The sequence below is a fragment of the Schistocerca nitens genome, chromosome 1, assembly GCF_023898315.1.
Source record: "Schistocerca nitens isolate TAMUIC-IGC-003100 chromosome 1, iqSchNite1.1, whole genome shotgun sequence".
Classification (NCBI taxonomy): Eukaryota; Metazoa; Arthropoda; class Insecta; order Orthoptera; family Acrididae; genus Schistocerca; species Schistocerca nitens.
The window spans coordinates 1053519417-1053591505 of NC_064614.1; the positions used below are offsets into that span (position 1 = coordinate 1053519417).

Below are 72089 nucleotides of genomic sequence, written 5' to 3' on the forward strand. Positions count from 1 at the left end.
AAGCCGCATTGAACATTGGTAAGTAGCCGTCAAGATTCAAGAATCCAGACTAACCGAGCGTTAACCATGCGCTCCATCACCTTACAGACACAGCTTGTAAGAGAAATGGAGCGGTAACTACAAGGAAGGTGTCTATCCTTCTCAGGTTTGGGTATAGGAACAACGACGGCGTCACGCCAACGCATGGGGACCTGACCTTCGGTCCAGACGCGATTATAGGTACGAAGAAGGAAGCTTTTGCCCGCCGGATAAAGGTATGCCAGCATCTGAACGTGAATGGCATCTGGCCCCGGAGCAGAGGACCGGGACAGTGCAAGCGCACGTTCGAGTTCCCGTATAGTAAAGGGGGCATTATAAGTTTCCAGATTCCGGTTGTGGGTTGTGTACCCATGAGGGCTACGGCGGAGACGGAACCTCTCCGTCGTTTCTAGATCCCCAGTTCCATACAAATACAAAAATACAAATATTTACCATGAACAGCATTACTACGTATAGCTTCCAGTTCAGGTTCCCTATCAGGACAGTAAACTCTGTCTTAACTAATTTTGATTTCGATACAAGTGGAGTTTCAAAGGGGCTATTTAGTGACGTTTTGTTCTTATATTTCTGCCTGGCTTATTCGATTGATCGGACGTCCCATCTCAGATAATCATGAACACTAATCTGACCCTCCTTTCTTATGTATCCTTACGCTTTGAATCCACAAATTAATTGCGCACCATTTACGTCCTACATTCACTATCCGGGAAGGCAAAATCCGCTGTTGTAGAACTTAATACCTTCTAGCCGTTTCTCAGCGAAATTGGAATGCGGGAGAAGGAAAGAAACGGCAGGCGACGTTCAGTTCTGCCGTTCACTTTAGTCCCTAGTCGGATACAGTGGTCTGTAACAAGTTTATAGCACATTGTGTGTGTGAGTGTGTGTGTGTTGTGTGTGTGTGTGTGTGTGTGTGTGTGTGTGTGTGTGTGTGTGTGTTTGTTTGTTTCACTTTTTTATTCCTAACCCTATGGACAAGGTGGGCTGTTAGTGATCTCGCTGCATGAGGAACTTCTTTGTCAGTTACTTTTTCGAAAGATCATATTCACGAAAACGTAATGATGTGGAGTATGTCAAGAGCACACACTACATAGGGTGTCTCTCGTACGAGACGCCAGTGGCGTTTTATCTGGAGTTTCGGCAGATATCCGCAATTTTCGTTTTGCTTCGTGTAGCTGGACTCAGCCCAAACAAACGCTGTACATCACATCGTTCATGCGACGCCCAGTGTCGATGGAAACCATCGGTTTGTTTCCCGTTACAAACAAAATGATTTTTTAAGTGGAATTTTACGAATCCTGTCGACAGAGTGGTCCCGAATTAGTCTAGTGCGATATTCGTTTTACCGATATGTATTAACAGGCACAGTAAAACTTCAGGAACAACCGGTACTCCAGCTAGCGCTGACTGTTACAGCTCACGCAGGATACTTGTTTTGCTTATAAATTTGTACATCAGTTTCATAATGATCTGCCCATCATTTCCTTAATGGTCATAATTATTGAGATATTTACGCGAAAGTAAGACTGCGCGAAATTCCGATAAGTGTGCAACTAAAAATAGGGGGTGCTATGATTCTGCGTTTGGTGCATGTTACAAAATATGTTGTTGCGAATGAAATTTTGCTGACGTACTCGAATTTTTTTAGACTTTGGTAGAGGTGTGTATTTGTCCCCTGTCACGAGAAAATTGATCTGATGTAGCATATTCATTTGCGATCGCGCAGCACCAGCGATAAAGCCGGAGTGAAATGCCCAAAACATTCCTCATATTTCATAAACGGTTTCAGTAATCGAAATGATTTTTCCAAATCAGAGCGCGCAAAGAGGAGAGTATTTTACCATATCCTTATTATACAACACTTCATTACCTGCCTATTATTCAATAACGACAGACTTTTTTGGTGAAAGAATGTTGTTTTTAAGGGGCATCGATAGCTGGTAAAACGAGAAATGCTATTGGTTTTGGAACAATGTATGTGAGGACATAACTGGTTTTTTTGCAGAGAGTCAGTAGCTTATGAAACTTAAGTTTTCCTCTGTTGCTCATTCAATAAAATTAATAAACCACTGTTCCAGAATTATCTCGCTGTTGTGTCTGCACAAAATGTAAGTGAAGTGAGACAGTGTAAACTCGGCTGTGTTTTGGCAAAAGCAGCAAATTTTGACATGGCAAACAGAGAAATGTATAGGTTTTACTCAAAATTGGCCACTTGGAAGCTTCTCTGAAAGGTACAAGTGGAGAACAATCCAGGAGCAAATAAATTGCTGCGTTTTCGGCGGAATTTTTTTTTTTTTTTAGACACTAATGAAAGGAGAGGTGACAGCGCCATGCAAGTGACGGCGTGGAGGGGCCCCCACTTAATTTTTACAAAAAATGTGATTTTAGGTTTCAGTTTTAACGGCACTTACCATCCGGCGCTCGTATTTCCCCTACAGCGGTGTGAGCGACCATCCACCGCTGCCGCTCTCCCCACACTTCCCCAGCCGAATGCATGGCATTTTGCGCACACTGTACTGCCATGCAGAAGCAAGTTGTTAAGGTGCCGCTGGAGTACCTGTTAGTCCTCGTGTTCTAATGTTCCTGTTAATGTATATCGGTAAGACTAATATCGCACTAGAGTAACCTGGTAGCGCCCTATCTGATGGGCAAGTACAGTTCCAATTTAAAAATCCTTTTGTTGGAAACAGGAAACACACTGACGCATTCCGTCGCATTCCGTCGCATGGAAGATGTAATGAGCAGCATGTGTTTGGGCTGACACCGCCTACATGTGTATACTGTGAGGCTCTCAATGTTCCCAAATGTTAAGGAGATGTATGAAAGGTTGATGTACGTGAATTCCACTGATAATTCTTATTACTTTCTTGCATGAAATTTATACTTTTTGCCGAAGTCTGGAATGCTGTCCCATGAGACATCAATGAATGACGATACGAAATACATGTTACTCTGCTGAGTCCTATAATAGTGAGTAGGATACTGCTTGACAATAGGAAACTGGTTGAAGTGTATTTCTTTAAAATTTAAAGCTACCCAATTTGTGGAAAACCAGTCAATAAATCTCACGAATACATGTTTTTCTATTTTCTCTATTGATGCTCCTTTACTTGGATTCACAAAAATGCTTGGATCATCCGCAAATAGAACTAATTCTTTCTCCTGAATCAAATAAAATGCCAGATCATTAGCATAAAGCAAGAACTTTAGTGGGCCGATGACGGAATTATGTGAGACTCCCACAGCAGTTTCTCGGCACACAGTTTAAGTGATAGCAATCTTTGTGTTGCTGGAAATGCTAGAGAATTTTTCTACATTATGTTCAAATGGTTCGGCCGGCCGAAGTGGCCGTGCGGTTAAAGGTGCTGCAGTCTGGAACCGCAAGACCGCTACGGTCGCAGGTTCGAATCCTGCCTCGGGCATGGATGTTTGTGACGTCCTTAGGTTAGTTAGGTTTAACTAGTTCTAAGTTCTAGGGGACTAATGACCTCAGCAGTTGAGTCCCATAGTGCTCAGAGCCATTTGAACCATTTTTGTTCAAATGGTTCAAATGGCTCTGAGCACTATGGGACACAACTGCGAGGTCATAAGTCCCCTAGAACTTAGAACTACTTAAACCTAACTAACCTAAGGACAACACATACATCCATGCCCGAGGCAGGAATCGAACCTGCGACCGTAGCGGTCGCGCGGTTCCAGACTGTAGCGCCAGAACTGCTCGGCCACCAGCGGCAGGCTTCTACATTATGTCTCTTAAACAAGAAGAAAATAAGGTATGAGCTTAACTATACTCTTAAAGCTAAGTTTTATTAATAGAATATCTTAAATAAGCCGCAGAAGAACCCAACTCGCCATATTTTATCATTTAAAGATTTTATTATGTTAAATGTATAAATAACCGAAACAGTAGAGTGGTCTGTCTGAATTACAGATTGTGACTAAGTATCCTGTTGATACACAGGTCGATTACAATTCTAGAGTACACTGCATTCTATAAAATTTTACAAAATTATGTAAGGAGTGACACTGAATGGTAGTTACCGACGTCTGTGGAGACCTAGCAATGTCTTATTTCAATATGTCTGAGAGAACACGCTCAATCAATTACGTATAAGTCAGCAAGAATTAAGGACATCACACAATAAAGGGGCACAACGTTGTAGTGTTTTACTGATTTGTTAATTTGATTTTTTCACACATATATCTCTTGTGAAACACGGAGGTAAAGGACATTCGTGTGTACACTGCGGTGAAGACAGTCATGGGATACCTCGTAATGTCATGCTGAAGCTCCTTTTGACCGGCGTAATGCGGAAACTCGACGTGGGGTGGAAATATTGTACCATGCTGCCCTTATAGCCACCCATAACTGTGGAAGTGTTTCTGGTGTAAGATTTTGGGCACGATCTGATCTTTAGATTATGTCCCATAAATGATTAATGGGATTCATGTCGGCTGATCTAGGTGGCCAAATCTTTCGCTCTAATTGCCCAGAATGTTCTTCAAAGTAATCACGAAAAGCTGTGGCCCAGTAAATTGGCGCACCGTTGTTTGGAAGCATGACGTCCAAGAACGGTTGAAAATAATCTCCGTGTATCAGAAGGTAGCCATTTCCAGTCAATGATAGGTTCAGTTGCAGCCGCGCGGGATTTGCCGAGCGGTCTAAGGGCGCTGCAGTCATGGACTGTGCGGCTGATCCCGGCGGAGATTCGAGTCCTCCCTCGGGCATGGGTGTATGTGTTTGTGTTTGTCCTTAGGATAACTTAGGTTAAGTAGTGTGTAAGCTTAGGGAATGATGACCTTAGCAGTTAAGTCCCATAAGATTTCACACACATTTGGACATTTTCTTCAGTTGCACTGACAACTCTACACAAACACTGCTGCTCTCGCTCGTTAAGTGACGACCGTCGGTCACTGCGTCGTCCGTCTTAAGAGATGATGTCTGAAATTTGGTACTGTCCGCACACTCGCCACACTTTGGATCTCGGGATATTGAATTGCCGAAATGAAATGTCCCATGCTTCTAGCTCCAACTACCTTTCCGCGCTCGAAGTGTGTTAATTCCCGTCATATGGCCATAATGACGTCGGAGATCTTTCCACGTGACAGTTAACAGCTCCGCCTATGCACTGCCTTTTAAAACTTGTGTACGCGATACTACCGCCATCTGCACATGTCGATATCGCTGTCCATTGGTTCAAATGGCTCAGAGCACCATGGGATCTAACTTCTGAGGTCATCAGTCCCTTACAACTTAGAACTACTTAAACCTAACTAACCTACGGACATCACACACATCCATGCCACAGGCAGGATTCGAACATGCGACCGTAGCGGTCGCGCGGTTCCAGACTGAAGCACCTAGAACCGCTCGGCCACTCTGGCCGGCACTGTCCATTGGTTTTGTTACCTCAAAGTCCGAGCTCGTGGTCGTGCGGTAGCGTTCTCGCTTCCCGTGCCCGGGTTCCCGGGTTCGATTCCCGGCGGGGCCAGGGATTTTCTCTGCCTCGTGATGACTGGGTGTTGTGTGATGTCCTTAGGTTAGTTAGGTTTAAGTAGTTCTAAGTTCTATGGGACTGATGACCATAGACGTTAAGTCCCATAGTGCTCAGAGCCATTTGAACCAGCCATTTGTTACCTCAAAGTATGTGCGTGAGCAAATAATAGAGAGCAAAGGAGTATAGCCCGTAGCTTTCTCATCAGGGGTGGCAGTGCACCTCAATGTCGTTTCTGTACAGCTTTACCCGTACTGGCAATGGCGGTTCTGGTCTCTTCATATACTGCAAGACAATCTTTCAATCGTAGAAAATAGGTACAGCTCTTGATTGGAATGAAACGTGGCACGAAATTTCTTACCTTACAACGTGTTTCGTAAAATGGAGTTGTACAATTAAAATAGTTTGGCCGAGCGGTTCTAGGCGCTTCAGTCCTGAGCCGCGCCTGCTGCTACGGTCGCAGGTTCGAATCCTGCCTCGGGCATGGATGTGTGTGATGTCCTTAGGTTAGTTAGGTTTAAGTAGTTCTAAGTTCTAGGGGACTGATGACGTCCGATGTTAAGTCCCATAGTGCTTACAGCCATTTGAACCATTTGAAAATAGCTCCTTTCTGTTCTCTCACTGAAAGAAATGAAATAAATGTGGTTCATCTCGAACGTTCCTGGTACACGATGAAGAGGAGACTATTTTTAGCGTTATAAACAAGATAAAATCTGTCATGTGGGTTTCTAACGATAAATTGCATTAACAATGAATCACTGTAACACAGCACCAAGAGACTTAACAATGCAAAAGGCGGAAGGTAAGGCGTATCAAACGATGAATGTCCTTAACCGAAATTTTGTTACTTTCGTGAGAAATTGATTTTCTATCTTTCCACCACCAAAAAGCTACAACCGTGTTAAATCTATTCAAAAGCACAAAGTAAGAACATCGTTTTCAAACTACAGGGAGCCCCTGAATAATTATTAATTATTAATAGTGCATCAATTACACACAACTTTCTAGCTACGGTTATAATATAATACAATATTTATATAATTTACGACTTTACATACACTTACATAATTTATAACATCTGCTGTCCAAGAAGGGTTTTCAGGTTCAAATTTTGAGGGCACTCTTCCTTTACGTGCCTGACATTCTGTCTTGGTCAACCACAGGTGCGCTCTGTGGTGTCAGTTTTTCCGCATCCGTGTAGTAGGTCACATGTTTGGTCCAGGTCCTCCACATTATCTGCGGCGGATCGAGTTTCCACGGTTTCCAGTTCGCATGGAGAAAGGTCTGGAGGTCTTGTGGAGTATTACGAGTTATATCACTCTTGCCTCCATCTTCGTGGCAACTGAAGTTATGGTCACCTAGGTTGCTAGCTGTTCTGAGTGGGGGATGTCTGGAGTGGAGTTGGTTGAGTGGACGGCAGGTATGTCCCCATCATCTTGTAGCTCTTAGTTGTTGCACGTTTTCCCTGAGAGGATAATTATTTCTTCCCAGGTTAGGTTGTGGAATGCACCTCAGAGCAGATTGCCTGAGTATGGTGCGGAATTGATTGTAACGGTAACAATCCGCATTGCTTCATTTAGTCGTATGTAGACCAGCTTCTTGTTGCAGCTGTTCGTCCAGACAGGGCTTCAATAATCTTCCGCTGAGTAGAGATGACCGAGAGTGGACCGAAGCAGCTGTGCCCCGTGTTTTACCAAATGGTCTTTGCAGATCTCAACCGAGCTGCAGTCTTAATTAGATACTGTTTAAATGACATCTTCTGTCAGTTATAACTCCAAGGTACTGTGGATATTTGTCATCAGGCAGGCGGTTATCCCCGAAAATACGTCATTTTCTTGGTTGCCTTCTATACAACTCAGATGAAAGGAATTGTACTCAGTTTTGTTAGAGTTCGGTTGAAGTCCCAGTTTACGAAAGTATTGCCCCGTTTTACTTAGGTCTTTTTTTTGAAAGATATCTTCAGTATCCACGATTTGTTTGTGCTGTGTTGCTGTAACCCATTTGTCAGCATAATCAAACTTACTGGGCCGAGTGCCTGGCATATGTGCAACACACAACCTAAATAGTTGCGGAGCTAGGACTAAGAGTTGGGTTAGGCCAAAGTAGAGATTCTTCTGGTCACTAGTGGTGTTGCCTAAAATTACTTGAAATGGTCTGTCAGTTGGCATATTGTTACGAAGTTGTGCTGATCCTCTGCAGTGCATTACACGAAGCAACTAATAGGTAACACGCTGAAAGAACACAGTATCATTAGCTGTAGACAGGTCAATAAATATAGTAGAAGTCTTAAGTTGTTTCTGGAATCCAGCTTCTGCGAAAGTACTTGATGCACAAAGCTACAGTTTGATCAGAGTCCACCCTGTTCAACTAGAATGTGAAGACTAATAACCAAATATAATAATCAGATCCATTGTAATTATTTGTCCTAAACACAGAGCGTTTTAAATACACAATGCGAGTGGATTCATCGCATTAAAAATTATAGCTACTTCACAAACAACTCTATCCATGAGTGTGGAACAAGATATACAGGGTCTCTCTCCCAAGAGTCGTTAGCAGACATGGAAGATTTCTAGCGCCTCGTTTATAGGATTTACGTCGTGTTTTTCTGAAATCCTCCATATTACACAGAAAGGAACATTCACGAACATCCTTGGGGAAATAGAGTTTTATCGCCATGCATTCAGGAACCCTAAAAATTGTGTAAGTTAGTTTAAGTTAGATTAAGTAATGTATAAGCCCAGGGGCCGATGACCTCAGCAGTTTGGTCCCATAGGAACTTACCACAAATTTCCAATTTTCCAGAGGCAAAATCCCGTTACATAAGCGACAGCAGGATTTTACAGGGCCTGCAATTGCATACACACCTTTCTGAATAATAAGAAGATTAGCCGTAGCAAAGGACTGACCTTATTTGGTATGTGATAACACAAGGAAACGACATACAGCTGGGAGCGTCTTTGAATCTTTAGCCCCTTTCCGTTTACCTTTAGTAGATATAAAAGGAAATAGTGATTGGCTCAATGCAAAAAGCCCTATGATAGACAGAGTCTCCGATGGTGCTAGCCTTCCAGCTGGGGCCGCCCTCAGAGGTGTGATCAGAGATGTCAACAGACTGCGTAAGTCTGTTCACATCTCTGATCACACCTTCCGAACTCATGACAGAGGAGCAATTGGCCGTTGGGAAGGTAACAGCTCAGGCAGTCACCCCTTAATGAGCCTTGCTTGTACCACAGGGTACGTGCAAACTCTACCTGTCGACCCGGGGCTGGGAAGTATGCGTTACCTTGTCACCTGCTATGGTAAAACGTGTAGGCCAGTCTTCAGGAGCGCACTTGGAAGAAGAAGAAACAAAGAGAAACCTCAAACGCCGAAGCGGTGGAAGGAAAGGAGATGATGAACGAAGAAAGAAAGAAAAAAAAAAACAGATGCGGGACTGTTCTGATGCCAGGTCATCGAAACTTTAGAACACTTTCTTGAAAATAACCAAGACATGTTCCCCAGATGAGGGGAAAAAGAACAGCAAGAAGATAAACATAGAGCCGGAAAGTGAAGAGATGTTGTGAGGCCTGAGGCCCCGTGGAAACCAAGCAGGGACTTACCAAAGAGTGGGTATGTTTTCCGTGGATTACCTCGATGAATTCAGGAAAATACTGGGATTGTTCCTACTAGAAGAGCTGACCACCTGTCCTATTTTCCGTAAATTTCCACTTTCATCAATTTTTCTCTATTGTTTTTAACTGTCTTCATTTTTCTTGTGTGTATTTTGAACTTAAACTACTTTCAGTGGCGTTAGTAAATCTTCCAAGTCACTCTTACTCAAAGCCAGAGCAGTTACCTAATTTCCTTATACTTGCTGTCCGACGTCCTTATTTTCAATTTAAGTTTAAACGTAGTATTCGAAATTATTGAGTACGGTTACCTGCTGTGCATCGTTAGCCTTCAGACTCAGCACTGCCGGCCGCACAGTGGGTCAGAATCCCAAAAAACTGGTCAAAATATAAGTAGTTGTTCAATTTGTACCAAACTTAGTATGTAAGGGTTTACGGAGTTTCTGATTAAGAATATGATATTAAAAAGTGAAAAAAACAAAATGGCGGACCCAAGATGGCAGGCTCTATGTACACTATCATTTTTTACGTATAAAAGTAATTTTTAGGGAATTATCGAGGCTACTGATGATGACAGAGTTCAAAAAATTTAAAAATGGTGAATCCAAGATGGCGGTCAAAATCTATGTCTTTTTATTTATATTTATATATATTTTTATTCATATAAAAGTCAGTATTTAGGGGTTATTGTACTTAATGCTTAAAAAATAAACCAAAAAAGTGGAAAACTCGAAGAAAGGACTAAATATAGGTTACAAGATGGTGTAAAATATTACAAAAAATTATTTCATTTTAATTACAATTATTTTGTAAATTTTTTATAACTTTATTTACAAGTTTTCATTTTCTTATTCTTTTTCATCTTCTGCTTAACTGAATCGTCATCATCCTCAAACACTGTTTCCTCGTTATCCGCATCTGAATCTTCATAGTCTTCCGCCACAGGAACTAAGAGGGCAACGGCTTCTGGCGACAAACTTCAGTTTCTTCGGCGAAGATTTGCGTAAGGAAGAAACGTAGCGGTCTGTCGTTGCCAACAATCTCCTGAACACGTCTTCCATAGTCTTAACTCTTGAAAACTTTCGAGAAAAACTCAGGCGATATTGCTTTATCAACTTATTGGTTGATTCCTGAGCACCCTCCGATAGTTGACCGATGGGTAAAATGGCCGAAGAAATAATGTGTAGACCGTGAATCAACAATCTATGTACTGCTGTTGTCATGTTGTACCAGGGGTATTCTTTCACGTAGTGCTTGGCAGTTGCTAAGGCGTATGCTCGAAACTTTTCAACGATCTGACGTCCGCTCGAAATAGTCTGCAAAATTATATGGAAACGGTGGATTAGTTCTTCGGAAACTCCAGTTATCAGCGCTGATGTTGGAGTGTTTTCAAAAAAAACGTCGAGCGGTGTTTCCGTCATGCATACTGCCAAATCCTTGTTTCGGCATGTCAATTACAATTCCAAGCTGCTCTTTGAAAGCTTTTTGAATGTTGGTTTTCAGTATTGCTTTTTCCTCTATCTTCTGCTTTACGTGCCTGCCACTTTTTTGTTTTCATTTGGTATGCCAAATGAATACAACATTCAAAACATCGAATCCAGGCGTGAAGAGTTGATAGTCCGTACTGCAGATAATCGGCGGTAACTTGTTTCTTCAAAACATCGTCAATGTTATTAAATTGGGCAGACGTAGCCTTGCAGAGATGGCACCGTTGCGCATATTTCGTGTTGGTGATAGCATTGCACACTTTACCATCTACCACGGTCATGCTTAAATTGTATTTAATGGAAATGTCTTTCCCATGAATAACTGTTTCGAATGACTGGAGTTGTTCGATCTGTTTGTCGTAATACGCTCTCTCATTTAAAGACGTTTGCTCTGTTTCCTTTGTAAATTCTAACTTCAGTGGTCTGCAAAAGAGGGTTGAAGACGGCTTCGGATCAATCCATAAGATCTTTTCTTCTTTAGTTTCTTCATTTACACCTGCAAGTTTCAGTGGAACAAGCGAAGTGAAAAATAAAGTTGCATCTGAAATACTCGAATCTGAAAACATTTTATAAATGCTTTGCCCGGAGGTTCCGTCAAAGCCCCACTTACAAATAAGGGCCATATTAGACATTTCCGAATCACTCATATGTAAAATATCGTCTCGTTTCAGCAGTAGAACACGTTGAACAGTGTGGTCTAACAAAGCTTGCAACCGTACCTCAGCTTTTGATTCGGTAAAAGTGAGGGTTACGTCTGGAGGTCAGCAAGCTTTTTTTCTACCAAAACAGCTGAATACGGTGGATATAGTGTGTTTAAGCCTTCTCCTTTAGCCACATTTCTCAAATCCTGGTAAGATTCTTTTGACAATTTCATGTCGAAAAGAAGTGCTAGACCTTCATTTGCATCATATGAGGATGGCGATGATGTTGAAAATCGCAAGCCTGCCTTGTATTTTTTCACCTTGGATGAACTTGAGAGTGTGACGTCTTTCACAATCTTCGCAGCATCTGGGTGCCCCGAAGATCTAGGACTCATTTGCGCTGCGAACGATAATTCGACAGGACTGAACTTCGTACGAATCTCCTCAGTTCTCCTTCTTTTAGACCTATCAGATAATGTTTCAAATTTTGTGGCAGGTCTGCCTGTTGATTTAGTCACACTTGCAGGTTTCGAATCAATCGGAATATATACTATTGTATTTAACCAGGTTTCGTTCTTCTTGAAAAAATATCCTTGTCGCCGAGTTGTTTCCTTATACTTGCTTCTAAACTTCGTTAACAAAATCGAAATAGTAGGCCTCATATCATAGGGAATTTTAATTGTATGTCCACTTTTTTCTGTCAACGACCTTTCCAAATGTTCTATGACCTCTTCCAAATCATTTGACAAATCCTCTTTTGTTATTAGAAAAATATCTTTCCTCGAAAATCCGATTCTGGAATACGCTGGATCAGATGAAACGGAAGTTAAAAAAAAATCTGTGTTACACTTTTCGCCATTTTTCTAATTATTTTATTCTTTACAATGCTTCTACATGTCGATTGTAATTTATATGGTAAAAATAAAACTCATAATTAATTGATTCTACTGTCATTTTTGAAGATGTCTGAACAATGACATTTTGCAAGTGTCGCTTAAAACGTGACTCAAAGCCAGAGTCGCAACTAGTCGCAGGATTTGAAGCTTAATTTACAAAGGTAATAATATATACTTGCGTACACAGCGCAAAAGAAAGCGGAATGTTGTGGAATTCGTAACATCTATTTTTTAAGCGCATTTTACGGTTTTGTCATTCATTTCCCTGTAGTACGTTAATTGAAATGTAAACGTGCATAATTGATGATTTAATAGTGATATAAGTGTTTTTTCACTAGTACATACCTCCTGGAATACATTCCATATTGAAAGTATTGGTTTCACTTGCACAAAACATAAATAACTTCCTTCAACAACACGACTGTTTTTGTAGCCTGGCCAGCTGCGCGCACGCTAACAATGAACTGTCGCATTTGACCTGAGATATTACCGAACAAATGAACATCTATCTGGTCGTCCGCACAGCCGCCATTCAGTTGTCCCAGCATTGCTGCTGCCAACCTGATAGTCCAAAATCCCCATCTTTAAACTTTTTTTTTCCTTTTTGGCCACGTTTTCAAGATTCTGGCCCACTGGGGGCCGGTGTGGCCATGCGGTTCTAGGCGCTTCAGTCTGGAACCGCACGACAGCTGCGGTCGCAGGTTCGAATCCTGCCTCGTGCATGGACGTGTGTGATGTCTTAGGTTAGTTAGGTTTAAGTAGTAGTAAGTTCTAGGGGACTGATGAGCACAGTGCTCAGAGCCATTTGAACCATTTTTAGACTCAGTACTTTTCAAACATGCAGACAAATATTGTAAATTTGATCATTTTCAGCTGTAAGATTGCCGCGGGATACGAAAACGTTAAAGTAGTGGTAATTCATATTTACTGCACATTATGCACATCTATCGCGCATCCAGTGCTGATGTGGCACGGACACGAACTGATTACTTATTGCAAGCAAACTTTTTCATAAACTGCTTAACTGTTTATCCGAATGCGGGATTATGAAAAAAAGGTTCCATTGCGTCACGGACCAGCAGACACCTCACGTCGGTTATAATAGATACTCGTACCGGTCATTCCATTACGTGTTACGCGGTCTGAGTAATTAAATACATCGGTAAGAGAGATGGCTGTGAGTTGCTCGCATTTCAATTACGTAAATTCAATGCTCTGATAACGCTTATATGCTCATCTGTTACGGAGCTACAGCGTAACAGATTAATTGCAAAATGATGATGCCCGCTAAATGACTCCACCATTCTGATGAATATTGCGCTGTTATACGTGATGACACCGACAACAGCCCACGACACCAGCGGAAATTGATGTATTATACCTGTACTGGAAACAGAGCGTGCTGTGCAACAGATAGTTAATTCGTACAAACGTGCCACATCATACGTTGTTAAACATTATGTTTGACATCAGGCTCAGTTTTGGAGACATTTACGGCACCATACATTAAATCTCATGCATATTTTTTTATACGAATGACAAATTTCACAGAACCACATAGGTAACAAGACCAACGTAGATCGTGACTAAAATGTGTTTAATGATTGACCCTTGCCAACACTGTGATGCGTCTTCTGTTTCCGACATAGTTTACACAAATTTAGGTTTTCACTAAGCAGTATAAGAAATTGCAAAATAATTCCTCACCCTTTGAAAGTTATTATCTGTGGAATATTCTTGGCCTGTAGTGTAGCGTAAAAATGTGCTAGGCCGACAGTAAAGGTCACACGAGCTATGCTTACGTTTTTAACAAGCAGACTACATGGAGATAGTAGCGGAAGAACAAAAACATCAATTAGGAACGACTAAGATGGCACAATGAGTTTGTAATTCCGACTGTATTACTTCGATCAATTATTATTCTTCGATATAAATTTGGAGCTGACGGTAGAGATCATGATTTTCGCAATAGAAAATCTGAGCTACACCAACTAGTCTAGCGGGCATTCATACAACACATTACATCTGTTATGTTGCACTTATGACCCCCTCCTCCAACCCATCCCACAATTATCCTGCCTGGCTTCGTAAGGCTTACCAGCTACCCAACATGGCACCAAGCGTAGCTTTGTTATACATCTTTTCTTCATGAATTACTCCGCTCCATATTGTCCAATTCTATTGAGGTATTGTATCTGTGTATAAAATTAGTGACAAACATTTCTATACAATGTAAATTTACGGCGATGGTTCCTGAACGCTGAACGAATCCTCAGATTTAATAGCCGAGTGTTTTCGGAGCCTCATGATTTTTTATGCATTCAAAAACGAGAGCTTGTTACCCGAAAGTTTTTTGTTTTCATATCGATGAGAAATTCCTCACAGTTCCATCGGCGTCAGATGAAGATATGACAAGCTAGGGCCAATATCAAGCTACTTGTATCATCTGTTAATCACAGTTGGGAAGCAAAAAATATGTAATTACTTAATGAATTCTTTACATTTACAATACTGCCGTAGGCAGATCATTACACCATGAACTAAACTCTTCCCGAACAGGCAATGAAGGTCCAACGGTACCGATCGGCAGCCGTGTCATCCTCTGCCCACAGGCATCACTGGATGTGGATATGGAGGGGTATGTGGTCAGCACACCGCTCTCCCGGCCGAATGTCAGATTCCGAGAGCGGAGCCGCTACTTCTCAATCAAGTACCTCCTCAGTTTTCCTCACAAGGGCTGCACCGCAGCATATTTTAAATATCAAGTCCCCCCATACACAGCGACTTTAGCAGGAACCGAGTATAATCTGAAAGAAAGTACTGTTTTACATCTAGCATTACCGTTTCGCGGAAATTGCATATTAGCTCCGTATGGGTGCGAAAAGTGGACAAAAATTGATGTATTAAAACTCATTGAAATATGATGTTACACGGGACTAGCATATGCGGTTGACGGATAGAGCAAAGAAAGAAAACACCCTGCACTGATTCAACGTGAAAAAATCTTAAAACAATAATTGCTTCAACTGATATAATGGTGGGACGTGTATCATTACTGAAAATAGCGTTTTCTGTATGTCATAAAAATGAAGAAATACAGTGAGTTCCTGAGTAATTTAATTGGTACATTCCATGCATAGTACACAATTGGGAACACACACTAATCTGAATGGCTATCAAATCCTCAGTTACACTGAAGCGCGAAAGAAATTGGTATACGCACGCGTATTCAACAGCAGAGATATGTAAAGAGGCAGAATACGTCGCTGCGGACGAGTATGCCGATATAAGACAACAAGTGTCAGTCGCAGTTGGTGATCGGTTACTACTGCTACAATGGCAGGTTATCAAGATTTAAGAGCGTCTGAAATTGGTGTTATAGTCGACGCACGGGCTATGGGACACAGCATCTCCGAGGTAGCGATGAAGTGGGGATTTTCCCGCACGACCATTTCACGAGTGTACCGTGAATATCAGGAATCCGGTAAAACATCAGATCTCAGACATCGGTGCGACCGGAAAAGATGCTGCAAGAACGGGACCAACGCCGACTGAAGAGAATCGTTCAACGTGACAAAAGTGCAACCCTTCAGCAAATTGCTGCAGATTTCAATGTTGGGCCATCAACAAATGTCGGCGTGCAAACCATTCAATGAAACATCATGGATATGGCATTTCGGAGCCGAAGACCCACGATGTACCCTTGATGCAGGACACAAAGCTTTACGCCTCGACCGAGCCCGTCAACACCGACATTGGACTGTTGATCACTGGAAATATGTTGCCTTGTCAGACGAGTCTCGTTTCAAATTGTATGGAGCGGACGGACGGTTACGGGTATGGAGACAACCTCCTGAATCCATGGACCCTGCACGTCAGCTGGTGGAGGCTCTGTAATGGTGAGGGGCATGTGCAGTTGGAGTGATGTAAGGCCTCTGATACGCCTAGATAAGACTCTGACAGGTGACACGTACGAAAGAATTCTGTCTGATCACCTTATCCATTCATGTCCGTTGTGCATTCTGGCAGAATTGCGTTGTTCCAACTGAAAATGCAACACTCCACACGTCCAGAATTGCTACAGAGTGGCTCCAGGAACACTCTCCTGAGTTTAAACAACTCCATTGGCCACCAAACTGCCCAGATTGAGCGTATCTGGTATTAGTTGCATTGTGCTGTTCAAAAGAGATCTCAATCCCGTCGTACTCTTGCCGTATTATGGACAACCCTGCAGGATTCATGCTATAAGTTTCCTCCAACACTACTTCTGACATTAGTCGAGTGCATGCTACGTTGTGTTGCGGCACTTCTGCGTACTCGCCGGGGCCCTACGCGATATATCGCAGGTCACTAGTTTCTTAGGCTCTTCAATGTATATTAAAATCTAAATACGTCAAGTTTTTCAGGTAAAAATTATTTGCACGCTGATATACATTTGATGGTGACATTCACCATAACGTTGTTACAAAATCACATTACAGCCAATGATTCTCTGAAATATACAGAGATTAACATGCAAAATAAACAAAACTGTTTATGCGATAGAATTAAACCGTAACTGCTAAGTTTTATGTTTGTGTTGTTTGTTCTCGCAGACGTGTCCGAAAGAAAAAAAAAATACCATTTTGATCCAGCAGCCACCATGATTTACGACAAAAAGGAATTATAGACATCGGCTGGAAGTTGGCACCGATTTAAATCAATGGGGAATATTTGTGCCGGACCAGGATTCGATACCGTGCCTCCTTTTTACTAGGCAGATGCTTTGGCCACTAAGCCATCCGCAAGGAAATGCACGGGTTGCCATTGCACACCTCCCGACAGACCCAAATTCTCAACCACACACTACTAATGTAGTGCCCCTTGCCCATTATCCTCATTACTCGCGACATTTTGCCTACTCGCATAAAAGTTCGAGCCTGGTGTGTATCTGTACAGACGAGATCATTGGCCGTCTTCGCCTGAATTATGTATCTGTGATGTTTGTTCTTTCGGACATGTCAGAAAGAAAAGGCACCACAGGTACATAATTCAAGCTAAGTTTTAGTTTCATAGTGTACTGCGACGTTCGCATTACCTAGTGTCGATTTATCTCATTGCCGTTTACAATAGATAACGAGAGAGCGAACTCATAGGCAACGTAAAGCAGCTGATGCTCAAATGGTATTTCACATGAAGAAATGAAGGAAACCACTTCTAAACTTACTGTTAAACAAACGAATAACCAATATGAAAGAAGCAATGATTAAATATTAAGACCGACTGAGTAGAAGTTGATAATCCCGCATGTGGAAAAAAATTTTCATTGGCGGCAAGGAGCGTAACATTAAATCTGAAGTAAACTGGAGCCTTATTCTCTTCCTACGGCGTTTTAGAGTATTTTAGAAATTCAGTTTTATCGAAAAAGTTACATTAAGCTGGTTCTTTTTATTTAGAGTAACACAAATCGAGACGAGCGTAAATGGAAATACTTACAAACGGAATTCCCACCACTAACATCTCTCTAAGTCGGGACATGTGTATTAGCCCAACAGGACGATTAACTTTTTTTTTTTGGGTCATCATTCTTCTGACTGGTTTGATGCCCCCCCCCCACCCCACAAATTGCTCTACTGTGCTAGCCTCTTCATCTCAGAGTAGCACTTGAAACCTACTTCCTCAATTATTTGCTGGATGTATTCTAATCTCTCTACAATCTTTGCCCTCTACAGCTACCTCTAGCGCCATGGAAGTCATTCCCTCATTTCTTAAGTTATCCTGTCCCTTCTCCTTATCAATGTTTTCCACATATTCCTTTCCTCTCCGATTCTGAGCAGAACTTCCTCAATCCTCATCTTATCAGCCCGTCTAATTTTCAACATTCGTCTATTGCACCACATCTCAAATGCTTAGATTCTCTTCTGTTCCGGTTTTCCCTCAGTCCACGTTTCACTACCGTACAATGCTGTACTCCAGACGTACATTCTCAGAAATTTCTTCCTCAAATTAAGGCCGATATTTGATATTAGTTGACTTCTCTTGGCCAGGAATGCCCCTTTTGCCATTGGTATTCTGCTTCTGATATCCTCCTTGCTCGGTCCGTCATTGGTTACTTTACTGCTTAGGTAGCAGAATTCCTTAACTTCATCTACTTCGTGACCATCAATCCTGATGTTTTCTCGCTATTCTCATTTCTGCTACTTCTCATTATTTTCGTCTTTATTCCATTTACTCTCATTCCTTATTCTGTACACATTAGACCATTCGTTCCATTCAACAGATCTTCACTTCCACTCAGGGTAGCAATGTTAGTAGAGAATCTCATCATTGATGTCCTTTCACCTTGAATTTTAATTCCACTTCTGAAACTTTATTTCCATCATTGCTTCCTAGATGTAAATATTGAACAGCAGGTGGCGAAAGGCTACATCCTTGTCTTACACCCTTTTTAATACGAGCACTTCGCTCTTGGTCGTCCATTCTTATTATTCCCTCCTGGCCGTTGTACATATTGTATATGACCCGTCTCTGCCTATAGCTTACCCCTACTTTTTTTCAGAATTTCGAACATCTTGCACCATTTTAAATTGTTGAACGCTTTTTCAGGTCGACAAATCCTATGAAGGCGTCTTGATTTTTCTTTAGTCTTGCTTCCATTATTAACCGCAATGTCAGAATTGCCTCTCTCTTGCCTTTTACCTTACCTAAAGCCAAACTGATCGTCATCTAGCGCAACGTCAATTTTCTTTTCAATTCTTCTGTGTGTTATTCTTGTAAGTAACTTGGATGAATGAGCCGTTAAGCTGATTGTGCGATAATTCTCGCACTTGTTAGCTCTTGCCGTCTTCGGAATTGTGTGAATGATGCTTTTCCGAAAGTTAGATGGTATGTCATCAGACTCATACATTCTACACACCAACGTGAATAGTCGTTTTGTTGCCATTTCGCCGAATCATTTTGGAATTCTGATGGAATATTAGCTACCATTTCAGCCTTATTTGATCTTAAGTCCTCCCAACCTCTTTTAAATTCTGAATCTAATGCTGGATCCCCTATCTCATCTAAATCGACTCCTGTTTCGTCTTCTATCACAGCACACAAATCTTCCCCCTCATAGAGCCTTTCAGTGCATTCTTTCCACCTATCCGCGCTCTCCTTATTTAATAGTGGAATTCCCGTTGCACTCTTAATGTTATCACCCTTGCTTTTCATGTTCCTGAAGGCTGTTTTGACTATCATGAATGCTGAGTGTCCTTCCGACAATCATTTCTTTTTCCATTTCTGGGCACATTTCCTGCAGCCATATCGTCTTGGATTCCCTGCACTTCCTATTTATTTTATTCCTCAGCGACTTGTATTGCTGTATTCCTGAGTTTCCCGAAACATTTTGGTACTTCCTCCTTTCATCGTTTCTATTTCCAACATCAATGATGGCCCTTTTTAGAGATGTCGGTTCCTCTTAAACTGTGCTGCCTACTGAGATATTCCTCATTACTGTATCTGTAGCCTTAGAGAACGTCAAACGTATCTAAAAAATGGTTCAAATGGCTCTGAGCACTATGGGACTCAACATCTTAGGTCATAAGTCCCCTAGAACTTAGAACTACTTAAACCTAACTAACCTAAGGAAATCACACACACCCACGCCCGAGGCAGGATTCGAACCTGCGACCGCAGCAGTCCCGCTGTTCCGGACTACAGCGCCAGAACCGCTAGACCACCGTGGCCAAACGTATCTCTTCATTCCTCAGTACTTCCGTATCCCACTTCTGTGCGTACTGATGCTTCCTGACTAATGTGTTAAACTTCAGGTTACTCTTCATCACTACTATATTGTGATCTGAGTCTGTATCCCCTCCTGGGTACACCTTACAATCCAGTATCTGATTTCGGAATCTCTGTCTGACCATGATGTAATCTAATTGAAATCTTCCCGTATCACCGGGCCTTTTCCAAATATACCTCCTCTTGTGATTCTTGAACAAGGTATTCGCTATTGCTAGCCGAAACTTCTTACAGAACCCAATTAGTCTTCCTCCTCTCTCATTTCTTTTCCCAATCTCATGTTCTCCTGTAGCATTTTCTTCTACTCCTTCCCCTACAACTGCATTTCAGTCCCCCATGACCATATGTGTTTGATCCCCCTTCACGTACTGTATTACCCTTTCGGTAACCTCATACACTATCTCTTTACCTTCACCCTGCAACGTCAGCATATATACCTGAACTATCGTTGTCGGCGTTGGTTTGCTGTCGATTCTGATAAGAACAATCCGGTCACTGTTCACAGTAACACATTCTCTTCCCTATCTTCCTATTCATAACGTATCCCACTCCCGTTATACCATTTTCTGCTACTGTTGATATTAACCTGTACTCATCTGACCAGAAATCTTTGTCTTCTTTCCACTTCACTGTCCCCTACTATATCTAGATTCAGCCTTTGCATTTCCCTTTTCAGATTTTCTGGTTTCCCTACCACGTTCAAGCTTTTGACATTCAATGCCCCGACTCTTAGAACGTTATCCTTTCATTGGTTATTCTATCTTTTTCTCATGGTAACCACCTTTGCTGTCCCCTCCCAGAATGGGGGCTATTCCGGAATCTTTTGCTTATGGAGAGATCATCATGACACTTCAATTACAGGCCAAATGTCCTGTTGATACACATTGCTTGTCTTTAATGCGGTGGTTTCCGTTGCCTTCTGCATCCTCATGCCGTTGATCATTGCTGATTGTTCCACCTTTAGGGGCATTTTCCCACCCGTAGGACAAGAGAGTGCCCTGAACCTCTGTCCACTACTCCGCCCTCTTTGACAAGGCCGTTGGCAGAATGAGGGTGACTTATGCCGGAAGTCTTCGGCCGCCAATGCTTATTATTAATCAAAATTTAAGCAGCGACAGGATTCGAACCAGACACCGAAAACGTTTCGATTATGAATTAAAGACGCTATCCCCTTTTTTATCTCATTTTGATCTATATTGTTGGATGAATTTGTTCGGGGTGGACGTCGGATGACACCTGTTTAGGTTCTTCGTTGATCCATTCACTCAGGGTTTTTTTTTTACATAGGGTCGCAAACCCACCGTCCGAACACGCTGAGCTACCCTGCCGGCAGGCCACGGGTGCATCTTTGCTTATGAATAAGATTTCTCCTGCAATCTGTCATCGAGTGCCTAATTTTCTTAGTAATTTAGGTATCGTGCAAAGATTTGATGTAACTGGGTAGTCTTCGACAAACACGAAAATACAAGACGCTGTAAATTAATATGTGCTATTGATATTTTTCATTACTTATTACTCGTAAGGACACACATTTGAAAAACATCTTTAAAAATAACTGTCCGACTTTCACACGCTCGAAACCTGTGATAAGTTAATGGGGAACTCTCTGCAGAGGGTTTCCGTAACACATTCACATAAATGTGTGTGCGTAATGAAACCTAACTGGCATCGAAACCTGTCTGCTAGGGGTTTTGATGTATCAGTACATTGATAAAAAAGATATTGGAGGTGATTTCCTAGAAAATATTTTAATTTACGATGAACACTAAACATACAAAAACAAATATAAAACGTAACTCAAATAGACGATACGATTCAAAGATAAAGTATCGTTCCACTATATGTCGACTTGGTGTATGCGGTAATGTCTTTTACAGTATCTGTACTTTCCCCCGTTTAAGTAACGCTGGGATCAGTTACATCCTTGTAGGTGACATGATTTCCGTGACAAAAGCACGCAGCACGCAGCACCGCGACGTTTATACTTCGTGATATGGAAAGAATGATGTTAGAGAATTTACATTGTTTAAGTTTACATGTGGGCGACTTGTTTTAAATTCGTGCATTTGGACTAAAACATTGGTGTGTTTTGGTATTGCTCACATGGACTGCTAAGTTTAGCTATGGCTATGTCGCTGGACGGTTATTCCCATTATTTACTCATGGGCTCACTACTGAAATTTTAATATACTGTAAGATACTGAAGCTTAATTTGCTTGACGTGTAGCACAGTGCGCGGAATTCCAGATCTTGATGTTGTAAATCTGCGACCTAGATAATATTTTACTGCAAATTATAATTTAAGATTTCAGTACATTTTTTGGGCTGAGTAGTCAGTAGACTGATTGCATTTTATCGTGTTTGTAACCTTGTTCGCATTACTGAAGTTTCAAAGTAGTAAGGTCAGAGATTTCGGGCTATTGCTCAAATTTGTGTCCATCCCAAGCGTAGTACCCTGTTAAAAAGCTTTGCTAAGGGTAACTTAATATTCATACCGTAGTTCAAATTTGGCCTACCATTCTTGCATCTCTAAGAATAAGTTCTTTATACTGAGTCTATTTCCGATTCTGGTTATTAATTTAAGTACTTGCGTGGGGCACCCTTGCTTGCCTTCATCGCCCGCTCTTGGGTCGCGGACCAGACATCACATTTGCGATCTGGTAGGGACAACCAGACATCGGGCGACACACCTTGGTATGTGTAACCACACCAGAGAGACTACGTCTGTTTATCGTGTGTGTAGCATCTAGTCCAAGAAACTAATTGGTAAAGTTATGTAGTAGTTCGTTGTGGTTGATAAATCGTCTTGTGCCTTCAATATATCATGTAATTACTTAAACTTTTCAAGAATTGTGTACTGTACTGTTTGATATTCTTGCATCTTGTTTTTTGCTGTGTTGATTTTGTTTTACGAGCCTAGTCTTCTCTTGGTTACACATTGTATGTCTTCTACAGGCTACCTACCAAATCTGGGTTATCGCGTGTAAATTGCTGCCAGTTTGAGACTAAAATTTTCTTTCATACATGTATTTGCAACCGAGTTACAGGCTTAGAACGGAGCACGAGCTCTTCCAGAGCCTACGTGACCACCAGCCTGTCCCTTTCAGACAGAACCTGTTCTTTCCAACTCTGTAAACGGCATGTAGTAAAAGGAATTGCAAAATGTGATTTCACGTATTTAGAATTTCATGAACATGCACACCCAAAAATTCTGAATAATCTGTTTTTAGCTCCTCCCTAAACTTTAAATTTATTAGTCGTCTTTTATGCTATGGAGTTCAGGATTTAATCGCTGTTTTACTGAAAGTAAAATACTTCTCTAATTGGTAAAAACTAATTATGTTTAATGTGTTAAGTTAAAGATCAGTTAACAGGCAATCCAATATTGAACGTTCTGGAGCTTATTAACGATTATCCCAATTAAAAATTATCTCCTATCTGTAATTTAGGAGCTATGGAGTTTAATTTGATGATTTCCGTCTGTTAAACATGAGGTTATTCATCTGTTTGCTATGTCAGTTTAAAAATGCAGCTTGAAGGTTATAATGTAATTTTTCATCTTTAATGGACTACCTGATAAGAGAAACAATATACATTTTTATTGAGTATAATATTGTTAAAGGTTTTATTTCTTGATGTAAGAATGGTTACAGTGGTCATGTATACCAAATGGCAATCAACGAAAACAAGAAAGGCGTAACGTGAATTGAGACTGCAATATCCCCGTCAACAGTGACGTGGAAACAATATCGTAGGAAAGCTCGGTGCATTTTAGTAACAGCTAATATTAACGAAAGCAATATTGCGGAGAGCTTCCCTGCAGAATGAAGAATATAAAAAGGAGAGAGGATGGCGTGACTTGCGACGTAATAAACTAATTCCGTGTAATCCCCACGGACGGGCGCCCTTCAGCCAGCCCGCAGAGGACGAACGCGCGTGGCTCACGTGAGTGCAGGACTCAATCTCTTTATACGGGGCAGGGCGGGTATAAACCCCGATTGATGGCGGAGCCGCGGTTTGGGGCCTCTTCGGCAGTCGCCTCCGTGGCCGCCGGGCAGCTCTAACATCTACATCTGTTCTCCGCGAATCAATATGAACTACGTAGCAGAGGGTACTTTTATTGTTCCATAGACACAGTGATGACAAACGGGATAGCGATGTGAGCACACACAGATGGAGGTAGTAGCGCATACGGAAGGTGAGAGGTAAATGCCATTTGCGGAGCTGTCATTTGTACTCAGGAGATTCATTTTAAATAGTTCCCGAAGTGGTTGTAATCGCACAACGTGAATTGACAGGCTCTGAACGCGGAATGGTGGTTGAAGTTAGACTCACGAGATTAAATTTCTGAAATCGTCAGGGAAAACAACACTCCGAAATACACAATATCAAGCGTTTGCCGACAGTAGCACATTTCAGGTATTACCTCTCAACAAGGACGCCGCAGATGCTGACGGCATTCACTTAACGACCGAGGGCAGCGTCGTTTGCCAAGAGTTATCAGTGGTAACAGAGAAACAACACTGCGTGAAATAACTGGAGAAATCGATGTGGCACGTACGACGAATGTACACTACTGGCCGTTAAAATTGCTACATCACGAAGATGATGTGCTGCAGCCGCGAAATTTAACCGACAAGAAGATGATGCTGTGAGATGCAAATGATTAGCTTTTCAGAGCATTCACACAAGGTTGGTGCCGGTGGTGACACCTACAACGTGCTGACATGAGGAAAATTTCCAACCGATTTCTCATACACAAACAGCAGTTGACCGGCGTTGCCTGGTGAAACATTGTTGTGATGCCTCGTGTTAGGAGGAGAAATGCGTACCATCATGTTTCCGACTTTGATAAAGGTCGGATTGTAGCCTATCGGGATTGCGGTTTATCGTATCGCGACACTGATATCGCGTTGGTCGAGATCCAATGACTGTTAGCAGAATATGGAATCGGTGGGTTCAGGAGGGTAATACGGAACGCCGTGCTGGATCCCAAAGGCCTCCTATCACTAGCAGTCCAGACTACAGGCATCTTATCCGCATGGCTGTAACGGATCGTGCAGACACGTCTCGACCCCTGAGTCAACAGTTGAGGACGTTTGCAAGACAACAACCATCTGCACGAACAGTTCGACGACGTTTGCAGCAGCATGGATATCAGCTCGGAGACCATGGCTGCGGTTACCCATGACGCTGCATCACAGACAGGAGCGCCTGCGATGGTGTACTCAGCGACGAACCTGGGTACACGAATGGCAAAACGTCATTTTTGCGGATAAATCCAGGTTCTGTTTACAGCATCATGATGGTCGCATCCGTGTTTGGCGACATCACGGTGAACGCACATTAGAAGCGTGTATTCGTTATCGCCATAGTGGCGTATCACCCGGCGTGATGGTATGGGGTGCCATTGGTCACACGTCTTCGTCACATCTTGTTCGCATTGACGTCACTTTGAACAGTGGACGTTACATTTCAGATGTGTTACGACCCGTGGCTCTACCCTTCATTCGATCCCTGCGAAACCCTACATTTCAGCAGGATAACGCACGACCGCATGTTGCAGGTCCTGTACGGGCCTTTCTGGATACAGAAAATGTTCGACTGCTGCCCTGGCCAGCACATTCTCCAGCTCTCTCACCAATTGACAGCGTCTGGTCAATGGTGGCCGAGAAACTGGCTCGTCAAAATACGTCAGTCACTACTCTTGATGAACTGTTTTATCGTGTTGAGGCTGCGTGTGTAGCTGTACCTGTACACACCATCCAAGCTCTATTTGACTCAATGCCCAGGCGTATAAAGGCCGTTATTACGGCCAGAGGTGGTTGTTCTTGGTACTGATTTCTCAGGATCTATGCCCCCAAATTGCGTGAAAATGTAACCACATGTCAGTTCTAGTACAATATATTTGTCCAATGAATACACGTTTATCATTTGCATTTCTTCTTGGTGAAGCAATTTTAATGGCCAGTAGTGTACGTTAGGACGGTGCGGCGAAACTTTACGTTAATGGGCTATGGCAGCCCATGACCGATGCGAGTGCCTTAGTTAGCAGCAACACATCGCTTGCAACGCCTCTCCTGACAGACCGCATCAGCTGGGTCCTAAACGGCTTGGGAAACCGTGGCCAAGTCAGATGAGTCCCCATTTCAGTTCGTACGAGCTGATTGTAGGAAAGAGTGGTGTAGACCCAACGAAGCCATTGACCCAGGTTGTTTAGGCACACCCAGTAGCCATAATTACTCCGTTCGTCAGCAGGAAAGGCTTTTAGCCAACACTGAATGTCAACAGATGTTGATCAAATATTAGTTAACACAGCCCGCTGGCACGGAAATACTGACGTATCAGTTTGATAGCATTCGCTCCGAATTTTCATTGGTTAACATTTCCTGCCAGTATACACTGAGGTGACTGAAGCCATGAGATACCTCTTAACACCACGACGGACTTCTTTTCGCCAGGCGTACTGCAGCAACTCGACGTGGGCTCCACAACATTTTGCGCTGTTTTACAGGGAATTTACTGGGGTCAACTGAACTGATTATTTATTGAAAAAGATAATGTTCGGCTACCTGGAGACCATTTGCGGTCATCTGTGTTCCCGGACAACGTTGTGCCATGCCACCGGGCCACAATTATTCGCGATTAGTATGACGAACATTCTGAACAATTTGGCTTAATGATTTGGCCACGCACATTACGCGACACGAATACCATCGAACATTTATGGAACATAATCCGAAGGTCAGTTAAAACAAAAAATTCGGAACTGGCAACACTTTCGCATTTATGGGCGGCTCTAGAGGCAGCCTGGCTCAGAATTTCTGCAGGGGACTCCCTACGACTCGAGACCATGCCACGTCAAGTTTCCGCAGAACGCCTGGCAAAAGGAAGAACGACACGGTATTAGAAGATAACCCATAACTCCTGAATCCACAGTACATACTGACGCAAAATGTTGCACCATGATCACTGAGCGAATGCTACTGAATTGGTACTCCACCGGACTGATTACTAGAATTTCATTCTTACGTAAGCCGATTTTCAGTATAGGTAGAAGCCTTCCCTGCTGATGAAGGAATGGAGTAGATTATGGATGCTGGGTATGCCTAACGTTACCGAAACTTTTCCGCACGAGAACATTTAACACCACACACAGAGGACGTGCACGTGCTGTTTACCTTCGTCTTTCTAAATTGTTTCGTTTTAGGGTGCAAGAAAACAACAGAGGTCATACGCGCCCAAGTCAAAACCATAAACACAGAGGTGACGGAAACTACTACATGTCAGTCCCAATGGACAGAAGAGGTGACAGCTAAACAAGGCACGTGGAAAAAGGGCTAAAAGACCACCATACAAAAATGGAGATCAAAAACTAAAAATTAAATGGCCTTCGCCATATTGCTTCGGCGGATAAAAACCAAAACGCGGTCGACAGCCCACGCGTCATTTGCTAAAACGGCTGATAGATGAGATAACAAACCCAAGCTGGAACGAGAACTGGTACAAAAAGGGCACCCCAGCAGGAAGTGGACAGTTAAAATTTGGGTGCAATGTGTACAAAGTTGTGCGGTAGCGCCACTTAGCAAATGACGATGTCTCAAAAGGCAGTGCCCAATACGTAGCCGAGTTAAAATGATCTCCTCCCGGTGAGATGGCCGCGAGGAGGTCGTCCAATGCGCCGGAAGAGGCTTAATAAGCCTAAGCTTATTCCCGTGATGGGAGGACCATTGGCGATACCAAAGGGACACCACCACCACCTGACAGACGGCAACGCAGAGATCGGAGGGAATATAGGTACTCGTGGGCTGAGGTACGTGAACTGCAACCTTAGCAGCAGGATCAGCAGCCTCGTTTCCTGGCAGACCGACGTGACCACGGATCCACAGAAACATGAAATTGGTTCCACCAATAGTGAGAAAGTGACAGGTTTCCTGGGCCCGCTGCACTAAGGGATGAGCAGTGTACAGCGCACAGAGACTTGAGGGCGCTGAGAGTCTGAGCATTGGAGACAATTGGGAAGGCTGTGTCGCCGGATGTACTCAGTGGCCTGCTACAAGGAGAAAAGCTCGGCTGTAAATACTGAGCAGTGTGCCAGAAGCCTATATCGAAAGACATGGGTGCCAATGACGAAGGCACACCCGATCCCAAGGTCAGTCCGATAGCCATCAGTGTATACATAGGTACTAGCGCTAAGTTCGATGCGAAGGTCGTGAAACTGAAGGCGATAGACCGAGGCTGGAGTAGTATCCTCTTAATGCGAATGAAGGTCAAGGTTAACATGGACCACTTCACGGAGCCAAGGTGGTCAAGGTTTCACACTCACCGGGAAAGACTCAGGTAGCTTGAAGTTAAGCCGCCTTAGCAAGTGGCGAAAGCCGACTCCAGGAGGTAACAGAGGAGACGGACGAGCCAAATACTGACGATCTAAGGGATCACCAAAGAGAGGCTTAGGAGGGGTGGCCACGCATGGCAGACAAACGGCATGCATACCTACTGCGGAGAGAGTCACGGCGGTAGGACAATGGTAGTTTAACAGCTTCAGGCCGGTGGAAGACACGCTATGACAGGGCTGACAGCAAAGAGGATGACACTGAGGACTGAACCCTTAGACACACCGTTTTCTTGGACAAAGGTGTCTGACAAGGCATAACCCACACGCACCTTGAAAACTCAATCCTGTAAAAATACCTCAAGGAAAAAGGGCAGGCGGCCACGGAACCCCATGTGTAAAGAGTACAGAGGACTCCAGTGTTTCAGCAGGTGTCGTAGGCCTTCTGCAAATCGAAAAACACGGCCACAGTCTGGGATTTCCACAGAAAACCATTCATGCCGTGGGTGGACTAAGTAACGAGATGGTCAATTGCAGAACGCCGTGCTCTAAATCCACACTGTGCATTCGTCAGTAAACTGCGAGACTGGAGCCACCATACCAGACGTTCATGGATCATACATTCCATCACCTTGCAAACTCAGCTGGTAAGAGATGGGACGGTAGTTGCAAGGAAGGTTTATGTCCTTACTGGGCTTAGGTAGGGGTGTAACAGTGGCTTCATGCCAGCGTCCAGGAAATGTGCCGTCTGCCAAGATGCGGTCGTACGTGTTAAGCAAAAAGTGCTTGCCCTGAAGAGAAAGATGCTGCAACTTCTGAATGTAGATTGCGTCCTGTCCTGGGGCAGAAGATCGGGATGAACGGAGAGCATGATCGAGCTCCCTCATAGTAAAGGCAGGGAAAAGAAGGGTATCGCCTGAGCCTCCTCCACTCGTTCACGATGGAGGAAGGCAGGGTGATAGTGGAAGAGCTCGAAACGTCCGCAAAATAGTGGCCCAGGGTGCTTGAGATAGGAATAGGACCCACGATACCATCATCTGCTACCGTGAGGCCGGAAATCACAGGATCGATAAGCACAGAGTTCAGAACATTAGTAACTTCCAGCCTGAAAGATGGTTCTTTCATTTCTAAGTAGCTTTTCGGAAGTACACGGCAATTTTCTGTGGCCTGTGGCCTCCCTCCCCCTCCCCCCCCCTCCTTCCCCCGATCTCACGCGATCCTGTCGACGCACCAAATTCATCCGTGCCTAAAGTTTACAAGATCACCACCAGCTCTTGTTGTATTATCATGCAAATATCCGCAAGAAACAATCATCGCTAGAGACGGGGAAAAAAAGAAAAAACTGTAGCCGACAGTACTGGAAGAAGCATTTAACGGCATTCCTCAACCTCTGTATAATCATGAGTCGAAGGAGGTGGAAGAGAAAAGACAACGAAGACAAATATGGTAAAATCGAAATCTGTATTTATGACGGTGGAGGTATTAGAAGAAAGGGTAATTAGGATTTGATGACCCATTGACACCTATGTCACCCAAGTTAGAACACAAGTTTTGTTTCATGACCGGGTAATAAAGTGGTCAGCGCCACGTCAAGGCAACCATCGTGGCATTTGCCTTCAGAGATACAGAGGAAACGGGAAACTATGCAGAACGTAAATTTCTGTGGCCAGAAACGGATTTGACAATCATCCTCCCGAACCCGACTTCTGTGTGTTAACCATTATGCTAACTCACTTATGCAGAAGTACACACATCAAAAAAAAAATTTTGCATCACCCCAGTTCTCAGAACTTGGGAGATAGACGTTGGCTCTAGATATTTTATCACAGACCCAGTCACCTTGACAGTTCAGAGATGTCACTAAACTCACACAAAGATGTGAACAAGCATGCATGAACAGCAGCTGTTAGGCGGAGATGTCCGCCAGCCGATCAGTTCCAGTCATTCCACCACGAAGGAGGTACACGGCTCGTGTTGTCTGTAGTATAAGCATGCCTAGACAGTCAATACAGAGTTTCGATCGCGTCCCCATTGTTACTTTGTGCCAGGAAGGGCTCTCAACAAAGTAAGTGTCCAGGCATCTTCGAGTGAACCAAAGTGATGCTCTAACATGGAGGGGATACAGAGAGACAAACTGTAGATGACATGACTCGCTCCAGCTGCCCAAGAGGCAGAGGGAAACACGCAAATGTGGGAAAAAACGCAAATGTGGGATAAACGCAAATGTGGGATAAACGCAAATGTGGGATAAACGCAAATGTGGGATAAACGCAAATGTGGGATAAACGCAAATGTGGGATAAACGCAAATGTGGGATAAACGCAAATGTGGGATAAACGCAAATGTGGGATAAACGCAAATGTGGGATAAACGCAAATGTGGGATAAACGCAAATGTGGGATAAACGCAAATGTGGGATAAACGCAAATGTGGGATAAACGCAAATGTGGGATAAACGCAAATGTGGGATAAACGCAAATGTGGGATAAACGCAAATGTGGGATAAACGCAAATGTGGGATAAACGCAAATGTGGGATAAACGCAAATGTGGGATAAACGCAAATGTGGGATAAACGCAAATGTGGGATAAACGCAAATGTGGGATAAACGCAAATGTGGGATAAACGCAAATGTGGGATAAACGCAAATGTGGGATAAACGCAAATGTGGGATAAACGCAAATGTGGGATAAACGCAAATGTGGGATAAACGCAAATGTGGGATAAACGCAAATGTGGGATAAACGCAAATGTGGGATAAACGCAAATGTGGGATAAACGCAAATGTGGGATAAACGCAAATGTGGGATAAACGCAAATGTGGGATAAACGCAAATGTGGGATAAACGCAAATGTGGGATAAACGCAAATGTGGGATAAACGCAAATGTGGGATAAACGCAAATGTGGGATAAACGCAAATGTGGGATAAACGCAAATGTGGGATAAACGCAAATGTGGGATAAACGCAAATGTGGGATAAACGCAAATGTGGGATAAACGCAAATGTGGGATAAACGCAAATGTGGGATAAACGCAAATGCGGGATAAACGCAAATGCGGGATAAACGCAAATGCGGGATAAACGCAAATGCGGGATAAACGCAAATGCGGGATAAACGCAAATGCGGGATAAACGCAAATGCGGGATAAACGCAAATGCGGGATAAACGCAAATGCGGGATAAACGCAAATGCGGGATAAACGCAAATGCGGGATAAACGCAAATGCGGGATAAACGCAAATGCGGGATAAACGCAAATGCGGGAAAAACGCAAATGCGGGAAAAACGCAAATGCGGGAAAAACGCAAATGCGGGAAAAACGCAAATGCGGGAAAAACGCAAATGCGGGAAAAACGCAAATGCGGGAAAAACGCAAATGCGGGAAAAACGCAAATGCGGGAAAAACGCAAATGCGGGAAAAACGCAAATGCGGGAAAAACGCAAATGCGGGAAAAACGCAAATGCGGGAAAAACGCAAATGCGGGAAAAACGCAAATGCGGGAAAAACGCAAATGCGGGAAAAACGCAAATGCGGGAAAAACGCAAATGCGGGAAAAACGCAAATGCGGGAAAAACGCAAATGCGGGAAAAACGCAAATGCGGGAAAAACGCAAATGCGGGAAAAACGCAAATGCGGGAAAAACGCAAATGCGGGAAAAACGCAAATGCGGGAAAAACGCAAATGCGGGAAAAACGCAAATGCGGGAAAAACGCAAATGCGGGAAAAACGCAAATGCGGGAAAAACGCAAATGCGGGAAAAACGCAAATACGGGAAAAACGCAAATACGGGAAAAACGCAAATGCGTGGGAAAAACGCAAATACGGGAAAAACGCAAATACGGGAAAAACGCAAATACGGGAAAAACGCAAATACGGGAAAAACGCAAATACGGGAAAAACGCAAATACGGGAAAAACGCAAATACGGGAAAAACGCAAATACGGGAAAAACGCAAATACGGGAAAAACGCAAATACGGGAAAAACGCAAATACGGGAAAAACGCAAATACGGGAAAAACGCAAATACGGGAAAAACGCAAATACGGGAAAAACGCAAATACGGGAAAAACGCAAATACGGGAAAAACGCAAATACGGGAAAAACGCAAATACGGGAAAATTACTGACTATCAGTAATTTACAGAACTGACTGTTCACTACGCACTGGCAATACCACATTTTCTTTTTGTCTTATTTAACGGATTTTATCAACACGTGGCCATCGCTCTGAATATGAGTGGCGCATACAAATTCTGGATGACAACATACAATTCGAAGGAAAAGGCCACCAATCTTTCTTTTCACTATCTTATTTATTCCGATTAATTCTATAACCTAAACACACAAATTGTATAACCTACGACAATAACACATGAGAAATTCCGCCCAGTGGACATGGTTTGCATTGGTGAATCTCTATCTTATGGTCTCGTAATTATTTAACGCTTCAGTGCACTTTCTGGATAGGATGGTGTATCTTTTATTATATCTCACACTTCGACTCTCACGATCATCATCACGAAACTTTCCTCCAGATCGAGCATTACCGAAGGAACAAGCATAACCCACAAATCTTTTGGAACTACCTTGCTACTCTCCCATGCAAACCACACATACTTAAATTACATGACATACACCACACTACAACATGAAATACAATACAATAAATAGTCTCAACACTATCACTTTCAGCTTTCCCACTTCAATTAGTTTTTATCCCAGTTTCACACATCACTGCCCCACTTTGTAATTGTACTTTCCTCCTATGAACTCTGGAGATATATGCACGTCTTCCTGTGCAATGCAAGCCAAGTGGCGTTGCTGGAGTGACGGCCGACTCACCTTGCTTCTCTCTCTCTCTCTCTCTCTCTCTCTCTCTCTCTCTGTGTCTCTGTCTCTGTGTGTGTTTGAATCTAGCGTCACACAGAATCATATCACGCAAAGTAATATTAAGAACATATTCATCACACACTCGAGTCCTCAACTGATACCATGGACGAGTACTTCTCTTTATCCTTTGTCTCATACACAGATTGAGACTCACACAGTACTCACCACGTGGAAGTACTCATCTCTAATTTCAAGTCCTGCACACGCCATTTCTTAAATATTTCAACTTATGGTGCACACACTATTTCTTAAATATTTCAATTTATTGTACACACGCTAGTAATTCAGCGTAACTTAACCACACGGAAGTATTTAAACTTATTGCTACACGTGGTTTCATTGTGACCGTTTGTCACTTCCGAAGATTACTACGATCCCATTAATATTACCTGCCTAACATTTAATTCTCCCCACAAAATTTGCTTAAATAGAGAAATTATTATACAAACTACTCTTAAATATTCCACATGCATACCATGTCTCCACTCTTTTGTCTTTACAGAGCGCAACTAAGACAGGTCTTAACAGCACAAGATCCAGCGGCAGAGTGCTAAACCATGACCGTTCGTCAGGTCCTCTCGCACCTCTGCTGAAGTGGGGGAGCGCCTTGCTACCGTATTGGTCAGCCACATTTCAGGCGCTCAAAGCTCAGGTAAATTTTATCTCTTTGGTCCCACCAAAGGTGGCCAAAGGATCGTCTCAAAGATGATCCTATATTCACATTCACTATCTGCGGTTAGCAGACGACCATACATTCATTTCACAGATCTCACCAAACGATGTAGGGATTTATTTTGTCGGAGTGCACATGTGATCAATTAAATAAATAGTCATTCTTTCCCACACTGGTATCCGGATTCGGTGTATTAATTGAAACTGAGTTATTTTACAAAAAATGTGTTCTGACAAAAATAAGTATGTTGTACCTATTTTCAATGTCGGGCGGTACTGTACCCTTTCACCACCGGCTACCCACGCAGAAAAAAAATGGCACGGTACTATCCTTGCAATGCGAGGGTAGTTCCGAACATTTTTTTAAGAAAACTGTATTAGAACAAACGTAGCAAGTCATCAAAATAACCAGGAGACCTTAGCCCATGGTGACCTCAAATAGACGACCAAATACTGTTACTTTACCAAATTATTGACAGTTGTTGCATTATTGTACTCTCAATAATCCGGAGTAAGGTACAGATACAAATTTACAACAATCCATATGACAAATGAAACATTACATCATACAAATAAAAAATAATGGTGAGATAAAAATTTGCTTAGTTATCGGGATCTCCATTATTTTTAGGAGTAATCCAAACTTCAATCATTCTAAAACAAATAAAAATACTAATTGTACTCTTAAAATTTTAAATAGCTCATCGTCCAAACACAGAACAAGTAATGTGACATTCATAAATTGCATTGTAATAATCTTTACACGGCAATGTCTAAATACAAAACAAAATCAACAAAAGAAAGAAAAAAAGAGAAAGAAAAAAAGAGAAAGAAAAAAAGAGAAAGAAAAAAAGAGAAAGAAAAAAAGAGAAAGAAAAAAAGAGAAAGAAAAAAAGAGAAAGAAAAAAAGAGAAAGAAAAAAAGAGAAAGAAAAAAAGAGAAAGAAAAAAAGAGAAAGAAAAAAAGAGAAAGAAAAAAAGAGAAAGAAAAAAAGAGAAAGAAAAAAAGAGAAAGAAAAAAAGAGAAAGAAAAAAAGAGAAAGAAAAAAAGAGAAAGAAAAAAAGAGAAAGAAAAAAAGAGAAAGAAAAAAAGAGAAAGAAAAAAAGAGAAAGAAAAAAAGAGAAAGAAAAAAAGAGAAAGAAAAAAAGAGAAAGAAAAAAAGAGAAAGAAAAAAAGAGAAAGAAAAAAAGAGAAAGAAAAAAAGAGAAAGAAAAAAAGAGAAAGAAAAAAAGAGAAAGAAAAAAAGAGAAAGAAAAAAAGAGAAAGAAAAAAAGAGAAAGAAAAAAAGAGAAAGAAAAAAAGAGAAAGAAAAAAAGAGAAAGAAAAAAAGAGAAAGAAAAAGAAGAGAAAGAAAAAGAAGAGAAAGAAAAAGAAGAGAAAGAAAAAGAAGAGAAAGAAAAAGAAGAGAAAGAAAAAGAAGAGAAAGAAAAAGAAGAGAAAGAAAAAGAAGAGAAAGAAAAAGAAGAGAAAGAAAAAGAAGAGAAAGAAAAAGAAGAGAAAGAAAAAGAAGAGAAAGAAAAAGAAGAGAAAGAAAAAGAAGAGAAAGAAAAAGAAGAGAAAGAAAAAGAAGAGAAAGAAAAAGAAGAGAAAGAAAAAGAAGAGAAAGAAAAAGAAGAGAAAGAAAAAGAAGAGAAAGAAAAAGAAGAGAAAGAAAAAGAAGAGAAAGAAAAAGAAGAGAAAGAAAAAGAAGAGAAAGAAAAAGAAGAGAAAGAAAAAGAAGAGAAAGAAAAAGAAGAGAAAGAAAAAGAAGAGAAAGAAAAAGAAGAGAAAGAAAAAGAAGAGAAAGAAAAAGAAGAGAAAGAAAAAGAAGAGAAAGAAAAAGAAGAGAAAGAAAAAGAAGAGAAAGAAAAAGAAGAGAAAGAAAAAGAAGAGAAAGAAAAAGAAGAGAAAGAAAAAGAAGAGAAAGAAAAAGAAGAAAAAGAAAAAGAAAAAGAAGAGAAAGAAAAAGAAGAGAAAGAAAAAGAAGAAAAAGAGAAAGAAAAAGAAGAGAAAGAAAAAGAAGAGAAAGAAAAAGAAGAGAAAGAAAAAGAAGAGAAAGAAAAAGAAGAGAAAGAAAAAGAAGAGAAAGAAAAAGAAGAGAAAGAAAAAGAAGAGAAAGAAAAAGAAGAGAAAGAAAAAGAAGAGAAAGAAAAAGAAGAGAAAGAAAAAGAAGAGAAAGAAAAAGAAGAGAAAGAAAAAGAAGAGAAAGAAAAAGAAGAGAAAGAAAAAGAAGAGAAAGAAAAAGAAGAGAAAGAAAAAGAAGAGAAAGAAAAAAGAAGAGAAAGAAAGAAAAAAGAAAAAAAGAAAGAAAGAAAAAAGAAAAAAAGAAAGAAAGAAAAAAGAAAAAAAGAAAGAAAGAAAAAAGAAAAAAAGAAAGAAAGAAAAAAGAAAAAAGAAAGAAAGAGAAAAAGAAAAAAAGAAAGAAAGAGAAAAAGAAAAAAAGAAAGAAAGAGAAAAAGAAAAAAAGAAAGAAAGAGAAAAAGAAAAAAAGAAAGAAAGAGAAAAAGAAAAAAAGAAAGAAAGAGAAAAAGAAAAAAAGAAAGAGAGAAAAAGAAAGAAAGAAAGAAAGAAAAAGAAAGAAAGAAAGAAAGAAAAAAAGAAAGAAAAAGAAAGAAAGAAAAAGAAAGAAAAAGAAAGAAAGAAAAAGAAAGAAAAAGAAAGAAAGAAAAAGAAAGAAAGAAAAAGAAAGAAAGAGAAAGAAAGAAAAAGAAAGAAAGAAAAAGAAAGAAAGAAAAAGAAAGAAAGAAAAAGAAAGAAAGAAAAAGAAAGAAAGAAAAAGAAAGAAAGAAAAAGAAAGAAAGAAAAAGAAAGAAAGAAAAAGAAAGAAAGAAAAAGAAAGAAAAAGAAAGAAAGAAAAAGAAAGAAAAAGAAAGAAAGAAAAAGAAAGAAAGAAAAAGAAAGAAAGAAAAAGAAAGAAAGAAAAAGAAAGAAAGAAAAAGAAAGAAAGAAAAAGAACTGGTAGCCCAGAACAAACAAAAAAAAAAACCACTATTCTAAACACAAATGTTAATGAAATACAATTACACTTGCTGTCCCTTCAGGAATGAAACCTATAAAAAAAATTTACGCAATTACAAGTACAAATACATTATTCCCTATCTTGCGAGTCACACGGAATCATTTCATTCTGTAATTTTCTTGGGGTCAAAAAGTTGCCGACAGGTTCCCTAGAAACACTGTCTCGGTGTCAAAGCTCTCCCATGGTTACCCAGATGAAAGTCTAAGTTACTCAAACCGGCATTTTGAACACGCACTGAACAGTAAACTGTATCTCACATTAAACACAAATATCATAGTCACCCTCAGAGTACCATCCACACGAATCTGGTCGCCCAGAAATGGCCCTACAACTACTATTACCCATGGTTCTGTCCTTTCAGTTCATGGTGTAATTAAAAGTCGTAAGTTCCAACAAAAAGCACTTATTCCTGCACCAATTAAAGAAATGTCTCTTACTACAAATGCAAATGTCAATGTCCCACTTTAGTTTCTTGCGTTCATACAATAATTAGTCACCAAATGACAACTCCTCTCTAAGTATACCAAGCGTCCCACATGCAATTCACAAAGCACACATAACAAGTCACAGAGAAGTTTATGGATCCCACTGTTCAGTGGTCAAGACAAAACAAAACAATCGTCCTGTCTGCTAAAGACAAAATCTTTTCCACCACTCACAACGTGGGAACACCAGTCCTTCACTTTCCACCTTATGGAGACATACGAGCAGTCATCTTGTTTCACGGCTCCACAGTCCAGTACTAGTTAATAGTTGCTGGTAAAAAATGCCCGCCGGACTGCCACGCGTCGTTCATTCTGCCATCGCTCCACCGTTGAGCAGAAGAAACCACCCGCTGTTGCCTCCGCGGGATACTTTCCCCAGTCGTAAGGGTGGCGGAACTTATGAATGGCCTGTAGTATGTGCTTGTCGCCCCAGGCCATTGACCTGCTGTAGCGGGCACGTGGAGTGTACCCCGACCGGCAGTGGAGTGGGGAGTGCCGCGGCTCTGTCGCCTCTCCCCTGGCTTATTTGGTACAGGCGAGTTCTGTGTAGCCTCTCAGCACTACGACAACCAATCAGACCCTTCCGTGCATCTCGCAACATTACAGACAAAAGGATATTCTTACAGTATTTAAATACTCATTGATTACTTGTATGATCTACTAGTTACATTGGTAATAAAAGAATCTTTGTTCCAAAAAACGTAAAATCATACACCCTAGTTTTCTACACATACAACATCAACATTTATCCCTTTTCTTTATACGGCCCACACTTGTGCTATTGACTGTACCTGTCGTCCTTCATACAAAACATGTAAGTGTAAAGAAAGAATAAGAAACAATCTATACAGCTCATAGTTATAATATCAAATAGTAGACTACTCTAACATCCTATAACAGTGAAAATATTAGAAACTGTTGATTCTAAAACTACAATATACAATGCACCTTTGTGCTTGTGACAGACAAATTCGTATCTCTTTATATATTTTACCTTTATTATATATAACATTTCTAGGACATGTATGAACCTTCCACATGTCAGATCCTGATCTGCCATCGAGGTTCATCCAAATCAAACACTAAAGCACAATAATGTTTTAGTTATGGATCGGTAGCATCCCCTTTACAGGAGTGTGCGCATTGATCACACTACTCTACGACTCTCACTCACCAGACATCACATTTCCCCTCTCATTCGATCCATTAATACACTAACAATAGGTCTAGAAGTCAGCTAACCTTAACACCACCACACTCACGACAACATACCATACCTTTGCTCCCTTATACTCAACCACGTAACACATGAAGCTGTTTCGGAGATAGCATTCCAGTCTCCGAATTCGTCCTTTCACTTTGGCACCTCTCTCCATCGGCTTACCTCTGCATTCACTTTACCGATTATTCATCCTGCTAAATATCAACTTATAATTGCGACATTTCATCTAAGAACAAAAAATACACCAATTATTAATCCTGCAAAATAACTGTACACATTCTTGGTACCGTTTTGAATAGTTATACTGGCACCATGCTTCAACAACAACAAAAATTACTTTTTTTCATGTTGCAAATTTATGGTAAGAATTAGATTTACACTTATATTACATCTTACGTCAGTATTCCACAACGTTCACCACCTGGATCTCTTACTCCCTTTATGTCCCTTCACGTTTTGCAGTTGTCGTCAGCTCTTCATTCGTATTTCGGCTCGTGGGAAGAACGCAAATGTATGTGTGTGTGTGTGTGTGTGTGTGTGTGTGTGTGTGTGTGTGTGTGTGTCAAGAACGCAAATGTGTGTGTGTGAGAAGAACTCAAATGTGGGAAGAACTACTTAAACCTAACTAACCGTAGAACATCACACATCCATGCCTGAAGAAGGATTCGAACCTGCGACGGTAGCACCAGCGCGATTCTTGACTTAAGGGCGTAGAACCGCTCGGCCACAGCGGCCGGCGAAGCTGTAAAATTTTGTAATGTGTGTAAACTCACTGGTAGCGAAATACTGGACAAATTTTCACGAGGTTATTACGGTCAATGTGACCGCAGCGTGGAGTGCCAAGATTTATTTCATCAAAAATTGAAGCTGGAGAATCTCACTTGTGAAATGTTCTCATTTGTAGAGTTTTAAGTGGTGAAGTGTGATTGCAAATTCCCAAGCGAGGGTTTGATCCCATTTATTAGTAAGTGCTGTATCATTCTCGTACCATTTCTTTCACCTCTCGCGATGTCTTAACGTAGAAAATGACTAGTCACGCCGTAGTTCTGAGACCACTTTTAAATTTAGTAAATATTTTAGTTCAGTGGTTGGAGGAAGATAATAGAGTACTGCCTCATTTAGTACGATGCCTAGAATTCTGTTTAATCTTCGGGGACAGTGACAAATTTCGTTAAAACAGCTGTATGAGAACATTAGTAAGCCATTTCAATATCCATACTGCTTCCGGCAATGGATGACAATACAACAAAATTAAAAGTGTCAAGTGATATGTAACTGAAGGTTGGACAGCAATTTTTATTTACATTTCTACCGATTACAGTGTTTGGTCAGAATATAGAATTAAAAGTTGCATTTTATCTTAAAATTTGTGCGACTAGAAATTCCTTATGTTTTACGTAACGGCTAAAACACTTTAAAATTACATGCAGTTACTTTGTTAAAAAAATCACTAAGGCAGGTAGGGTTCTTTCACAGCGCTGCACACTGCAGGTCTGTGTTTCGCCTTTGACTCGCATAGGCGCACCAGCTGGTTTCACACGTACCACATGCAGCACAAAGCCAGACAGTTGACAGTCCGTCTACTGTGCGGAGAGCATAGACTGGCACGAGACGACGAGTTTAGCACCCTGCTTTATGGACACGCGCACAGCACTGTAGGCATCCGTAGGTAGCGTTGGTCTGCGAGGTATCTGCGGGTCCAGAGCTGTTGCCATGGTGAGCTGGAGAAGCTGACGTCAGTCTGTGAGGCACCTGCGGGCCTGCGGCTGGTGGCGCGGCGAGGGCGGCAGGAAGACGAGGCGCGCCCTCTCCCAGGGGCTGCCCGCAGACTCCGCTCGCACGCCCATAGCGCGCCGCAGCGGCGACCGGCGGCTCAGCAGCTTCCGCAGCGGCACTCCCACACGCTGGAACGAAATTCTTGGCATTTATTACCACTGTAGTCATGGTCGGCTAGTGGATACAGGGTTGCGTGTCTCCACAACCTTAAATAACGCGTTATAAAAACTGTAGGCTAATAGGAAACTGGAGATTCAGAGACTATGTGTATACAATATGGACAGATGATTTTAACAACACTAGCTGTTGTTGGGATGTTTAAGGGGGACTAAACAGCGGAGGTCATCAGTCCCCCATTCCAAAAACAGGCGAGCCGAAAATGTGCGGAGCAGGTAAAAACCAAAGGGGGAGGAGACTCCCCCCAGGCACTGAAAGAACACAAATGCAGCAACAAACACTACAAACAAGAAGAGTACTTATGAACACCAGACAGAAAGAAACAGAAGAAAAGAAGATGGCCAGAGACTGGTTGACTGACCACGAGAACAAAAAAAAAGGGGGGGAAAGAGTCAACCATCCGACTATACACCAAAACAGCAACAAATCTGGAGAGACGCGAGGACAAAAGACACAGAAAGGGAAACGTGCAGGACCTCCCTAAATAGAACCATAAAAAAGACTACCACGGATAAAATTTAAAACTTTATCAGCCATGGAGGCATCGTCGCATAAAACCAAAGGCAAAGTGCCCAGGAGATTAAAAGACTGCCGGAGGGTGCGCCGTCGGGGACACTCCAACAGAATGTAGGCTACCGTCAGCCGGGACCCACACCGACGTAGGGGGGGATCCTCCTCACGCAAAAGATGGCCGTGCATCAGGTAGGTATGGCCGATGCGGAGCGCCACACATCGGTTGTCTCCTTGACAGCCCGCAGTTTATTCGGGGCTGTCATGCCACGCCACTCAACAGACCACATCCCAAGCACCTTACGGCGCAACACCAGCTGCTGATCGCGAGCCGGGAGGCCGATCTCCAAAGCTGGGGCGTCGATCGCCCCTTTGGTCAGCCTGTCAACACGTTAGTTCCCGGGATGCCAACGTTACCTGGCGTCCATACAAAGACCACCGAACGACCAGAACGGGTAATGGTGGAAACAGACTCCTGAATAGAGGACACCAGAGGAGAAGAGGGATAGCAGCGGTCGATGGCCTGAAGGCTGCTCAGGGAGTCACTGCTGATGACGATGGACGTACCTGAGCAGAAACGCATATGCTCAAGAGCGCGCAAGATGGCCACCAGCTCTGCAGTAAAAATACTGCAGCCAGCCGGCAAGGAACGCTGCTCAACATGGGCAGCGTGAGCAAAAGCGTAGGCAGTGCGACCATCAACCAGGGAACCATCAGTGTAGACAGCCTCACAGCCCGAAAATGAGGCGAGGAGCGCAAGAAAACGGCGACGGAGGGCCACAGGCGGAACCGAATCCTTGGGTCCCTGTGCCAAGTCCAGACAGATGGACGGCCAGGGCAAACACCAGGGAGGCGTAGGTGCACGGACCCGGAAGGGAGGCAGAAGAGGGAATGACCCCAGTTCCGACAGCAGGGACTGAATGCGGACAGCTATGGAAAGCCCAGACCTAGGTCGCCGTTCGGGCAGATGGAGGACCATGGCAGGGAAAAGCATGCGACGATTGGGATGGCCCGGCGAGCAATGCATGTGGACAGCATAGTAGGCGAGCAGTCGATGGCGGCGAATCCGCAGCGGGGGAACCAGTAGACTATCCACAGGGCTCGTACGAAAAGCGCCAGTTGCAAGCCGAACCCCACAGTGGTGGATGAGGTCTAACTACAACACTGAGGGTGATGCAGACACATAGGCTAGGCTCCCATAATCAAGCCTGGACTGAACAAGGGCCCTGCATAACCGCAACAGCGTGCAGCGATCTGCACCCCAAGATGTGTGGCTAAGGCAGCGGAGGGCGTTGAGGTGCCGCCAGCACTTTTGCTTCAGCTGAGTAATATGTGGAACCCATGTGAGCCAGGCATCAAAGACGAGTCCTAAGAAGCGGCACATGTCCACCACTTCAAGCAGGTGGCCGTCGAGGTAAAGTTCAGGATGAGGGTGGACCGTCCAACGCCTGCAGAAGTGCATAACTCTAGTCTTGGCTGCAGAGAACTGGAAACCATGAGTTAGAGCCCATGATGCCGCCTTGCGAACGGCTACTTGCAGCCTGCGTTCGGCGACTCCCGTAGTCGTGGAGCCAAATGAGATGCAGAAGTCATCGGCATACAAAGAAGGAGACACCGACGACCCCACGGCTGCAGCCAGACCATTAATGGCCACTAGAAATAAGGAGATGCTCAACACCGAGCCCTGCGGGACCCCATTTTCCTGTATATAAGATGAACTAGAGGCGGCACCCACTTGCACCCGGAAAGAGCGGCGCAATAAAAAGGTTTGAAGAAAAGCCGGGAGCTGACCACGAAGACCCCACTCATGCAACGTAGCAAGGATGTGATGCCTCCATGTGGTGTCATACGCCTTCCGCAGATCAAAAAAAAAAGCAACGAGATGCTGACGTCGGGCAAAGGCCGTACGGATAGCAGTTTCCAGCCGCACCAAATTGTCCGCTGCAGACCAGCCCTGACGGAAGCCACCCTGGGATGGAGCGAGGAGACCGCGCGACTCAAGGACCCAACACAAACGCCGCCCCACCATACGTTCGAGCAATTTGCACAAAACGTTGGTGAGGGTATGGGACGATAGCTGTCCACCGCCAGCGGGTCCGCACCAGGTTTCAAGATGGGGACAATAAGACCCTCTCGCCATTGCGACGGGAACACGCCCTCGCTCTAAATGCAGTTAAAGATAAGACTTTTATCCATTGTGGATGTGGAGCACTGTGACTGTGGTGTGAACAGGTTTTCAGAAATTACTGCAACCAGTCGCCTTTTATGTAGATGTATTTTATTTAACCATGACCGGTTTCGAGCTGCCTAGCAACTCATCATCAGATGGTGTATACATTTAGTGCTTTTTTGTACCCATTGTGTGGGTGGTTGAGTATCTGTGGAAATAAATCTTTTTGCAGGTATATATATCTCTTTTAGGACGTATTTTTGAAATCATTGTGTCTTGTTTTTCACAATTTCACAAGTTAAAACTTTCACTAGATGTATATTACTTTTATGAGACACTGTTGGAAACATATATCTCGTTTTTCGTAAACATCGCTGAACACACTTAGCCACAGATACGAATACAGGATTTACACATTAATGTGTAAATCCTGTATTCGTATCTGTGGCTAAGTGTGTTCAGCGATGTTTACGAAAAACGAGATATATGTTTCCAACAGTGTCTCATAAAAGTAATATACATCTAGTGAAAGTTTTAACTTGTGAAATTGTGAAAAACAAGACACAATGATTTCAAAAATACGTCCTAAAAGAGATATATATACCTGCAAAAAGATTTATTTCCACAGATACTCAACCACCCACACAATGGGTACAAAAAAGCACTAAATGTATACACCATCTGATGATGAGTTGCTAGGCAGCTCGAAACCGGTCATGGTTAAATAAAATACATCTACATAAAAGGCGACTGGTTGCAGTAATTTCTGAAAACCAGCAGTTAAAGATGGTGAGGATGTGTCTGGCAGTCCCTGGAGAGATGCTTCAGCATCTGTGCGTGGATGCAGTCTGGTCCTGGTGCTGTATCAGGGTAATCGGCGAGGGCAGCGAGGAATTCCCTGTCGCTGAAACGAGCATTGTATTTTCAGAACGACGCGTGTGGAATGATAACAGCGTCTGCTCGGCTCGCTCCTTTAGAGAGCGAAAGGCGGGGGGATAAGTTGGAGTCGCAGAGCTCTTAGCAAAGTGCGCAGCAAGGTGTTCAGCAATGGCGGCAGCGTCCATGCAGACAGCGCCGTCCAAGGAGATCCCAGGGACAACCATAGGGGTCTGGTATCCGTAAATCCGCCGGATCCGGGACCACACGAGCGAGGGGGAGACACGGGAGACCAGGGAGGAGACATACCTCTCCCAGCACTCCTGCTTACGCCGTGCAATAAGACGACGGACCAAGGCACGGAGCCTCTTAAAGGCAATGAGGGTCTCGAGAGACGGGTCCCGCCTATGACGCTGGAGAGCCCGCCGACGGTCGCGAATAGCCTCAGCAATCTCCGGTGACCACCAGGGTACAGCCTTCCTCCGAGGGAGGCCAGAAGAGCGGGGGATGGCAGCCGCGGCCGCTGAAATGATGGACGTGGTTAAGACACGGACCACCTCGTCAATGTCACCCTGTGGGGGAGATTCAATGGTTGCAGCGGAAGTAAAAGCCGGCCAGTCAGCCCTGTGGAGAGCCCAACGGGGCAGGCGCCCAGAAGAATGACACTGGGGCAGTGACAAATAGATGGGAAAATGGTCACTACCACACAGGTCAGGATGCACTCTCCAGTGGAGGGATGGGACAAGTCCGGGGCTGCAAAGAGAGATCGATGGCCGAGAACGAGCCATGGGCCACACTGAAATGCGTGGGAGCACCGGTGTTCAAGAGGCTAAGGTCGATCTGAGCCAACAAATGCTCCACGGCACGGCCGCGGTCATCGGAGACCCACCCCATAGAGGGTTGTGGGCATTGAAATCGCCCAGCAACAAGAAAGGTGGCGGCAGTTGGGCTATCAGAGCAGCCAGGACATGCTGCGCGACAGCACCATCCGGTGGAAGGTAAAGACTGCAGACGGTAACAGCCTGTGGCGTCCACACCCGAACAGCGACAGCCTCTAAAGCTGTTTGTAAAGGTACAAACTCGCTGTGAAGAGAGTTAAGGACATATATGCCACCAGACACCCTTTCATAAGCTGCCCGGTTCTTATAATAACCCCGATAGCCACGGAGGGCGGGGGGATCGCATTGCTGGAAACCAAGTTTCCTGAAGTGCAATGCAGAAGAAAGGGTGAAGGCTGGTAAGTTGGCGGAGCTCAGCTAGATGGAAGAAACCGCTGCAGTTCCACTGGAGGATGGTATTGTCCATGGATGGGAACGGCGTGAAGGGACTGGGGAGGCAGATTACGCCTCCTGGGCCCCTGCTGCTATTGAGTCACCACCTGTACAACAGCCATCCACTGCGTCCGAGGGACTGGCGAGATCCAGGTCCTTAGCGGACGCCAGAATCTCCACCTCGTCCTCAGACGCAGAGCTTGTAGGAAGCGGCGGGACGGGTGCCACCGCAATGTCGGTATTCTTGGGGACGTTCTGTTTCTGTTTCCCTCGGTGTGCCTTCGGTGGTTCAGGCTAGGAGGGATTCACAGGGTCAGCCTCAGGGACGGACGACGACCGTGAGGCCCTATGACCAGGGACTGGTGGTTGTTTGAGCCACTTGCGGGTGTCTGCTGTGCCGCTGGTCGGAACTCGCGAAGGGAGGTCCCCAAGGGACCCCTTCCTTGCGAGAGTAGCCGAAGAAGTCTTACGCTTCTCCGGCTGGGAAGTGGGAACTGATGTCCCCGATTGATGGGGGGGGGGGGGGGTGTTGCTCCTGAAGTAGATGGAGCCCCCACAAGCAAGGGGGCTGGTGGATGCTGACCGATCTTAGAGCCGATTGGTGATGATGGGAGAACCGTCGTTGCAGCAGCGGCGTAGGTTGACGTCATTGCCACAGGATGGAGCCGCTCGTATTTCCGTCTAGCCTCAGGGTAGGTCAGGCGGTCCAGGGTCTTATATTCCATTATCTTCCTTTCTTTCTGGAATATCCTACAGTCCGGCGAGCAGGGGGAATGGTGTTCTCCGCAGTTAACACAGATAGGAGGCGGGGCACATGGAGTATCATAATGCGAAGGACATCCACAATCCCGACATGTGATGCTGGAAGTACAGTGAGATGACATGTGCCCGAACTTCCAGCATTTAAAACACCGCATCGGAGGAGGGATATATGGCTTCACATCACAAAGGTAAACAAACCATCACCTTAACCTTTTCGGGTAAGACATCACCCTCAAAGGCCAAGATGAAGGCACCGGTGGCTACCTGATTATCCCTTGGACCCCGATGGACGCGCCGGACGAAGTGAACACCTCGTCGTTCTAGGTTGGCGCGTAGTTCATCGTCGGACTGCAGAAGATCCCTGTGGAATATAGTACCCTGGACCATGTTTAAACTTTTATGGGGAGTGATGGTGACGGAAACATCCCCCAACTTGTCACAAGTGAGCAACCTCCGTGACTGGGCAGAGGATGCTGTTTTGATGAGAACCGACCCAGAGCGCATTTTGGACAAGCCCTCCACCTCCCCAAACTTGTCCTCTAAATGCTCCACAAAAAACTGAGGCTTAGTTTGCATAAAAGTTTCACCATCGACTCGCATACAGACAAGGTACCGGGGTGAATAATCTCCACTGCTGTTTTTAGCCATGCGTTCCTCCCATGGAGTGGCCAGGGAGGGAAACGATCTTTGATTGAATTGCTTGCCGTTGAGGTTAGACCTCGATGGCTTAGAGACTGCTGGTGGAGGCCCACCAGCGAGAGATGATGTACCACGCTTCATTGCGGGTCATCCGCCCTGATGCCACCCACTCCGACCAGGGGCTCTCCCCACGGGCGCCACCCAGCCACAGCAAAGACCACCTGGCAGGATGGCCTTTGCCGGGAGTCCCGATGCCCCAGAGGGATAGGCATCTACTCCTCGGCATATGTAGGGAGGTAGCAGCTCAGGCATCAGCAGTGCGATCGCTGTGTAGTCAGGGGACTACCACCAGGAGGGTACATGACGACCCCACCACAACAGACTGGCTACCGTGCTGGATGTCGGGTGTCTAATATCCATATGTGTCAGGAGGGCAAAGATGGAAGTTCATAATGGAGGGCATGTATGCTGCCCGGAACACACAGCAGCTGATGTGGCTGGAAGCACGGTGTAAGGCCAACTCCATGACAATATTGGGTGTGCCAGATCTTAGGGCAAGATGGATATATAATACACCACGTAAGGTGTCCTTCCCCAAATGGTAGGTACTAACAGAAAATTTTGAAAGGTAGTGGTCAAACCCCTTAGGGGACCATCACATTAAGGCCGAAACGTTTGAGACTCCTTTTAGTCGCCTCTTACGACAGGCAGGAATACCGGGGGCCTATTCTTACCCCCGAACCCGCAGGGGGACAACACTAGTTGCGATGTTATTTAGAGAGATATTTTCACCACATTTGTCTACATTTCGACATAATACTGCTTGGAATACTTTTTCAGTACGTACGTGAGACCCGTATGATTTAAAATGGAATGATCATATAAAGTTGATCGTCGGTAAAGCAGATGCCAGACAGATTCATTGGAAGAATCCTAAGGAAATGCAATCCGAAAATAAAGGAAGTAGGTCACAGTACGCTTGTTCGCCCACTGCTTGAATACTGCCGATCAGTGTGGGATCCGTACCAGGTAGGCTTGATAGAAGAGAGAGAGAAGATCCAACGGAGCAGCAGCGCGCTTCGTTACAGGATCATTTAGTAATCGCGAAAGCGTCACGGAGATGATAAACTCCAGTGGAAGACTCTGCAGGAGAGACGCTCAGTAGCTCGGTACGGGCTTTTGTTGAAGTTTCGAGAACATACCTTCACCGAAGAGTCAAGCAGTATATTGCTCCCTCCTACGTATATCTCGCGAAGAGACCATGAGGATAAAATAAGAGATTAGAGCCCACACAGAAGCATACCGACAATCCTCCTTTCCACGAAAAATACGAGACTGGAATAGAAGGGAGAACCGATAGAGGTACTCAGGGTACCCTCCGCCACACACCGTAAGGTGGTTTGCGGAGTATGGATGTGGATGTAGATGAAGAGGAAACTTCATGAACTATAGCAAATGTCAACTGCCAAGTCATGTATTTATTGATTTGAACAATTCGTGGACAGTGAGCTCCCGAAGTTCCGGTGACTAAATCGCATCAGAAGTGCATGAAAAATTTATGAAGTGGCATTACTGCCACGCCCACATTTCCACGCAACGCTTCAGTACAGCTCTGAACAACGATTCCTTAGATTACTTTCAATCATACTTGCTCGGCGTAGTCTATAAAGCTGTGCTATATACTCTTTGGCTTTGTATATCTATGATTCTTCGGTATCATGGAAGATTAAAACAGTTGCTTTCTTTACGAAAAAGCAGTTCCCGTTTCGTCGCATTTTCATCTTGTCAGAATTACAACTTACAATGCAATTCCTGTATTCAATTATGAGAATTTAGGGTATTTGGAAGTATTAGAGAATCAGCTTTGGAATACGATGTTTCACTCATGACACCTTGAGAAAAATATTTAGCTCCTCTGCGGATGAAACGGCACTTTAAAACCTGGTAAAGGAAACTAGGTAGAAAACAAGGAACCGCAAGAAAACCCTTTAATGGAACAACAACCGTGAGTACATAACAGGAGGCTTTGGAAACAATGAACGTTAGGTGGAACTTTGAAATGTATTTCCCAAAAATTAGTTTGTAACGTTTATGCAACTTTTTCTCAGAATCAATGAAAACTAGATTCTGAAACCTTATATACTGATTTCTGTAAACCCAATAAATTTCTTAAGAGCAGTTTGGAATTCCATGTGTAATCAGAGATATGAGGGACAAAGCCCTTTAAATTTTGCAGCCCTTATTTTATACTTACAGAATTAATCAAAAATTATTAAATCTCCCTGGTAGATACATTGAGAAGATCTCATCAGTAGCTTACTATATGCAAAGCGATTAAAGACAAAACTTTGTAGAATCTGTAATAGGTTCTGATAAGATGTTTGTAACTTATGAAACTAGATTTTTAAATTACACAGAAAAACGTATATAATCTAAGGAACGTAATAGTAAACGTGCTACTTTCATGTAAAGCATAGTAAAACACGTTCCCATATTTTCGAAAGTGTGGGTTTGGAGCATGTTTTGTATAGTTTTCTCCGTTAACGTTCCCTTGTAAGAGAAATTCTAGGGTTTTTGGATGAACAAGAGCTCAGGAGCTGTTCCTAGAATTTATGAGGGGAAACTCACTGTAAAACATAAGGTTCAGCTCCGTAGTTCGCAAATCATACTCTTCGAAGTATTTTTTCACTTTTTCATACCTGCTTCTCTTGAAAATTTTAATGACATCGTATTCAAGTTTTAATGTAAAATGATCGAAAGTAGATATAGGACGTAATTAACGTCTGAGAAAACCAACCATTACAACTTGTCAAAAACTGGACATTTACTAATTTACATTCACGAAGTTAAAAGATGCCATAGCACCACACACCATAACGAACCTTTGGCGTGACGACAATCACTATTCAAGTACCAACTGTGTTTTTGCGTTCTTCCATGAAGACATTTTAGTCATCTTCCGTCAGCAATGTCTGAAGTCATGCGTAGTTCATTCTACTGCTGCTGGTAGATTGTGCTGACTTCACAACTGAGAAACTTTGCCAGCCAGTACCTGGCTTGCGCCAGTACGTAGGTCAGAGCAGAAGACGGTTCTTCCAGGGCTCATCCATGGCCAGAGAAACCTCGAACTTATTCGACCGCCGACAACCTGAGGGTCAAGGTAGTTAGCCACGAAAACCTTCTGGCGCGCGGGGGGAAAGACATTCAGTGAGGTAAGTAAAAACATTATGCACAGTGAGAAATAGGGGAGGCTACATACACTCCTGGAAATTGAAATAAGAACACCGTGAATTCATTGTCCCAGGAAGGGGAAACTTGATTGACACATTCCTGGGGTCAGATACATCACATGATCACACTGACAGAACCACAGGCACATGGACACAGGAAACAGAGCATGCACAATGTCGGCACTAGTACAGTGTATATCCACCTTTCGCAGCAATGCAGGCTGCTATTCTCCCATGGAGACGATCGTAGAGATGCTGGATGTAGTCCTGTGGAACGGCTTGCCATGCCATTTCCACCTGGCGCCTCAGTTGGACCAGCGTTCGTGCTGGACGTGCAGACCGCGTGAGACGACGCTTCATCCAGTCCCAAACATGCTCAATGGGGGACAGATCCGGAGATCTTGCTGGCCAGGGTAGTTGGCTTACACCTTCTAGAGCACGTTGGGTGGCACGGGATACATGCGGACGTGCATTGTCCTGTTGGAACAGCAAGTTCCCTTGCCGGTCTAGGAATGGTAGAACGATGGGTTCGATGACGGTTTGGATGTACCGTGCACTATTCAGTGTCCCCTCGACGATCACCAGTGGTGTACGGCCAGTGTAGGAGATCGCTCCCCACACCATGATGCCGGGTGTTGGCCCTGTGTGCCTCGGTCGTATGCAGTCCTGATTGTGGCGCTCACCTGCACGGCGCCAAACACGCATACGACCATCATTGGCACAAAGGCAGAAGCGACTCTCATCGCTGAAGACGACACGTCTCCATTCGTCCCTCCATTCACGCCTGTCGCGACACCACTGGAGGCGGGCTGCACGATGGTGGGGCGTGAGCGGAAGACGGCCTAACGGTGTGCGGGACCGTAGCCCAGCTTCATGGAGACGGTTGCGAATGGTCCTCGCCGATACCCCAGGAGCAACAGTGTCCCTAATTTGCTGGGAAGTGGCGGTGCGGTCTCCTACGGCACTGCGTAGGATCCTACGGTCTTGGCGTGCATCCGTGCGTCGCTGCGGTCCGGTCCCATGTCGACGGGCACGTGCACCTTCCGCCGATCACTGGCGACAACATCGATGTACTGTGGAGACCTCACGCCCCACGTGTTGAGCAATTCGGCGGTACGTCCACCCGGCCTCCCGCATGCCCACTATACGCCCTCGCTCAAAGTCCGTCAACTGCACATACGGTTCACGTCCACGCTGTCGCGGCATGCTACCAGTGTTAAAGACTGCGATGGAGCTCCGTATGCCACGGCAAACTGGCTGACACTGACGGCGGCGGTGCACAAATGCTGCGCAGCTAGCGCCATTCGACGGCCAACACCGCGGTTCCTGGTGTGTCCGCTGTGCCGTGCGTGTGATCATTGCTTGTACAGCCCTCTCGCAGTGTCCGGAGCAAGTATGGTGGGTCTGACACACCGGTGTCAATGTGTTCTTTTTTCCATTTCCAGGAGTGTATAATGGTAACCGTGCCGCCTGACTAATTACACATGGTGATAAAACGCACATTATTGAAGAGAGGGCTACGTCTTAAATAGAAAATAGAGTGCAGCAGGAAAGTGGAACAGTAAGGGTGATTAAAGAGGCTGCTGGAAAAGGATGTATGGCCGAGGCTTCACACCACAGCAAGCAACAGGAGACTCTACAACACTAACCATTCTTCCACATCTGTGGCATTTTAATTTATATCTGAGAATAAGAATCATTCAAAGACGGAACGAGAAGCAGCTCTACTGTCCGTGAATCGGGCTTCAATATTCGGCAAATACTCCTGGAAACTATATTTAGTATAGAGGCCCAGAAGGAACAAGCCTTCCAGCAGAATATGAGCTGCTAACCATTAAATTTTATGTAACTTCCAGTCTGGTACGATCAATGATGAGGTGACTTAGTGCGATGGATTGCCTCCAGACGAAAGCACAGCGCTATACAGCACTTGCCTCTTTGACAGGAGTGGAACTGAAGACCAGCATGTATGGTTCCATCTGAGACACTTAACCGCAAATCCGCACCTGGGATAGTGGAATAATATGTTCGAGTAATCACTTTTCTAGAGGAACTATCAGCCTGTTCACTCTCTGGGATACCCCATCATTACAAGGGATACAGTCTAGTCAGCTGGCAGTGTAATTAAGGTCAGAATAGTAGCTTTCACACGGTAACTAGAGTAACCGTGCGTAAGGATCTGCTCCTTCAGCCACTGCCAATTGACACGCAGTCAAGAGGCCTGTTTAATGAAATATAGACCTCTTAACGGCTTTCTGGATCCCTCCGTTTTCCCAGCAACGAATGTTTTTCCTGGCTGACGGAAGGTGTAGGAACATATCTCGTCCTATCCGTCTATTGCTGTTAGTAGCGATATGAATGACTGAAGTAACACGTCGGAAGGTCTTCAGAGTGCCTGACTTAAGACTCACTGGCTGATATGGGAGAGGAAAGCGGTGCATCCGGAAGGGTAGACGACCACGCCTATGATACAGTTGGGAAACTCTGAAAAATAGAGGCTGGAAACACAATGAACATTTTGTTCCGTTGTAAGTAGGCTGTTTAGGTTTTTTATTGGTAACGCCACCTCTGTATGAAAATCACTGGCTGTGCTGTGTGCAGTCTGTGGCTGCTTTGCATTGTTGTAATACTCGCCATTGTAGTGTTAGGCAGATGGCTGTGAACAGCGCGTAGCGTTGCGCAGTTGGAGGTGAGCCGCCAGCAGTGGTGGATGTGGGGAGAGAGATGGCGGAGTTTTGAAATTTGTCATGAACTGCTATATTTATATATGATGATATCAAGGTAAATACATTGTTTGTTCTCTATTAATATCTTTCATTTGCTAACTATCCCTATCAGTAGTTAGTGCCTTCCATAGTTTGAATCTTTTATTTAGCTGGCAGTAGTGGCGCTTGCTGTATTGCAGTAGTGGGAGTAACGAAGATTTTTGTGAGGTAAGTGATTTAGTGATTTGTGAAAGGTATAGTTTAATGTTAGTCAGGGCCATTCTTTTGTAGGGAATTCTGAAAGTCAGATTGCGTTGCGCTAACAAAATATTGTGTGTCAGTTTAAGCACAGTCGTGTAATATTGTTCAAAAAGGGGACGTTTCACCGTGAATAGAAAAGCAAAATTAAGGAGACAGAAGTCAGCAGGTGGGTAACTCAGGCCTCTGCATGCCGTAGGAAACGTCCCACGCACAGCTATCCCGGGCCTGACCCGCTAAGTCAAGAGCGCCCACCATCCAACAATGTGCGACAATAGAAAATTGGGTGCGGCCGAAAGGAGGCGAACATAAGAGAATAAAACAGTCAAAGAGGGATGAAATGAGCCTTGAGGTAGGGTCAGAAATCCCCAGTTAGCGTACAGTGAGACACGCAACACCCCTAACCACGTAGCCCTGTTACAGACGTATGGTGAAACGTTTTGAGAGAGAAGAACCACGTTCGTGGAGAAAACCAGTTCAACCGTTTGTGAATCGTCCGCCAATATGAGAAGCCATGATTCCATACGTGGCACAGAGGACAAAGAATGTTTGAAGGGATGCCGCCATCCCTGGTTATTCAATGTTACTTATAATCCGTCTTGATTGCAAAAATGTTTATTCTCATAATCGGTTTCAGTTCCTCTAGAACCATCTTCAGATCTGCAATTTCGGTTGCAGGAGTAACCCGTCCACACACAGCAACCTTCACATGCTGCCACCGAAAGGTCACCGGAGCAAGCGAGACTTTAGGACGTTGAAAAAGTCTGTACTAATCCTTGGTCTGGACACATCCAAGGGGAAGTGTACGAGAAAGCATGGGGAGCACAGACCAGCCTCTTGCTTCTGTTCCCATCAGGAAGAATACCGTAAAATTACGCACCAACAGGTGGATATGTAGGAAAGTTATGTGCAATATTTCATTTTTTAGAGGAAGCTACAAGAAACCTATTATACCGACAGAATCAAAGTTTTTCATTCAGAATCCAGTTTCGTGTTCTTTTCCACTCAATGGACTAAAACTATCGAACTTAAGCTAGTTAAATTTACTCAACTACATGAACACCGTCACAAATCTCCAGTTAGCTTTAGGTTCGGAATGGCTACAAAAAAAATCGCTAACTACCTTTGAATGATCAAAAATTTGAAATTGTGCATTTCACTTCATAGAACACGAATACGTATCGTCCTTTGGTCATAATATTAATGAGCCACAACTGGAATCCGTGATCAATACCTGGGTGTAAGTATTTTTACATATCTGAAATAGAAGGCTCTCATAGGTTGAGTAATTTTACCGTAATATGTAATAGACATTGGTCCATTATTAGTATGGGGAAAATTTCTACGAAGATTTCCTAAAAACACACCTGCCACCCTTGCTACAGAGTTGTGAATTGTCTGGGAGTTCTAACAGGGCACAACGGCACCAGTCTGACTAACAGGAAACCGGCACTTCAATGTTGAGGAAACCCAACTAGAAAACTCAGAGTACCTGTCCCACGAAAAGTTCCGATATGAATGAATAATGCATGAATCTACTACGATCCTCTAAGCATCGCTCACATGATAACCAAGAAACCACTGTTAGAATAATTACACAAAATACAGACGCATTTAGGCCACCATTCTCTCCGTGATGTTTCAAGTCATAAGAACATGAAGAAACCGTACGTACTACTATGACAGTTATCCCTCGTCACCGATGTCCCATTGATCCACAAAACGTATGTTTACATTAACATGTAAAACAGCTCTATCAGAAAAATTGAAACTACGGAGTGACAATCTGCTACGTAGTAGTTAACAGCTTCCTGTCTTCAAATGGGGACCGGAAGTAATACTCCCATCTGGACAGCGGGAGTTGCTTCCCTTCTACATGGATTTAATTACATTCGCCACAGTTAAGAGTCTATGCAAATCTTTCAGCTGTATTTAACCGTGTTGTAATTGATGTCTTGAGAAAATTCTGTGCTACATCGATGCCCTGATTCACGACGTATCAGTCACTTTAACCACTAATGTCTTCAGTGAAGTCCCAAATTGGCACATTCATTCAGTTCCGCGGAAATTTAAGACAAGGAAAATTCCTTTAAGGATACCTCCTGCGTTCTAACAAGCTAGCTACCTCGAAAATATAAATGAACTAGTAGAAATTAAACTGCACGTTATGCTATTTCTCGCAGTATATAAATGTACGGCTGAATTTAACTTCAGCTCAATACATTATGCTGCAAGTAATTTCATCAAGCCTGTCGATTCTGTGGAAATGAACATGAAGAAATGCGCATGTGTTCTTTCGCTCCTCTGGGAGAACAGGACAGAGATCCTTAGATTTCTCACCTTAATGAAAAATTCAGATGAGCCCTACAATGAAGGTGTAGGCAGATTTGCCGTACGAATCTTTTATTTTTTAAGTTTCTTACAGAGCACGGAAAACATTTGTACTTTCTGTCCCCTGCCAGGGAAGGGTCGTTGGAAAATTTAGACTTTTCCCATGAAAGGTCTGCGTTGAGAGTAAAAGTAGGGCGCGACTATTATGCGAAACTAGTTTTTATAATAACTGCTACTTTTCTCTTTAAATGCTACGTATTGTAGTATACGATTCTGTTGGCCTAATAAAACTAGCCGATCTACTGTAGAAAGCAGTTTCACGAGCGAAATATTCTTGCTTGCGCGTTACCAGTTCATGTAGCACGCAGGAACAGTTAAACAAGTGGCCATTTACGCTGGAGAACATTTAAGAAATTTGTTTCAGGTGTATTGCTCCAGGGCGAAGTGCAGACTCCGAGAAATTTATATTAGCGAGTTTGAACATTCAGTATAGTTCTCCCGGTTTGGAGTTAACGCGCCAAGCCTGCGATAGCTGATTGTCAGTAGTCGCCCGAAGTATCATTTCACGAAGAAATTTAATATTTGATCCGTATTTCCTAATTATCCAGACAGCTAAATAGTACTGTGAATTTTTTGAAGTAAACTAATTTAATGATCTCTTAATTATCATCTAGGATGAGTTTCATGAAGCACGCCACAACGGAATTTAACGATATTCGACATTATAGTCTTCCTCCACTTCAGGGAACGCCCTGTACTTCACGAAACGGAGAGGAAGCCACGCAAAAGCTAAGGCAGATCCTACACTTATAAACGACACTTCATGAGCTTTTTGTAATTAGGGCTACGGTTTCACATTTCACCGGCTTACCTGTTCTGTCTGGGACTATATTTAGAATAACGATAAGGACGCCATACTAGCTGCGCAGGAGCCGCCGATCTACACAAATTGCATTCTTTTATGTCCGTGGTGGAAAAACAGCATTGAGAAGATTGGAACTACATGGTTCCAGATATTTTTCCAAGTCTCAAATGTATGATGTATGTATGCAGACTAAAGCGACGAATAAAAGTTTCCGCGAAGGCAGAAATTCAAATGCACGTCTTCCCTGACTAGGCAGATGCGCTAACCACTACAGCACCCTGGAACAGTGGCTATGCGCGTATATTTGTTACACCATACGTGTTTCAATCTATGAACGGTCTGTCTAACCATAAACTGTCATTTGATTAAGGCATTTATGCTTGAGTTTGGCATCACCCCCGTATCGTTCGATGTTCTGATGCTATTCCAGTACAACTGGAAAGCTGCTTCAATGCTGTTCGAGTTCAGGGGAATACGAAGTGGGCTGAGGCAAACGGAATTTGGACAGAGGCGTGCTAGAGTAATCCGTGCATTTGTACGAAGCCACTGTGTCGGTTGGTATAACGGTTAGTGCATCTGCCTTCTGAACAGGACACTAGGTTCGAATACTGACCCTGGTACAAATACGTATTCATCGCTTCAGCCTGCATATATACGGTACATCATTCTGTAAAATGTTTGTCTAAATTTGCAGGCTTCGATGCATATAAACCCAATTTCTGCCTTAGGAGTGACTCGTAAATACTGTTAATGCCATTCCCAGTAACATTATAATTAGTTGTCTTATAACTCATTAGACTTCTCTAAAGATACTGCCTTGTACTCTAGTAAGGCACCTCAGTTTCCTGTGACTAGCCTAATTTGATGCTATTTGCCACTGAAGGTTCGAAGTTAAGACTGCCGTGGGAATTACTGCAAGCATGCACTACACTAGCCAACAGCGCGATAGACTATTTTGAAGTATCCCTACAATATCAAGCGAAAAATTCGAAATTCACGTAGATAGTAGCACTAGTGTCACGTCAATACTCTTAATTAGATAAATTTTCAAACATATACCCTGTCGTCGGATCAATTCAACTTTCGATACCAGCGAAGAAGTCTGAATGCCGAAAATGCATCACGATGGACATCACAAAATGACCATTACTTTAGCAACATTTAAGGGCGCGAAAGAAAACCATTAGTCATTTCGAAATACATTCAATACCGCAGGAGATGGTTTTGAACGATGGCAAGCTAACATTAAGAACACAGGACCAACCACTAGAAAATAAAGTAAAAGAAACAAACTACAGCGTAATTTAAGTACCCGATACCAACCAACATATTAAAAAATATGCAACAATCATTTATAGTAACGGCAAGTTCGAACCAAAGGAACACCAATGATACAGTAAATATCCGCTTTTAACCTGAAAAATAGACCGGTAGGTAGGACAACCTTTATGAAGCCAACATGCAACTTACTTTACGACGAGACGAATTACAAATATAAGAACTTAACAAGAAACTTAAATCAATACGATCAAGAATAGAGAATAAAGTAATTGCACATGTAGTTTTCAGTAGGCTTGAAAACGTGTCACAACGAAGTAATTCCATACAATTCATTCTGAACAGTTCACGAAACGGAAATATCGAACTATGTCCGCAGTAAAACCGTGAAACTAACTCTCAACCCCCCCCCTCCCGCCACTAGCACCCACACTTCCCACAAACAACCAAAAACAACTATCAGAAAACCGAAGGAACTAAATACAACCCCTATCATACTTTCTGCCATCAACCTGTCAGTGTTCCCCACAAATTCCGAAGTCTCCTGAAAATAAGAACCCTCACTACTCCTCAAAGTGAGATCGCAAACAGCTCTTCTAGCAACCATAGAATAAATAGCACCCGTACATCTATGTACCACTACAAGCCCGTTTCGTTGTCCTTAAATTTAACATTACGATTTACTTTCAGTTATTGGATTTTGGGTATGTACCCATACAACCATTTCACCAGTGGAAAGATACGACAGTGAACTTCAGTTCACAATATTCGTTAAGGTCAAGCCGATTCCTGGCACGAACTTACATAGGTTTAAGCTTATTTGAGTAAGCAGGCGATTTTCCTGTCAATTATGCCGCTGCGAAGATAAAGCAACACAACATTCAGTTCCCGAGCGGAGAAAATTTTCGATCCGGCCGGGAATCGAACCCAGGCTCATTCGGTTAGCGATGTGCTGCACTTACCACGGAGATATCGAGGCGGACTGATTTACTTCTAAATGATAACGACGCCTTCTCATATGATGCAAAGGCATCAGAATTTTAGAACCGTTCCAAACATACTTCTCTGCAAGCAAACCAAAGCCGTCTTTGGCGATTCTCTATAGCTCCAAAAATTATATCTGAACGCACACTTCTAAAATCCTAATCCAAACTTGACTATATTATGTCATATTAACCGGGGACCTAGAAACGACGGAGATGCTCCGTCCCCGCCGCAGCCGCAGTGGTCCACAACCCCACGACGACTACTGCAGTCCACTTAACTCTTCCGCCGCCCCACACCGAACCCAGGGTTCTTGTGCGGTTCGTCCCCCGGTGGACCCCCAGGGAACGTATCACCAGACAAGTGTAACCCCTATGTTTGCGTGGGTGAGTAATGGTGGTGTGAGCGTACGTGGAGAACTTGTTTCCGCAGCAATCGCCGACATAGTGTAGCCGAGGCGGAATAAGGGGAACCTGCCCGCATTCGCAGAGGCAGATGGAAAACCGCCTAAAAACCATCTACAGACTGGCCGGCTCACCGGACCCAGACAAATCCGTCGGGCGGATTCGTGCCGGGGACCAGGCGCTCCTTCCCGCCCGGAAAGCCGTGCGTTAGACCGCACGGCCAACCTGGCGGGCCAACTTCACTAACTCATACGTTCGCGAAGAGCAGATTCATCAGTTGCGACAAGAACCCTTTCAGCTCCGCACAAACAATGAAAACTAATCACAACCGTTTGCTCAGGCACCCCTGTTTCGTGCGCAGGAAAAGTTTTAAAATATTGAAAACAAATTTTACGTCAACTTAACAACTAAATCGATGTGCCTTGTCAAGCTTATCTTCACACCCATAGACCCCCTCCCCGACATCTGTGTTCATGAACGTAGCTATTTTACGAAACTGTCATGCACGTTAACTGCGCCACCCTCCTCCCTACATATAGAAAACCAGCAATAATCGATACCTCTAAATTGTTACAGTAACTAAAACCACATGCCACAACCTTTTACCCCACAAGATTCAGCGTTAAATTTTACTGTAAAATCCATCACGAAATTAATCTAATTAAGCCCCTCCACCCCATTCCCGAAATGAAAGTAAAATTAGAAAGTTGTAACCACCACGAAATTCAGGACCGAACTACTTTTTCGAACGCACCACCGTCAAAAATCTGACAGCCTTCTCCAAAAACGAAAACAACCACCTGAATCCTCCCAGACGAACCATACGAAATCTAGCACAAAATTCGAAAGCCTCTCGCAGTTATGAAAAAGACCTGTCACAAAGCCAACGAGCTGTACCGAAAATTACAATTGGCCCCTATTTTCGCATCCCAAGTATTTCCGAGTTGCTAACTGCACGCCATTGGTTCGCGCAGAGGAAGTGACAACTCTGTGGCAGGCCGACAGACTGTTTAGGGACAGTTGGGCGGAGATAGCTTTCTATCTAGCCTAGGTATCTGTGGTAAGCGTCTTTTCGCAGGTTGATAGACTGATCTGTAGCTGAGCAAGACGTCTAGGTTAGGCTGGAATTTGGAGGTATGGTTGTCAGTGAAATCAATGAATCTGATAGAGAAAGCCCACCTGAACTGTCCTTGGTTTCTCGGGAATGCCAACACAGTCCATCTGCACCCAAGTGTCACGCCCCACAACCACCACAAACCAATGTCAGACTCCCATTTGTGTATCTGTATCTGCCGTCGCAATCCAGTCCGCTCTGCCAGACGGTAATTTAAGTAAGACAGTGTAGAAAATCTTAGTTATGGATGAATTCAAGAACTGGAAATAATTTTACAAAAGGTATTTGTTAGCAAGTCACGTTTCGATAGCTATCAAAAATCTAAGTCCTATTTACCCGTTGTATTGCTGATATCACTTTGGACTGGTTTATATTGTTTGAGGAAATTACAGTCGCTAAAACATTTGGAAACTTCGTCTCACAAGAAAAGAGGTCACCTCGCTTAATTTCTTCAAACACTGCCCTATTTAGAGAAATATTATGATATTGAAATTACTTGTACCTCGTTCGTCTAATTAGTAGCCTACAATGTTTACGTAGCCTGTACGATGCCAACAAACAGTATTGGTCACGAGGCTAGTCCATTTTAGTTCAGTAAATGTAAATACTAACCTTGTAAGGATCCAATGTTTATTTTACTTATTAAACGTAACATATGTTTAATCTTCGACGCCTTCTTTAACGAAGTCTACCAACTCATCAATTTTATTTTGTAGTGATAATAGTAACAAAATAGTGAACTATACACAAAAAGCTAAAAGACATGTGAAGCAGCTATAACTCAGAATAAACACTACTAGTGTTGGGAAACTGCAACCTAATAATTCAGGCGTATCGAGGGTTAACGAATCTGCCGTGCCTTAGTAACACGTTTGTAATTAGATAACGCGTAAAGGAGGAGGTAGTGAATACAACAGCAACTAGTCATGCTGTTAAGTACGGCGTAACTAATTTAGTGTCAGAACCCCCGCGGGAATGTGACATGAAGAGCGATTGCTGTTATTAACAGCTTTAAATACATTTAAGGTTAGAACACTGACCAAAAAAAAAAAAAATGCTGAGTTATCAGCAGAGAAATAATTTACTACTGAATGCAAAATGTACAGAACGAGTGTGTATTAACACAGTCACTGGTTTCGCTGATTTATAACTAAACACCTTTTAATGTAAGCTAGGTCTATAGCTACGCTACATACCTGCCGCAATAATTTAAGCGCCAAAGATTACGACACTGATCGAAACGTAACTGCAGTATCATGAACTTCACGGCGCTCCGCAGTTAGTCAATTAAGGCCGAAAAAATTTCTTAAGTAAACTGCACCGGGTCTGTGTCGACCAAATGAGTTTATTTCGTAATGTCTTCAGTAAATTTGTAGTCCCAGATGATTTCACCCGAAGGCGAATAGACTTACAGTTTTCTACAACTTTGCTCAATTTATGAATCTAAATTACGCACAAAAACAAGATGGTTTCGAAAGCGCTTGTTTGTGTGTGGCCTGAGAGTTTACCTGACAACCGAAATTTTCGTAAAGCCGATTGAAGAACTGGCACCAATAGCGTTAACAGCCTCTTGAGCAACAAAGAGTTGTACGCTCATAGTAAATTACAATTAAGCTGTAGACTAAGGAGATTGTCACGACAGAGAAGTCATCTTTACAGAAATAGAATTTCGATCCATATTCACAGCGCCATGTTCACCAGTTAAATGTAGAATACGAAGAACAGAGTCGCTTTCAATTGTACTTACCCGACTGTAATCAGTGGTATTATCCTCTTGCAGCCCGAAACAGTAAAAGGCCTCGAGAACTCGCCTGAACGCATCTCTCAGCAAACCCATGTTAGAACGGCAAGTGGCAGCTGCGACAACGATATGAAACAGCACACTGCCTTCTTCCGTCAGCGGATAACAGACCCACCTGACCGCTCAAATCATCAGAAAGTGTACCCTCTAGTCGTAATCGTTGACTCTCCTTGCACAGTGCTAGAATCTTTGAATTTGTCTCATTTGTTGAATTCCAAATAGCAAGTATTACATGCTTTTGTGAAATATGTGACAAATATGACGAAACATTTCAGACCCCATTACATAATTACAGTTTATTACTGCTTAACAATTGTAAATTTGTCATTAAATGGTAGCGGGTGCACTTTTATCGTAGCCGTGAACTCGAAAAAGCTTTACAGTTAAAATCGGGGATTTGCTGCACGTTTGCAGCACAAAATGAAAATGCAAGCAAACATGAGATGCAGAAAAAGTAAAATGTTTCTTATTTGTAGGTAACTGTCTGAGAAGTACACAATAACATTAAATGAAATACGATAATGTCTGGTGAAAGGAAACTGGGAAACTGTGTTTTCAAAGTAATGCGCTTATGCTTCCCACAAAATAGACAGTGACAACCCCAAACAGTTTATGGGTTAATGGCACATTTTTGCACTTGATATGGTTCTTTTGTTATGCCGGATTCACCGTTAGTGGAAAAATGGGAAGCTGGCGTGCATTACAAATACATTCTTAGGTGACTTCCATACTGTGCGGCCTGCAGTGACTCATTTCACACTGTCAAATTCCAAATAAATAAACACACAGGAGAGTGAATGAAAAGGCAAAAGGTGGCAGTATAGCCAAAAGTATCGTACTGTAATAGATGTAAAACACCGCTATGATAATTCAATAATTGAGAAAGGCAGAGGGACTGAACCAGTCGCTGACTGCTGCAAGGCACCAGAGGAAGTGATCAGTCGTGGATCGTCCACAGAACATCGCAGCGTAGCAGGACACATGATCGAGCTCGGAGACAAACACATTGTGCTACTCCACCTCCTCCCCCCCCCCTCTCCCACCCCCAAACACACACGCCAACGCCAGCAATATTAGCAAGAACAACAACAGAACAAATAAAACAGGCAAATGGTGGTGCTTCCAGCTCCCATGAAAACGCCACCATTAGTAGTAAGATACGAACACCCAACCCCAGAAACCATGAGTTGCCTCAGCACCCACTTAGGAAGTCGAATACAACGTCACCTTCCTGAAGGATCTTGCAGCAAGTTGGAGCTGCATTAATGGCGGCAGTGTAGGTGTTCTCTAGCGAATAATCAACGCAAAAATGGTTCAAATGGCTCTGAGCACTATGGGACTCAACTTCTGAGGTCATTAGTCCCCTAGAACGTAGAACTAGTTAAACCTAACTAGCCTAAGGACATCACACACATCCATGCCCGAGGCAGGAGTCCAACCTGCGACCGTAGCGGTCTCGCGGTACCAGACTGCAGCGCCTAGAACCGCACGGCCACTTCGGCCGGCTAAAATCAACGCCTCGCCGTGCCTTACAGTTTTCAATGCATTGCCGTGTGCGCGTGGAATGCAGAATGATGAATTCCGCCAGTTTCTCCAAGACAAAGCTGTCGACTTCTGTGTCTAAGACACATGTCAAGCCCACCGTCAACGTATGTGCAAAAAACTATGCCTGCTACCAAACTGACAGCCCAACTGGGTGCGGCGGCAGCACAGTACGCGATGGCGCGGCTTTAGCACACGATCCTATACTGTTACCAACACTACGATGTACGGGCTGTCGCCATAAAGAGCTCTCTTGGCCGCCTGTCGACCCGAACGAAGCCTGCTGGAGCTGGCCACCATCGCGTCACTGCTATTGCTCCTTTGCAAAGTCTATATCTTGGGCAATGTTAAAGCCAAAGATGCAGCATGGCATTCCAGCCTCACTAAAAATCACGGGAGACGGCTTCTTCGTGCTACAGAACAGGTGGATGTCAGTGTCGTTGGCCCTCTCGCATCAGCAATGTACTTTGCTAACGGCCTACCCGTTCTCGACGTGGCGCTAGTGGAAGACGTGCCACACGTTATCACAATTATCACGCGCACAGCGCTGTCGTCTGACCACCTACCCGTCATCTTCGACTTGCATGTTGATGGGACGCCATTTCGGAGTCGAGATATGAATGCCTGCAACTTCAAACAGGAGCAATATATATCCCAGCTTGAAGATGTACCATGGACTGCCCCAGAAGCTGACGACGTGGACGTACACGAGAGTGCACACCTCAACTGAAATAACGTGTTGGACGCTGCGCCAGCGGTCAGTCCAAAACCGACCCATTTGTCGCACCACAGAACTGCCTCTACATACCCTGACGACCATCACAGAAAGTAACCGTCTACTCCGTGAATCTCGAGTTAAATGACAAATTGCCAGGAACACCACAAACAAGAGAATGGCCATCGACAATCACAGGAACCAGGACTTGGAATGCGATTTGTCACCCTTCGCGTTGACGACGGAACTGTCTGGAAGGCAGAGAAGGCATTTCTGAGGCAACTACAAATGATCCCGCCGCTCCAGGTCGGCCACACCACAGTTACTGAACCGTCTGTTAAAGCCAACACACTGGCCGATGCCTCCTTAGGACACTGTACTATTAGATGCGTTCCTGGTCTTTCGCCATAAATTTTCATCCAGGCAAATGTTCTCCTCGAGGCCAAATAGTAGTTTTCCTACAATGCTCCTCTAACCAAAGTGAGACCATTATGGAACTTATCTAATCTCCACATTGTAGGCTCCCTAAACGAACCGTCACATTGCCCCTTCTTTCCAATGTCAAATAGGAGGATTCACCCAATTAATCAAGGCCAACAGTGAGAACCAAATTTATGATTATTTCATTGTGCTCTACAAAGATGTTCATTATACACGCAACCAACAGAAGAGAACCCGGTAAGGAAAGCGTCAAAATGAAACTATTATTTTTAATATCCCACAGTCGCCACCTCCAGAGATTATTTCTTTACCACCCCAGCGCTTACACTAAATATAAACAAAGAAATTATTGGGAGGAGCAGGTTGACGCCATTAATTACCATCGTCCTCCATTTCTCCATGTCAAGTTCACCACAGTAGCCCACAGTCCATACGATGGGTCCTGCCTTCGAAGCTTAACAAAAACAGAACTAAACGCTTAGTTTATTAGAATCCCTGAAGAGCACCAAATGATATCAAGTCTAATTACCCCTAAATGAAAATTGAAAACATTTACACAAAACTTACATTTAAAAAACCGTCTTCCGAAATAACAGGAATGACAGGAATTATTTATCTGAAACTCGTAAGAACAAATTGGATGACATGAAACGATTATTTAAAGAAAATTCTGAAGCCATTATTAATCAAAAATTAAACTTTATGAGAAACATATATCATCCTCTTTCAAAATTACAATAACATGCTTAACACTTTGTTTATTCTCTCTGATTTGAAAGTCAACATTTCCACCATCAGAGTCATTTCATTTCGAGCAGCCCGCCCATATCAAACACTCTCCTTGACTTTTAAGTTAACCAAATGTTTTCTTTTCCTCCCCAGACCATAAATCGTTTGTAAAACATTTACCGATGCCGCTCTAGACGTTTACCTCAAATCCTGCACTCCACAATAGTCACTGTACACGTTGTTCTCATACTCACGTGCTGCCTTCATGGGGTGATTCTGGATGGGAAGGATGTCTCCTGTTTTTAGTACAGGACTGCGCAATTGTAGTAGTCTCTATGCGGCATAGCTGTATATTTCGGTAAAAAGTTTGTACAGAACAGGTACAACATACAACATGTTGTCGTGGTAGCCACAACGGGTCCCTCTGATGGATAACATGAAGCGCCTTCCTCCCAGACGACTCGCTCCATCTGCTTCGGTAGGTTTGTCGATCTGGTTCTTACTGATGCCTTAGTATCCTCCATGGCAGGTACTGAAGTCACTGCGGCCTTCAGTGGGACTATAGAAACTGCCATGCTCGATACCACTTGACGACAATTTGGCAAGTTGGTTGACTGGCCCCTCCAGTTCTCTGGAGGCATCATTCATTCCACAGTTGATTCAGAAGGAATTGTCTGTGGCAGTTGGCGGGTGCTGAAGGCGCTGCGGCCGTCAGTGAGACCCTATATTCTGACATGCTCTACATCCCATAACAATGAGTTGGCTGGTTGGTTGACTGGCTCCTCCACTCTTGTGATCCACTCACAGCTGAGTGAGGACCAATTGTCAGTGGCAGATGGTGGTTCCTTAAGTCGCTGCAGCTCTCAGTGAAACCTATGTTTGGCATCACACAATGATAAGTAGCAATTTGGTTGACTGGCCTCTCCGATTGTCCAGAGGCATCATGCACCAAACAGCTGACTGAGATGGAACCTTCGGCTGAAATCGCTGTGGCCTTCAATGGCTGCAGTGTTAGGTATCTCATTATGACGATTTGACTGGCTGGTAAATTGGCCTCTCCAGTTGTCCAGAGGTGACATTCATCAAACAGCTGATTTAGGTGGAACTGGTAGTTGTTTCTGGCAGGTGCTGAAGTGGCTTCCAGTGGGACTGTAGAACTCTCCATGCTAGACACCGCGCAACGACAAATTGGGTGACTCGCTCCTCTGGGTGTCCACAAGCATAACCTATTCCACAGCTGGTTCAGATGGAACTGTCAGACGCAGATGGCAGGTGTTGAAGTCGTTGTGGCCTTCCATGAGACCATAGACTAAGCCATGCTCAACATCGCATAATGATGAGTTGGAAAGTTGATCGACTGATGCCTCCAGTTGTGCAGAGTTACCATCTATCCCACAACTGACTGAGGCAGAACTGTCAGTGGCAGCTGGCGGTTGTTGAAGTTTCTGTGATCGTCAATGGAACAATAGACTATGCCATGCTCCACATCGCGTAATGATAAGTTGACTAGTTGGTTGATTGACACTCCACTTGTCCAGAGGAGTCATCTATCCCACTACTGGGTGAGGCAGAACTGTCAGTGGCGTCCCCACATGGTTAACCTCTGGCAGCTGGCAGATGCTTAAGTCACCGCTAATTGATTCCAAGTGAACATCATTCTCTCTGCTATCACTACACCGAGAGCAATTGTCAGCGTGACTGTTTCATCCCCTTGGTTGCTACTAATGTTGTGGTTGCAGTGGTGGTCCTGTCGATATAGCCCTCCATCCACGCTACCTGCCCTCTAGGATGATTGTCCTCTATCTGGTTATCTGCCTCCCTGCACGACAGCTCAGCACTGGGGTTTGAATCATACTCAACTGTTAGAACCCTCAACATCGTAGCGCGTCAGCAATCGTTGGCTACTATATTAAAAAACTAAAAACCCGCCTTGATTGTGAAAAAAGCACCTAGTGTTAAGTGTTAACACAGGTTTCGGCGTAGGTAACTACACCTTCTTCAGAACAACAATAAAACCCACAAGTGCCTAAGAAGACATTTGTCAATGTTCTTTTAATCATTGACAAAGGTCTTCTTAGGCACTTGTGGATTTTATTGTTGTTCTGAAGAAGGTGTAGTTACCTACGCCGAAACCTGGGTTATCACTTAACACTAGGTGCTTTTTTCGCAATCGAGGCGGGTTTTTGGTTTTTTAATAAACTCAACTGTCTCTGTTCTCTGTCAATTCCATCCCTGATGAACTAAAGCCTCCATCTCCTCAAAGCCGCTTTCTACTTAAAAGTGCAGAAATGATACTTATTCTTGGCATGAGTAAGGGTTGTGCCGGTCGCGCATACATTTTTGAAAAAGCAGTGTGGTCGACCATTCGAAGGAAGTCCAGACCGTAGCTCCTACCGAGAATGGTCGGTACGCTGAGGCCAGGTACTGGTATGGCGCCTCAGCGAAGGGTAGATTGAGTCGAGTGGGTCTCGGCAGTGGAGGGCGTGGAGAGCGAAGTTGTGGCTTGTAGAGAGGAGAGCTGATTTTGAAAGCCACAGGTCGACGCTTTTGAATGGTGAGGGTACTGTGAGGTATTGTTCTGTGACTGCACTCTGTTTTTCGTTTGTACTGCGATAGTACTGCATTTATGATGGGGAATGCGGGCTGATGTTATATTTTGAACATGGTTGGTCGTCAGATTGACTTGGCCACCTGTATTTTGAACTTACTTCGCCGTCGCCTTTGAAATTTACACCGGGGCATTGAAATGATTCAGACATAATGTTTATACTGGATTATACCTTTGAAGTGAACTGCCAATGTGTCTTGTCCGTGTCAGTTTAACTAAAACACGCCTGCCTTGATCATACTGTAACATGAAAGTGGTATCGGCTGGCAATTAATGACTGTGGGCTAACGGGTTATTCGGCAAAGAAGGAAAGCACCTACAGTAGCTTTAGCGGAACTAGTTTATGTTTTATTTATTACATTCTTAATGTAACTGAATTTACTTGATAAGTTGTTAATGCGTCACGTCAGTTGCGCGTATCACATGTTGCTTCTTGTTTTGGTTAATGTTATAACTGTGTGATATCAACACGAGTTCCGTTGCAGATTCCATCTAGGGTTGAGCTGTAGTGGGTCAAGTCATGTTGTAAGTGGGCCACGCCCTTGTCGAGCTTTGGAATATTTTTAAATTGGTTAATGCTAAGACCATGTCTGAAACGCAGCACGATCTGTAAACTCAGTCTTGGTCTGAAATATTTTAAAAGTTACAGAATCTGCTAAAATTTCTCTTACGAAAGTCTTGATTACCTGGGGTTCCATTTGGTCAAAATACTCTAATTTCGAGAACGCTTTATTGAAAAGAAATTTTGGCTTTACAGAGAGGTTTTTATGCATAGTAAAGGTGAACACAACTTACGGCGTCGTGGTGGTCCTGAATAAAATATGTAATATAAGTGCAACCAGTATGTGAATTGTCCCAGCCCACCACGTTAGCGTTTTCGATGCCTTGTATTCTCTTTTGATGTCATGTGATTTAATGTTAAGGTGACAATGCGATGCGATAATTTGAATCTATCTGTGTCTATGACGTTGGTCAAGTTCGATACACGTTAGGAAAACCGGTTCGATAAACAGTATTAGTACTCAAGACAGGAAAAACTGTGTTATGTAAACGCAACAATGGTCGCTGCAAAAGGTGGATGGAGTACTTGTTACGCTCTGTGATCTCACTGGTTCTATTCTAGGGGAGTAGACCAAGCATCATACTGGATTCCCTCCGCTCCCTTTTCTATCAGCATCGTTTCCACGCACGCACGAATGTAACAGATACACATACCACACTTGATACGTTATCTACTGGAATAGCTTCAGCCTCTTACTGCCGTGAACATCTACGGAAAGTGATTGAAGGGCAGTGAAACTACGTGTATGACCCGAGTCGTTGGACTCCACGCATCACAATAGAACGTGAAAGTAAAACGCCAGTCAGGTCTGTAAAGTGGGACTGGTGGGGATCAATGGGAAATCTGACGACAGTGCAACACTGGTGCAGGCACAAGTGTTTCGGAGCACACTGTTCGACGCACATTGTTGAACATGACGCTTGGCAGCAGGCCCCTAAACGTTCCCAGCTTGATCAATGACATCGTCAGTTAACATAGCAATTCACGCAAGACCATCGGAATTGGACCGTGGATCAATGGAAACGCTTCACTTAGTCGGATGCATCACATTTCTTGTTACACCAGGTCGATGATCGTGTCTAAATACTCTCTCATCCAAGAGAACTATTGTTCGAAACATACACCGCGCCACGGGAGCAAGCGGGTTTGGCCAGTATCTTGGCACGGGGGACATTCGTGTAGGCTTTCACTTTATCTGTAGTTGCACTCGAAGGCTCTATAACAGCTGTGGACAACCTGAGCAGTAATCGCTCCAACTTGATGTGTTCTCCAACGGCGATGGCATGTTCCAGCAGAAGAACAGTACCTGTCACAAGGTCAGAATCGTACTAAAACGTTTTTAGAAGAATGACAGTGAACTCATGTAGATATCGTGGCCATGAGATTCGCCTGATCTGAATCCGATGGAACACATCTGGAGCAATATCGTCCGCCGTCTTTGTGCCCACAAAAATACTGCCCGTAATTTGTAGGAACTGCGTGACCTGTCGATAGTCATCCGGTGCCACATACCACCGGAAATCTCTGCAAGACTTGTAGAATCTATGCCACGCACAATAGGTGCTGGGCAGCGTTCTAAGGGTCGGCTACGATACTATTACTAACGTGGTCAAAATACGAATCTTTTATGTGAAAACTGTTAACGCTGTTCGAATAACATTCTATACATTTCTGTATCAACGCAGTCGTCCTGGCGACGAACACATTTCTCTCACCGAGAGACCAGTTTATTGATACCGTCACTGTAGATTGTTTCACTGTGTTGACAGAGCCACAATTTCACCTCTGCTTGCACTGCTTCATCACTATCGAAGTGGAGTCTTCGAAGGTGTTCTTTAAGTTCTGGAAGCAGATGGGGCCAAGTCGGGACCGTATGGAAGGTGACTTTGAACCCAAGGTGCTGGATTGTTACAGGACGTCGCAGCGCTCATATGTGGTCTGGCACTATCATGCTGAACGTCAGGGTGCTCCTTGTGTGGACGAACTTTTCGAATTCGTGGTTTCAATTTTAGGAGGGTCTCTGACGCACCGAGATAGCTGCGTTACACACCGCCATGTTACATGCTACAGTTGGAGCCCTCTAGCGGCAGACAAGTATAACTCGCGTCAGAGAATCGAGAAAGTCGACCGAGTAATATTCACGACATGTAACACCTCAATAGATGTTGAAAACAAAATAAAAAAATTTGTAGGAATTATTTTTCAATACGCCCTCGTAATTTGATCCATCACTGCATATGTGCGTACAAGGTCATAGCTGAAATGTGAGAGCTTTCAAAAGGTGTCTTTCGACATAAAAATGTGTCACAAGACGTTCAGATTGCACTTCTTGAATAGTATTTTGTAGGTGTAGTTCACAAATTAGAACAACGTCTATCGAAGCTTTATTATGCTGACTACTAATTAAGTAGTAAACCGCATTCACAACTCACATTTGGCAGCCTCAGGATAGTCGTCGATATTGTACGTACATAATTAGTCACGACAGTATGCCGACGATGTCGTGGAATACTAATACCAGATAACCTGTGGCGTGAGAGTAATAAACAAATTACGAAAGCAAAACTGTCGAATTGCCTTAATCTGACAGGATTTCTTTCTTCCCTCACATTGTGCAACTTCCTTTACAAAATGTGAGTGATGTGCCTCACATGAGACTGTACAGAAGTATCCAGAGAATTTCACTTTTCTTGAAAATATTCTAAGTTCGAATACAATAACTTTTTTGGGGGCATAAATACTTTACAAATCAGCATGGATTTAGAAAGCGTCGCTCCTCCGAAACTCAGTTTATCCTTTTCTCGCACGATATCCTACGAACCATCAATGAACAGCAACAATCAGACTCTGTATTCTTAGTTTTCCGGAACACGTGTGACGCTGTCTCCCACTGCAAACCGTTAATGAACGTTCGTGCGTTAGTAATAAGTTTATATATATATATATATATATATATATATATATATATATATATATATATATATATATATATATGAGTGGATTGAAGACTGCCGGCCGAAGTGGCCGTGCGGTTAAAGGCGCTGCAGTCTGGAACCGCAAGACCGCTCCGGTCGCGGGTTCGAATCCTGCCTCGGGCATGGATGTTTGTGATGTCCTTAGGTTAGTTAGGTTTAACTAGTTCTAAGTTCTAGGGGACTAATGACCTCAGCAGTTGAGTCCCATAGTGCTCAGAGCCATTTGAACCATTTGATTGAAGACTTATTAAGTAAATGTAAATGTCGTGTGACCAGGGCCTCCCGTCGGGTAGACCGTTCGCCGGGTGCAAGTCTTTCGATTTGACGCCACTTCGGTGACTTGCGGGTTGATGGGGATGAAATGATGATGATTAGAACAACACAACACCCAGTTCCTGAGCGGAGAAAATCTCCGACACTGCCGGGAATCGAACCCGGGCCCTTAGGATTGACATGCTGTCGCGCTGACGATTCAGCTACCGCGGCCGGACACTTATTAAGTAATAGAACCCAGTACGTTGTCGGCGACGGCGAGTGCTCATCAGACTAAAGGGTGTCGTCGAGAGTTCCCCAGGGAAATGTGGTATGACTGTCTTTATTCTCAATATATATACAAAGATAAGGTGATCAGCTGATCATGCTGATTATGTTGCAGTATTCGGGAAAGTGTTATCGTTGAGTGACTGTAGAAGGATACAGGAGGACTTACAGATAATTTCTCTTTGGAGCTTACTCTAGAAAAACGTAAGTTAATGCAGATGAGTAGGAGAAATAGTCCTGTAAGATTCGAATTAGTATTTATAGTGTACTGCTTGACACAGTCAAGTCGTTTCA

The 72089-nt window shown here is 43.5% G+C and overlaps 1 protein-coding gene across 1 annotated transcript; it reads left to right on the plus strand.

The window, feature by feature from the left end:
* Positions 1-27823: 27823 nt before the first annotated feature.
* LOC126224912 (axoneme-associated protein mst101(2)-like) lies at positions 27824-40132 on the plus strand. Its single transcript, XM_049942209.1, has 4 exons — positions 27824-27832; positions 28029-28058; positions 35136-36764; positions 40052-40132. The coding sequence occupies exons 1-4, from the start codon at positions 27824-27826 to the stop codon at positions 40130-40132; spliced, it is 1749 nt and encodes a 582-aa protein (XP_049798166.1).
* The last annotated feature ends 31957 nt before the right edge of the window (positions 40133-72089 follow it).

Coding starts and splice junctions, on each gene's coding strand:
- LOC126224912 (XM_049942209.1), top strand. Junction 28,059..35,135: donor CGAAAGACATGGGTGCCAAT/GACGAAGGCACA, acceptor AAAAAGAGAAAG/AAAAAAAGAGAAAGAAAAAA. Junction 36,765..40,051: donor GAAAGAAAGAAAAAGAACTG/GTAGCCCAGAAC, acceptor TGACTCGCATAG/GCGCACCAGCTGGTTTCACA.